General features: G+C 39.4%; 1 protein-coding gene and 2 long non-coding RNA genes across 6 annotated transcripts; 1 reads left to right on the top strand and 2 right to left on the bottom strand.

The window, feature by feature from the left end:
- The first annotated feature begins 16,790 nt into the window (after positions 1-16,790).
- ZNF629 (zinc finger protein 629) lies at positions 16,791-60,521 on the top strand. 3 transcript variants are annotated; one of them, XM_007498504.3, is made up of 4 exons: positions 16,791-16,952; positions 18,572-18,841; positions 53,949-54,057; positions 54,230-60,521. In XM_007498504.3, exons 2-4 carry the CDS (start codon positions 18,836-18,838, stop codon positions 56,698-56,700), a joined length of 2,586 nt encoding a protein of 861 aa, XP_007498566.1. In that variant the 5' UTR covers positions 16,791-16,952; positions 18,572-18,835; the 3' UTR covers positions 56,701-60,521. The 3 variants fall into 3 exon arrangements, with proteins under 3 accessions (XP_007498566.1, XP_016279438.1, XP_007498567.1); XM_016423952.2 differs by having other exon boundaries at positions 18,785-18,841; XM_007498505.2 differs by lacking the exons at positions 16,791-16,952; positions 18,572-18,841 and adding an exon at positions 50,824-51,073.
- LOC130455617 (uncharacterized) lies at positions 34,607-36,633 on the bottom strand. Its single transcript, XR_008913676.1, has 2 exons — positions 36,360-36,633; positions 34,607-34,953 (listed from the first exon to the last, which is right to left on the bottom strand). It is a non-coding gene; the product is annotated as an uncharacterized LOC130455617 (long non-coding RNA).
- Positions 38,835-50,847, bottom strand: LOC103096291 (uncharacterized). Of its 2 annotated transcripts, none has more exons than XR_008913677.1 (3): positions 50,743-50,847; positions 45,507-45,596; positions 38,835-39,478 (listed from the first exon to the last, which is right to left on the bottom strand). It is a non-coding gene; the product is annotated as an uncharacterized LOC103096291 (long non-coding RNA). The 2 variants fall into 2 exon arrangements; XR_001623385.2 differs by lacking the exon at positions 38,835-39,478 and adding an exon at positions 41,722-42,152.
- Positions 60,522-67,204: the final 6,683 nt, after the last annotated feature.

A 67,204-nucleotide genomic window follows, 5' to 3' on the forward strand; every position in this document is an offset into this window, starting at 1 on the left:
GAGAAAAAGCCCTACCAATGTGTAAATGTGGGAAAAGCTTTGGGCAGAGTTCAGATCTCACCCAACATTGGCGTTTCCACACAGGGGAGAGACCTTACAAGTGTCTTGAGTGTGGAAAAACTTTTGGTCGACTTTCAAATCTCATCACTCACCAGAGAACCCACACGGGTGAGAAACCCTACAACCCTGAATGTGGGAATGGCTTTCACTGTAAACCCCTTCTAGTACAGCATCTAAGAATTCATACAGGGGAAAAACCCTTTCAGTGTGAAGTTTGTGAGAAATATTTCAGTCAAGGCTCCAGCCTCATTCAACACCAGGAGATGCACATTTCTGAGAAGCCTTATAAGTGTGATGAATGTGGGAAAAGCTTTGGGAGTCGCAAAAATCTTGTTCAGCACCAAAAAAGCCATGGAACAGCCAAACCCTATTAATGTTCAGACTGTGGGAAGGGCTATAGGGAGAGTTCCTACCTCATTGAGCACCAGAGAATACACACATGAGAGAAGCCCTACAAGTGCTCCATATATGGGAAAAGCTTTAGTCAAAACTCTAAACTTGTTACTCACTGAAGAACTCAAACAGGACTAAAACCCTATAAGTGTACCAAGTGTGGAAAGAGTTTTAGCAGTAGTTTTAATCTCGCTACACACCAACGTGTCCACAGTAGAGAAAAACCCTATAAGTGTGATGAGTGTGGGAAAAGTTTTGAAGATAGTTCTTACCTCAGTTGTCACTGTAAGAACCATAGGGGAGAAAAACCTTACAAGTGGGAGTTGCTTCAGTTGGGGAGTTCACCTCATTCTGCCTCAGAGAATACACCCAGGGGAAAAGCCCTATGAGTGTATTGATTGTGCTAAAGTATTTAGCCATAGTATGGACTTCAACATGCATTGAATTTCTTCGTAGATGACAGGAAGCTTTGTGGGATATAGTGCTCTTCACCCTACTCTGGCTCCAAATCCTTTCCCCTGTGTCTTATGATATGTTCTTGGTTTTTTTTTTTTTTTACCAAGGGACCATATGTAACCACTAAACTGATTTTTAAAGTTTCCATTCTATTTCTATTTTTCAATTTTTAAAGTTTTTTCCATGATTATATGATTTATATTTTCTCCCTCCCCTCATCCCTTCCCCCTCCCAGAATTGACAAATGGTTCCCCTGGATTATACATATATATGTTATCATTTGAACCCATTTCCACATTATTCATTTTTATAAGAAGGCAATTCTTTATGGGGGCCAAGCAGTACCAGATCTTAAATTGTACTACAAAGCAGTGATCATAAAAACAGTATGATTCTGGCTAAGAGATAAAAGGGTGATCAATGGAATAGTTTAGGGGTTAATGACATCAGCAAGCTGGAGTTCAATAAACCCAAAGATCCCAGCTTTTGGAATAAGAACTCACTATTTGACAAAAACTTTTGGGAAAATTGGAAAACAGTATGGGAAGAATTAGGTTAAATCAACATCTCACACCCTATACCAAGATAAATTCAAAATGGGTAAATCATTTAAATATAAAAAGTGAAATTATAAATAAATTAGGTACACATAGAATAATATACCTGTCAGATCTATGGGAAAGGAAGGAATTTAAAACCAAACAAAAGATAGAGAATATTACAAAATGTAAAATGAATAATTTTGATTGTATTAAATTAAAAAGGTTTTGTACAAACAAAAAGCAATCCCTTTAAACCAAAACCCTAAATCACATACCCATATAAATAAGTGATAAATCACATGTTTTCTTCTGGAATTCTACTCCTGTTGGGGTTCCTGGGACCTGCTCTGTCTACAGCTTTGGGGGTCCTTGACTAGGTATGTTTTCAACCTGCAACACAGGTTTCACAGGAAAAACTGTTCCTCCTTGGCTGAGGCTTGGCTTTATTTTTATACACTCTTGGTCACATATCTACTTGGCACACAGTTTCATTTTCAATATACATGTTTCCATAGATCCTAACAATGGACACAAAGCCTAAGGAGACAGTCAACAAAACACTGTTGTTAAGTGCGGGGTCAGAGGGTAGAATCAACACGGCCCACTTTTAGGTTGGGGAATTCTGAGCACAGATTTGCCAGAAGTTTTGCCTAGAAAAGAGGGTCCTATCTAAGTGGGTACATAAGAATCCTTAGGTTTAATTTTGTGAGTAAAATTTCTTGGCAATATTCTAGGGGGACAGAGTGGAACATCTGTATTAACCCTGCAAGCATGTTGCTCTCACCTATTTTTCCTGGGGCTAAGTAAGAATAATAATCATCAATTTCAATAATAAGAAGATGTTAATAAGGAAAGTCACTGGGGGGGGGGGGGTGTCTAAATGGATGTTTCCATCCTTCCTGGGGGCCCCTTTGCAATCCCTGGTTTCCACCTATGACCATGTCAGACAGCGTGGCCTTGATGGCTCCCAACATACTCCCACAGTTCTTTCTCTAGATGTGGATAGCATTCTTTCTTATAAGCCCCTCAAAATTGTTCTGGATCATTGCATTGCTTTTAGTAGCAAAGTCAATCACATTTGATCATCCCACAATGTTATAGTTTCTGTGTATAATGTTCTCCTGGTTCTGCTTATTTAACTGTTCATCAGTTCATGTAGGTCTTTCCAGTTCTTATAAAAATCCATCAATTCATCATTCCTTATAGCACAATATTATTCCATCACCATCACATACCTCAATTTGTTCAGCCATTACCCAATCAAGGGACATACCCTCATTTCCATATTTGTTTTGCTCCCACAAAGAGCGCAACTATAAATATTTTTGTACAAACAGGTTCTTGCTCAGTTTTTTTTTTAATCTCCTTCAAATATAAACCCTATAGTGGTATTGCTGGATCAAAGGGCATGTATTCTTTTAAAGCCCTTTGGACATGATCCCAAATTGCCCTTCAGAATGGTCAAATCAATTCACAACTCCATCAGCAATGCATTAGTGTCCCAACTTTGCCACATTCCCTCCAATATTTATTATTTCCTTTTCCTGTAGTATTGGCCACTCTGCTAGGTGTAAGGTGGCACCTCAGAGTTGTTTTGATCTGCATTTCTCTAATCAGGCGGGATTTAGAAGTTTTTTTTATATGATTATTAATAGTTTTTATTTCTTCATCTGGAAGCTATCTATTCATATTGTTGGGATTGGTAAGGAAGGCTTTGGAATCCTAAGTTTGATGGACAGGCACTGGGATGACAGTTTGGACAGCAAGGGATTATGGGAGAGAACTGTTGGTTGGGGAGCATTCTGAAGAGCCCTGAGGTCTTTGGTTTCCGGACTGAAAGTGGATAGGTTCAGTTCTGAGTGGCTGAAGGAACCCCTAAAACCATGAGAGAAGACCCAGATTTCCTGCCTTTAATTCTTGAAGCTGTATTCTCCAAAGAAATCCATTCTACTGTTTCTTCCACCTGTTTCCAAGATTCACAGACCCAGAGGAAGTACTAGCTTGGATTCTCTCTCAAAAACTGAAAGCCCAGCCCTCCTGATTCTTCTTGCTTTCTCCTTGCCTTCCATGAACTGATTTAAGACTTAGTTTTTAGGATATACCAGCTTAGAGATCAATAAGAGAGCAATCAGTTGGTAAAGGGGCTGAGGCATTTGTGGGCTCGGGCACTAGCCCCTTTTATCCAGCTGCTGTGGGTTTAACTTGACAGGGCATCCTCCTCCCATTCTCTTTCAACCTTCTTTTACCCCATTCCTTCAATAAATCCTTAGTTATAAGTCAGATTTGGGTTTGGCCTATACAAGAAGAATGTTGGGCAATTGGGGACAGGGCTCAAAGCTCAAGTCCAGTTCCTTTCTGTGGCAAGACCAGACTAGGTTTGTATAGTTGAGAAATTAGACCTTTGTCAGAGAATTTTGTTATAAAAATATTTTCCCAGTTTGTTGCTTCCCTTCTAATTTTGGTTGCATTGGTTTTGTTTGTACAAAAACTTTTCAATTTAATATAATCAAAAGTATTCACTTATATATTGTAATGTTCTCTATCTCTTGCTTGATCTTAAATTCTTTCCTTTTCCATAGATCTGACAGGCATATTACTTTATGTTTTTCTAATTTACTTATTATTCTATTTCTATTCTAACTGTATCGGGGGTCTTTGGTTACTGATGGACCATTAACTTCTATTTTTGTGACAGCTTGCCTTGCCAATAAATAGATAAGCTTGGACCTTTTGTGCTTCAGTCTCTTACTTTTATAAATTTATCTTACTAAATAATACCCTTACAGTGATTAGTATACAGGAAGGGACAGTAACTGTCTTTATTCAACCTTTATTGATCTGCATATGTCTTATCCACTGCAAATGTTTAGCCCCAAGCATCTCTCCCTCTCTCTCTTTTTTTTTTTTTGCTTTCCTTTCAATGTCATTGGTATGTGTTCTGTGAAATAATACCCTACATCAAACAAATTAGTATTGTAAATCTGCGGCAAAAATAATTACATAAGAATTTAGAAGTCAGGAATCTTTAATTATCCTCACTATTTCCTTCATGTTCTATGAATAATCAGAAGGCATAGTAATATACGACTACATAGTATGGTTTGCTTTTATGGAATAGATTATTTGTGCTTGAGAAATACAACCAGATAGGAGCAGGGCAGGATAGGAGGAACAATGAAGAGAGTTAAAGCAAAAACAGATTCAAGGGCATGAAATAATTTCAACTCTAAATGTGAAGTGACAGTAACCAAGTCAAATGGGTCTAAAGTCATGTAGCTAGGAGAAAATTTAAATAAAAAATGATTATTCAGAAAGTATTCAGGAAAAACATTTTAATATGAGAGACATCTCAGGAAAGGATAGTGAAAAAGGAAAATGAATTAGAGAAAAGCTGAAGGGAGAATAAAACAATGGTCAAAATGTAATTAGGCAGGGTTAACCTCTAAGTCACTTTTGGATGCCAATATATATTTTTTGCCCTATCTAGACAAACAATGGTAATTACTGTATTAGCAAATGTGAGGGTGACCAATGTATAGTTGGAAAATCTTGAACCCCAGGACTACGTTCCCCAGAATTCTTTTTCGTCTCCCAGCATCCCTTTCCTTGCTTCCTCACATTTGTGTGGTTATGTGATTGGTTATAAATTTCTGTAGCTCCTCCTTCTTTCTCTTCTTTTATCGAGATTGGGGCTTCAGTTAGCTCCTTTTAACTTTAGTTTTTATTTTAATAAATCTTATAAATATAACACTTGAGTTATTGTATATTAATTTTAATTCTCACACCAAAATTGCAGATGAAATCAATAGATTTGTTGATGGAGGAAAGTGACTTTAGTCAGCCACTATATCCTAGTTCAATGAATATTTTCTTATTTGGTTTTGTATCTCTGAGCATGTAGCATAGTTCCTTGAATATAGTATATCCTTAATAAATATTTCTTGATATTGTAGAAAAGTGTTTTATATAATAAAGCCATTTCCACATCCTAGTGGATGGACCATAGGAATATCAATTTGTTGACCTGCTTTAAATTAGTTCTGCCCAATTGATAATTCTTAACAACAATTTTTTTTTAATCTCCATTCTTATAAATGTTAGATATCTAGGTGGTATAGTAGATAGGAAAACAAATTAGAATCCTGCCTCAGCTGCTTAATGTGATCCTGGGTAATAAATCATTTAACCATTTTCAGTCTCTATTTCCTCATCAGCAAAATAGGGATAATAATGGCATCTATTTCAGTTATTGTGAGGATCAAATTCGATAACATATATATATAGTGCTTTGCAAACTTTAGAGCACCATATAAATGTTTAGTTCTTATACATTACTATTATCTTTGTGTGATATTTGCACATTAGGCAAGCATATGAGAACTACAACTGAAATATTTATAATTTTTGTTTATCATAAAGTAGCAATTCAAAACATGAACTATTTTATAGCCTGACAGAACTCTGGATCACCTAGTTGAAGCCTCTAAATTAAATTGCTTTATTTCTTTCTTAAAAACAACAACAAAAAACCCTGCTAATGTCAGTATCAGCTCCAAAGCAGAGGAGTTAAGGGCTAAATAACTGGGGTTGTGTCTTGCCCAGTGTCACAAAGCTAGGAAGTGTTTGAGGTCACACTTGAATCCAGGATCTACTGTCTCCAGGCTTGGTTCTCTATACACTGAGCTACCCAGCTGACCTTGTTAAATCACTTTCTCATGGTCACAGAGCTAAGTATTTAGTTAGTAGCATACTAGGCCTAGAACTAGGGTTTCTTGATTTTCAATTTAGTGCTTTTTCCACAGGGCCTTCCTCAAACATAAGAACTCTTGTTCAGAATTTTAATGTTACCTGTTCACACAAGGAATTAAGTAAACACAATTTGAAAAACAGTTGACATTTATTTTAAACTTTATTTTCTGGAAGATCCACCTTCTCCTCCTGTCTCAGCAACATCACCCCCTCCCCATTGAAAAGAAAAACAAAATACCTATTACATATATGTATAGTTGAGAAGAACAAATTTCCACATTGATCATATCTAATATACACACACACATATATACATACATCAATCCATGCTGAGTCTATCATCTTTCTATCAGGAGGTGGGTAGTATATTTCATCATGAATCCTCTAAAATTACAGATTGCCACTGTAAAGGTTAATATTGATGAGAAAAAAAAACTCTACTAAGCTATTAAAAAAATCAAATTAGAAAAGTTAAACTTGTGATAGAAGGAAGAGAGAATTTCATGCATGCAAGGCAAAGTAAAGGACCTCAGCTGTCAATTGAGAAAGAACATTCCAAATGGAATGTTCCCAGGAAAGTCAGTTGGGGGCAAGCCAGGCTGAAGGGGGAAGAAGCTCTGAACTGGACCCCTGTTAGCTTCTGTCCTAGGCTGAAGGACCCTTGGGGAGGCTTCTGGAGCTAGGCTGAGAAGAAATTAACTTTTGTTGGTGGCTTAGAGTGTAAAGAACTGATTGTATATTTGGGATTTGAATTTGAAGAAAGAAGATTAAACAGTTGTCCTCCCATCTCCCTGACAGATTTTTGTGTCACAGCTGTGACAGGACTGACATTTCCTAAAATCCTCCTAACTCTCCTTATAGATTAGGGAAAACCTCATCCCTCTCACCTCATCTTCTATCCTTGTCCTCCCCAGTAAACCTCCTTACTTGAGAAAGAGAATAAGAGTATCTTCTCTGAACCTCACAGTTCACCTTTGAGTTACATAGAAAGGTGGCTGACTAACAGGGGGGAGGGCAAGGGAGACAGGAGAGTGTGGGTGGAAAACTGAGAGGTGAAGGGTGGAGGGTAGGAAACATCTTGATCTATTAGCCATCAGTAATGATCAATAGGCAACTCCAGAATATCCCCTAGTAGCATCTCTCTATCTCTCAAAAGTATCTCTATCTTCATGACAACTAGGCACCCTGAGGTTTCCCCTAGTATCTCTCTAGTCAATATTACTACTGGAAATATCTCCTAGATTATCTCTTTAATACAGGTAGCATTTTTCATCATGAGTCCTCTAAAATTATGGTTTGCCACTGCAAAGGTTAATATTGATGAAAAAAAAAACTCTACTAAGCTATTAAAAAAAATAAAATTAGAAAAGTTAAACCTGTGATAGGGAAAGGGTGTTTTGCAACTGGGTAAAGCAAACATTAGAGTGATTGACAGGAGCATGTGACTGAGTCACATGGGAGCCTAAGGGCCAGGATCTGGGCAAAAATTCTGAGGTTCCAACTGTCTGGGCACTTCTCTCCTGAAGGACCTGAAGTTGGAAGTTTGAAAAACAGGTTTCTGGCTTTGGTGATACCAGCTGAAGAGAGGAATCTTTTGAACTGGCTGCTGACAGCTTGAGCAGAAGATTGAGGACACACTTCTCCACTGGACCTGTTTGGACAGTTATCATCTGAAGATCCTGGCCCATTTGATTAAACTCTACTTGTGAGATTTGGTTATTGGGGAAACTTATTGTTTAGCTTAGAATAAGATAGGTTAAGATAGTTTTAAGAAAATTAGAAAATATAATATACACATTGTATTATACACAGGTAGTGGGTGACTAGAAGTGGTATGTTGTGTTAATTTATGCAATATTTTGAGTTCATTTGTTTATCCATGTGCATTCCTGTTGAGTTATCCTCTCAGAGCATTTCCCCTGTCCTCCCTCTATCCCTAATAAAGAATGTATATTTTGCTGCAAAAAAAAAAAGAAAATTAGAGTTTAATAGTAATTGTAATCATTCTTCTAACCCTTTTCCCTTCCTTTCCCAACAATAAATCTAAATTTTTGTTTCCTTCTTGTTCATTCCCCTACCAATTCCCATTATTACAAACCCAAGTCACAGAGTCTTCTAGAATAAATTAATATGATTGGGGCAACTATATTCACCTTGAAGATGGTAACTTTAGTTTGTTCTAGTGGAACTGTGCTTTATCAGAGAATACCACAAAAATTCACAACTAGATAAAGCTCATTGCAAATCTTGGTGATGCACCTTTAAGGCACTGAGTCAGACTGGCTGTTTGGTTGAGATAGATCTCTAGTGTCTAAGACCTTATTACTTGGTGGTAAGGAATTTGCTACTTGAAACCCCCAATGTATAAGGTACTATACTAAGCAAATCTGTCCAAATGGAAGCCCTCAGATCCCAAAACTAAACTTTAAAACTCAAAACATTTATCAAAATGATGCTCCAAGAAATACAAGTTTTGATCAGAGGAATGGATCATAGGAGGAAAGGATCATAAATTTAGAGCTCAAAGGCACTTCAGAGATCCTCTGGTCCAAATCCCTAATTTTACAGATGAAAAAAAATAAGGTCTAGGGACATTGTGATGTGGAGGGATATAGGCATACAATGGGCTTCTTTTTAGAAGGAAAGATTAGGTTTGTTAAATCTATGAATGTATTTATTTAAAAAATTTTCCATGGGGGGCAGCTGGGTGGCTCAGTGGATTGAAAGCCAGGCCTAGAGATGGGAGGTCCTAGGTTCAAATTTGGCCTCAGCCACTTCCCAGCTGTGTGACCCTGGGCAAGTCACTTGACCCTCATTGCCTAGCCCTTACCACTCTTCTGCCTTGGAGCCAATACACAATATTGACTCCAAGACGGAAGGTAAGGGTTTAAAAAAAAAAATTTTTTTTTCCATGGTTACAGGATTCATTTCTCTCCCTTCCCTTTAATCCCCCCCCCCCTTCCTGGATCTGACAAGCAATTCCACTGGATTATATACATGTATTATCACTCACAACCTATTTCCATATGTGAATATGTATTTATTTTAACAAAATTTCATTATGGCAAATAATTTCATATCAATTTTACCTTACTTGTATACATGTCAACATGTTTGCCAAATAACTGGCTAATCCAGTTTCATTTCATCTAATCCCTATTGTTCCTTCCAAAAAAAGGATTGCCTTTGACCCATACAAAGTAGATGGGGAATTCTGGCCATTAAAAAGAAAATTCAAAAGAGAAACTTCACAGATTTTTTCCTTCATCCCATTCCTATTTCTCAAGTCTTTCAGGGTTAAGATTTTTTTTCTCTCAGGTCTAGTGAACATCCTTTGTGGGATCCAACATGCTTAATTCCCCATCTATGTTCTTAGCAGAAAAAGGGCAGCAGAAGGAATGTCTTCACTCGCAGTGTCCAGTGATGATGAAATCACAGACCAAGTCCAGTCCTAAAAATTTGTAGAGCCTCAAAAAGGTAAGTCACACATAAAAATGTGAATTATTCTCTAGGCAGTCGGTCGGTCCCAAAGCGGAAAAGAGATCACCTAGAAGGGAGAGAAAGAGGAGCTTCCCTCTGGTAGGGAAGAATCGGCAAGGCTCCCACCCCCCACCTCCCCTTCCCCCAAACCACCGCGTTCTCATGATATCAGGTGTTAGCGCTGCTCGGGGTGGGGAAAAGCGTCTATTTTCTCTGCACACCCTTCTCCCCAGCATTATTTTGGGGTGCACTGGTCAAGACTATAGCAGAAATAAAGCAGCCACAAAGGGTCGAGAAAGGAGGCAGACGAGAACCGCCTACCTGTCTAGAGGTCCTACCCAGCCCTCCGCCCACGGCACTCTTCTCCCAGCCAATAAGAGTTTGGAGGTGGAGACCAGATCCTGGGAGCCGATGGGAAGCTGCTTTTTGAATGAGGGAAGGCCGGAGGATTATCCTGGTCTACCCTGAGCCTGGTCCAAAGACATCTATACTCCTCCTTGGTTTCCCACAGCCCCTTCCTCGATCCTTAGTATTCTTTTCGGAAGGTGAAAGCTGTTGGAGACTAGCAGGTAAACCTGAGAAGAAGTGTAGGTTTAAGGCCAAACCTCTGGGCATCATGGAAACGACCATCAGAACAGGAAAGAAGAGTGAAATATGCTCATATACAGTGTCAACAATGCAAATAACAAGAACAGTTCAATCAACTGAATCCTATAAAAGGCCCTAAAGAAGAGATATGAGAATGCATCTCCCTGCCTTCTTTGCAAAGGTAGGAGTCGTGGATGCAGTACAATGCACTTAATGTTGTACTAGGTTGATGTAGAGCTAATTTTGCCAAACTTTCCCTTTTTTATAATAAATATAAGAGAAAGAGCCCTCTGGGAATGGAAGATTATACTGGGAAATGATGTAAAAACCAGAAAACCCCAACAATAAAAGTTAAAAAACACAAAGAATAGAATATTGCTTCTTTGGTTAGCTAATTCCATTCACAGAACAAAAATGTCAGCACTGAAAGTCAATAAACCCAACAGTGAAAATTAGAGCTGGAAGATGCATTGGAGCTAATCTAGTCTTCACTGTATAAATGAGATAAATGAAGCCCTGAGCAGAGTAGACTTGCCCAACGTCACACAGCTAGGCATTGACTGAGCTGTGGCTAGAAAACAAAGCTCTTGACTCAATACAATTTCTACTATTTTTAAACTCCATTGTTTTGTGTTGATTATTTGATTTATATGCATTGATTGACACTTTATAACAATGACCTCAGATTTTTTTTATCAGTTTAGATCCTGCTTAAAATCTAAGAATTGAAGGCTTCTGACCAATTAGAATATGTTCTTAAGGGTTTTAAATTGAAAATGAAGGGAGAAATCAGAAACTCCCCACTGATATCCAGTAGGCTAAATACCATAGAATGTAACTAGAACATAAGACAAAGAACATCAGTAGACCCTCCTTCCACCCCACCCCGAGATAGATAAAAGCCAAAAAAAATCCAGCAATAAAACCCATGGTCTAAGGCACAAATACACAAAGTAATTAAGATGAACTACAAATTCTAATGCAAGATAAATTTGGCATCAATGCCTGTGGTCTAGAACTCATAACTGGACCATGGCTCTGGAAGGCTATACCTTATTCACAAGGTAGGAGAAAGGCAAAAGGAGAGGTAGAATATAACAATATTGAATATGAAGAATGTATACTTATATGAAGAAATCCAGGAGTCAGAGGAGGGAAGCACTGTAAAGATTATTTAGGTTAAGAACAATGGAAGAAGATGAATGAAAACATTTAAGAATTTGTTGGAGTATACTACAGACTACCTCATAGAAAGAAAAACAACCTATGTTTGGGAAACATCACAGATCTTGCAGAGACATGCTAAGATAATGATACCAGATTTCAGTTTATACAGATGTCCAAAGGAGCTCTGTCAAAAGTAGCTCTGTCAAAAGTGTAATGGTTAATAATTATACTTTAAAGTATTTCCTCTAATGATAATTTCATCCTTCAAAAGGCAGAGGAAACAAAGAAACTTTTAGACTTAGTTTTCACCAAAAAAGAGGAACTGGTTGAATAGAAATTATCAGAATTTTGATGAGAAAATAATGAGTCTATTTTAAAATTTAAGATAGGAAAATTGGGAGTAGATATATATATATCCTACATTTTGAGAGCAGATTCAAAATGTTTCAGAGAAAAGGGAAAACAGGATCCTATAGGCTAAAATTCTATAAATTCTGTAAATCAGCCTAGATGAGCTGGAAAGTTCCAAAAATGAAATTAAGAAGATATAATGATTATGTTATAAGATACCAAGAGCAGGATAGTTTCAGAAAAACTTGGTATGACTTAAATGAACTCAGGCAAAGTGAAGTGAGCAGAACTAGGAAACTAGTACACAGTAAAATCAATATTGTTAGGATGATCAATTGTGAAAGACTTAGTTACCCTGATCAAGACAATAATCCAAGAGAATTCCAAAGAACCCAGAATGCTATCCATCTCCAGAGAGAAAACTGATTAACTCTGAATGCAAAGTGAAGCATACTCTTAAACTTTATTTTTGTTATATTATTTTGTTTATATTTTCATTTGCAACATGACTAATATGGAAATATGAGTAGCATGATTTCAAAAAAGAAGATAAAATGGAGAGAAAAGGGGCTGAAGTGCCCAGTTATGATCCCAAGTATGAAACCAGATCAACAATGTAACACACAAGAGGGATTTTATTAAAGCAAACTGCACTTTGGGCTCAGCCCCCAAAAAAGGCTGGCCCTGTATCTGGGGTTTGCAGGATTTTTATATACTTTTGTGGTAGGGGGAGTGCAGAGAAATTCCTGGGGTGGGGGGGAGTGAAGAGGAACTCTTGGGGCTGGGGTCCTTATCAGTTCCTGGAGGGGGAGGGACAGGGACTTCCTGCATGCAGAAGAATCTTCCTCATGCAACTGTATCCTCATAAGGGGATTCAGTAGGAGTCAGAGTTTGATATTGCTGGTGAAGGACCATAGCTGGATAGTATTAATGCAATCCTTGAAGAAGGCTATTAGGAGATAACTAGCCCTGGATGATCAGCATAAAAGCAAAGAATCCTTAGGCTAGGAGTCATGAGGATGCAAGGGAGCAGAAGATTTTCCCTGACAATAGTCTGCCCGTGTTTCTGGGGGTACAATGCACATGTCATTCCCCCCCCCCCCTCCAAATAGCTAAGGGAAAAGGGGCAATGGTCTCAGTATTCTGTAGCTTCTTCAGAGCTTAGAATAGTTGTAGAGCTGTCCCTGCCTATTGTCAGGAAAGATATTGACTGTAGGCAATGTCCAGGGCTTCAAGCTGGAATAGTTGCAGAGTTTACAGTGGCATCTGGGTGACTCCCATGAGTGCTTCTACCCTAGAAGCAACTAGAGAAGTGACAAGGTTACAAATGCAAGGTCCACATATCCCACAGGGGAACAGCCAAAACTTGAACAGGGAGGGAAAGGCTGTGGACACAGGGTCTTTAGGAATGTGTCCTCAGTGAATGTCTGGGTCCTAGGTAGGTGGGGACCTGCTTGGAGATCTGAAGGGTGTCCAGCGACTGCTCCCCCTCCCTCCCCCCGTTGGCAGACAGGTCACAAGGGGGAGAGTCAGCCCCTAAGCTAGAAGTGTAGAAACCAGGACTGGGGCAAAAACTAGAACACCAGATATAAATAGAGAAAATTAGTACAATAGTAATTGATATTACACATTTGCATTTGGGTATCTTAGCCAACAGACTTCTTCAGAAATCATCTTCTGACAGGAATAGACCCCTTTAAGAAATCGGATTCCTGAGTTGAAAGAATATCCTTTTGCAAAGTACACATTAAATATAAGCATCTATAAACACTTGAGTAACAATATTTTACAGATGAATTCCTTTACCCCAAATTTTCTAAGGGCACTGATGTGTATGTAGATTTGGGTATAATATCCCAAGGATTTGTACTTTATTCCCTGTCTTTTAAAAAATTTTTTTAATCAATGACTTGGATAAAGGCTTACATGGTATATTTAAATTTTTTAGAAGCTGAGCAATAAATAATAGATGACAGTCAGGATCCCAAAAGTTCTTAAGCCCACTGCTATGAATTCCTGGCTATTGACTTAACATTGAAAAGATTGGGGCATAGCTCTGAAGATCCTTTTCAATTTATCAACAATATCCCCTCAGAGACAAATCAACTTTACTTCCTTGTATTGAATTTCATAGTAGATTAGGGAAACCACAAGTTCCCTCTTTCCTATCCCAATTCCCTAACTTTCTTTCTTTAAAATAAATCCCTTTTAGAAAGTACTATAGTGTGAAATTAGTCTATTGAAAGCTGCTGTTAACTTACCATCTGAGAAGAGCTGTTAAAACCGAGAGACAGGAAGTGGGTGGAGGGAAGGAGTGAGAATCCTAGCTTCTCCTTTAACCTATTTCTTAGTGTCACTGCTCCACACTTCTCTTACCTTAAATATCCTAATTGAAGGTGCCTTTATTACATTAGACAAATGCAAATTCCATATGAGTCAATAGTGCAATGTAATATCCCCTACAAAAGTCAAAATATTAGGCTCCAATGAGAAGATATGGGGCACTGATAGTTCCATTATATTTTGCCCTGGTCATACCATATATGAAGAACTGTGTTTGGTTCTAGGCAACACTTTAAGGAAGGCAAAAGAGAATGGTGTATATAACATAACCTATTATGTGCTGGGTGCTATGCAAAGTGCTTTTATAAATATTATCTCATTTGATACTGTGACCCCAACCCTGGGAGGTAAGTACTATTATGATTCCCATTTTATAGATGAGGAAACTGAGGCAAAAAGACAATTAATGACTTGCCCTGGTTCACACAGCTAGTAAGTGTCTGAGGCAGTAATTGAACTGAATCTTCTTGACTCTAGGTCCAGTGCTCTATGCACTGTGACAACAAGCTGCCTCTTAGGAAGTAAGAATGAATTAGAGAAGGTCCAAAGGACTGACCAGGATAGTGAAAGGCCTTGAGATCATGCCAAGGGGCCTGGAGATGGGAGGTCCTGAGTTCAAATTGCCTATCCATTGCCACTCTTCTGCCTTGGAACTGATACTTAGTATTGATTCTAAGACAGAAGGTAGGAGGCTTTTTTTTTTTAATCATGCCAGGATTGACTGAATGGAGAATGGTCAGCCTGAAGAACAAAAGATTTAGTGTGGGATATAATAGCTATCTTCAAATATCTAAATTGGATCATGGAAAAAAAGTTAGTTTAGACTTATTCTACTTGGATCCAAAGGGTGGAACCAGAAGCCATAGAGAGAAGCTAAAGAGAGAGACCCAGGCTTGATGTAAGGGAGGACTTCCTAATGCTTCAAACTATCAAAAGTATAATGGGCCACCTCAGTAGGGCTGGGAAATTTATACATTTTGGGCCCAGTTTCCTTATCCATAAAATAAAGGTAACTAGTTGGCCCAGTGGAGAGAACTCCAGGCCTGGTGTCAGGAAGACCTAAGTTCAAATCTGAACTCAGACACTTACTAGCTGTGTGACCCTGGGCAAATCTGTTAACCTTTCTGTGTCTCAGGTCTGTATCTGTAAAATGGGGATAATAATAATATCTACCTTCCAGGATTGTTATAAAGATTTGAGTTGGGGGCAGCTGGATAGCTCAGTGGATTGAGAGCCAGGCCTATAGACAGGAGGTCCTAGGTTCAAATGTGGCCTCAGACACTTCCCAGCTGTGTGACCCTGGGCCTAGCCCTTACCACTCTTCTGCCTTGGAACCAATACACAGTATTGTACTAGATTGAAACTGCAGAACTGAACCCTCTTTCACAGTCAAATATTTAGTTAACTCAAATATTTGCTGCTTCAGAAATTCGTGTGCTTTGGATAAGTGGGACAGCTTTGAAAGTAATATATGGAATTTACTTGAAAAACATGCAGTATATAGTCTCAGTTTCATATACAGTCCTCTTTTTGTATTCTGAATTGTTTATGGAAATGCTCTTGTTTTTGTGTTTAAGTTTTGAATTAAAAAACACTTTAAAAAAAAGGAATCTGTGTGGCTAGCCAGGGATAACTGTCTTCATTATCTCACTCATGGACCACTGTAATAGCCTCTTTAAAAAAATACTTTCTTTTTTCAATTACATGTAATAACATTTTAAGCATGTTTTCTGAAATTATAAAATCCAAACTGTTTTCTTCCATCCCTTGACTCCCCCTTTCTTGAGATGGCAAACATGATCATGCAAAACATATCTCCATATAAACCATATTGTGAGGGAATACTCAGTTATATCTGTATTATGCAAACTGAACTGGTTAATTTTGGAAAAACATGTAAAGATCTATATGAAATTTCTGAAGTGAAATGAGCTGAACCAAGAAAGTATTATATACAGCAACAGAAATATTGTTTGAAGAATGATTTGTGCATGTCCACCTGCAGAGAACTGATAAAGCCTGGGTTTTGTGTATCTTTTTGTCAGAGTTAACTGGGTGTCTAAACGTAACAAATTAATTCTAAAAAAATCTATGAGATGGTCTGGCGTTCCACAACTCAGAGGAAATTGTGAAGAAGATCCTTCAAAGATCTGGGTGGGGCGGAAGAGGAGGGGTCTGCCGTGAAGGGCACCAGGCCAAATTGAACTCCGAGCGGGAGCCCAGCCCCGCAGGTCGGCTCCGCCCCCGAGTGCCCCGAAGCAAGGAGCGAGTAGAATACACTGGGTTGACAGCCCAGCCAATCCGGAGAGGCTTGGGACCACCAAGCGCGGGAGCTCAAACTCAGTCTGGAATGGAACTTTTTAATTTCCCGCTTCAGGACCTCTGGGGCCGCCTCCCTTCACCCTCACTTTGGAGTTTGGACGCAGGGGGCAACACATCGGACCAACCAATCAGAGCATACCTCTGCCTTGCCTTTTACCGAGTGAGGCTGGAGGAAGTCCAGTCAACTGGAATGCAGAGAGCGGTTCCTTAGGTCACCTGCTCACGAGGGAACGGGTGTCTCGAGGCACCTCCGTCTCTAGGCCCTTAGGTCATTCGTGATTGGTTCGCGAGGCTTATTCTCCCGCCCCCTCCCCGGTTCCACCCCCGAGCACGCGCCCGTCGAGAGCACACAAACGGTTGACTTTGGAAGCGCGAGGCGAGTTGCTGCTGCAGCCGCTGTCGCCACCCTCTCCTCCTCCGCTTCTCCTCAGATCAAGGACTGAGCGGGCGGCTTGCCTTCGGCCTGGATAAGCCCAAGCCCCTGCCCCTGCCTGCAGTGTTGTAAGCTCCCAGCTGGGGAGGGGAGCCGTGGAAAAGAAAGCCCAGGGAAGGGCGTGGGGCCTCCGACCTAGAGTACCCCTAAAGAAAAACCTGCCCCCCTTCCCCTCTCCCTCTAGGGACTACCTAGGTGCTTAGTGGAAGCGGCTTGTTAACACGGAGGGGTGTGGAGGGAGTAGGATCTGTTGTATGACCCTCCGCAAAATATCTTTACCTCTCCTAGCCTCTTTGCTTATCTGTAAAATGGGAGTCGTAAGGACAGAAATTGCACTGGGTGTAAGGAGAGTGATGTAAACGTGAAAGGGGCCATTATTGTTGGTCAGCAAGTAGGTGAAGAAAGAAAAAGAAGAATCACCTGTGTAGATAATAACACTTTACAGCTTCCAAGGGCTTCCATACAAGGATTCTCAATAGCTTCTCAGAAAAGCTCTATAAAGCAGGCAGGGCTGGGATTGTACAGTAATGCCCCTTTCACAGAAGAGGAACCTGAGGCTCAAAAAGTTGAAATGACTCGTTAAAAGTCATTAGAAGGGGGTCGCTGGGTGGCTTAGTGGATTGAGGGTTAGCCTAGGGTCTAGAGGCCTTGCGTTCAAATTTGGTCTCAGATGATTCCTAGCTGTGTGATCCTGGAAAAGTCACTTAATCCCCATTGCCTAGCCCTTACCACTCTTCTGCCTTGGACCACAGTATTGATTCTAAGATGGAAGGTAAGGGTTTTAAATAAATAAAGTTGTCAACATAAACAAAAATAATCTATTTTGACCCTAGTCTCTTTCCTGCCCACTTAATCCTAGAAGGAAAGAGCACATTAAAAAAAAACAAAACCTTTTCTCCCCAGTTCCACCCTGTTCTATCCCAATAACTAGCTATCCTTCAAGTGACAAATTGCCTTCCAATTTTACTTTTGGAATCTCCCTCAGAATTCACTGTGAGGGGGCAACTGAGTGACTCAGATGATTGAGAGCCAGGCCTAGTGACAGGAGGTTCTGGATTCAAATCTGACCTTACTTTTCAGCAGTGTGACCCTGGGCAAGTCACTTAACTCCCATTGCCTAGCCTTTACCACTATTATGAAGGCAGAAGGTAAGGGTTAAAAAAAAATAATTCACCATGATACTTGTGTGCCTCTTTTAGGTTTACAAAATGTTTTTCTCACAATTACCTTTCCAGTTAGTCTTATTCCCATGTTGTGGATGAGGAAACAGGCAAAGAGGCTCAGTAAATTTGTTCAGATCAGATAACTAATATCAAACTGAAATCTGAAGTCAGATTTTAGGACTCTTAAGTCCTAAGACTTAAGTCTTAAGAGTTTGCTGCTAGATGTGAAAACCTTAGCTCTTAGTCCATGACTGAGAGGCAACCACCTACATAATGGATATAAGCTGTCCTCAGAGTCAAGAAGCCCTGTTCAAGTCCTGCTTCTGGTTGTGGGATCCTGGGGAAATCATTTAAGCTCTCAACGTCCCCAGGCAACTCTAAAGTTGTAAGCTGCACATCAGGTATCAACTGGTAAAGGGAGTTTCCTCACTCAAGTACCCTATGCCAATAAAATCAGAGGTCTGCCCAAAAATCCCAGGGCTGTTAAGACAAAAAATGATAATAGTATTTTTGTATTTCTATAGGTTCTTTGTGTCTGAATAATAGCACAGGTTCCAGTGTGGTTTTCTGGACTAGCTCTCCCACCAATCCTTCTCTGAATTTGAAAGCTCACTGCCCCTTAGGACCCCCTGCTATGGCCTCTACTGTACATTCTGCCCAGTTCCACTGTTCGAGATCAGGAAGAACAGTTCCACAGCCTTTCAGCCTGACTGCTCCCATTGCTGCCTCATTCCTAGGTCACCTGGGATGGACCTGGGGTGGAGGAGAGAAGGAAAGTCCACAGCAGAATGGAGGTAAGTCCTGCATTTCCATAGTGAGAAGGAAAAATAAATGGTTGTGAGAAAATTAATCTATGTCTGAGGCTAGGTATATATGATAACATAGAATAACAGAGAAAATGTGCATTTTCCTCCTGGACTCAGGAAAACAAAGAGTGTCTCTAATTTTTTAGTATGATTACCTTGGTCTAGGTTTTTGTCTTTGTGTAGAAACTCTCCTAGAAAGCACCGTCATTGGTAATTTTAGTAAAAGGAAGAGGGAAAGTTGTCAAGACCATTGGAAGGTTCAGGACTGTAAGGCCAGGGAACTGATCCTTTAGATTTCTGGTGTACCAAGGAGAGAGAATTGCCAAAAGCCATCCAAGAGAAGGACCAAACATGAAATCTGTTTCTTGAAGTTGTTTCTTGTGGTCCTCTCTCATTCCATGTAGAGACTGGACAGTGAGGATTAGATTCTTCTGTCTGAGGAGCTGAACTTTTCTTTTTGGCAACTTCTTTTCCTTTACCTAGGATAGTAGAAATGGGAAATTAATCACTTTAGAGCTGGGATACCAAGCAGAGCTGCAGGCCTTAGAATTTAGGTGTCAGGTTAGACATTGAAATGGGAAATTGTCTTTTTGCTTGTGTAACCTGGAAGAATCCTGCTGGGACCACTGAGATCAGAATTTTACTCCCTTCTCCACTCTGGAGCCCCTTTGCTCCAGAACCAGGTATGAACCAGGTAGGTGATTGGACCAGGTTCAAACCTAGGGAAGGTCTAGCCTCTAATGAGAAGTGTAGATTCTTTTAATTCACACTTGTTAAATCTTTATCCTCTCAGCCAGAGGGAAAATTTACATGTAACATGTTATGGCTTATGTCCAGGTTTCTCCCTACAGGGACTAATAGAAAGGTATTTACAGTTTGAATCAAGAATAGGATAGATGTTTCATTCCCACACACAAAAGAAATGCTAATCATAGAAGACAGTATGAATTAAAATAACTTTAAACAAGATTTAGTAACAACTTGAAGGAAGAAATAAGCATTTAAGTAAGTACCTATTATGTGCCAGATACTGTGCTATGTGCTTTACAAAAATTATATCATTCTTCCATACATAGCCTTTCAAGGAAGATTATTCCAGCTTTACAGGTGAGAAAATTAAGGCAGGCAGAAGTTAAGTGACTTGCACAGGGATGCACAGCTATTAGGTGTGTCTGAGGTGGAATTTAAACTCAGTTCTTCCTCAATCCAGGCCTGCCTTTTTATCTACTAAGCTACCTAGCTGCCATATAACTGTTATAACTACTATCATAATCTACTAGGAGGCTTAAACTTCTTCAGAATAGTTTGTAGTTTGTAGAACTGCTAATTAAGCATTTTCTATTTCACCTTGGCTTTATACTATCCAAATACTCTTAATAGATATCTTCTTTTAAAATGGTCAGGACTATCCTCTCTGAAAGCACTGGCATAGTTGTTAGGGACTCCTCACCTGCTGCCATAAGCTTTGATTCATTGAGATCCAGGACCTCTAGGCCCATGGCACTCTCAAGATTGCCTCCAAGACTGGACACAGATATAAGTTTGCTTAGGAAGAAGAAGAAGAAAAGTAGCAGCTTAAACTCAGGCTCAGAGTTGTTCAAATAGATAAAATGTGTGCTTTAGATGCCTTGCACTCATGGATAGATGGAGGCTACAGTAAGGAATAGATAAGACTAGGCCACACTTAGTCTACTCTGGAATCAGGCTCAAAATGATCCTGGCATAATTAGAAACCAAAAAAGGAAAAGAGTCACTCCCCTTTAAACATTCATTGAGTTATCAGCTCTTCTAGCTCAAAGTAGGGGAAGTCCTCTCACATAGATTCCCACAATTCCCTACCAAAGCCAGGAGTGGTGACTCCTAAATATGCTCATGCTTCATGGATTTTGTTGTTGTGATTTTTTTTTAACCTTTACCTTCTGTCTTAGAATCGATACTAAATATAGGTTCCAACACTGAAGAGCAGATAGAGCTAGGCAATTGGGACTGAGTAACTTGCCCAGGGTCATATAGTTAGGAAGTGTCTGAGGCCTTATTTTAAGCCAGGATCTCTCCTCTCCAGGTCTGGCTTTCTAATTGCTGAACCACCTAGCTGCCCCTGGTATTATCTTTTATATGATAGCACTTCTTGGTGTTCTCAGAGTTTTTTACCTCAAAGGCCTTGAAGGACAAGTGTCAGATTAAAAAAAAAAAATCCAGTGACCTTTTAAAAATTTTCATCTACTTGACCTCTCAGTAGCTATTGACCTTTGTGACTATATCTTCTCTTGGTTTCCATGATAGTGCTTTCTGCTGTGTTTTAGTGATCAATTCTTCAAATGATTCTTGAATTTATTTCAAGCTACATGCTGGATATGGTTACCAAGTTGGTATCTTAAAATCAACATGTGCAAAATTAAACTTAACTTTTTCCCTAAACCCTCCTCCAAACTTCCCTATTTCTAGAGAGGATTCTTATCTTTCCAGTTACCCAGACTTGCAATTTTGGAGAGATACTTTATTCTTCTTTTCCCCTCATCACCCATATGCAATCAGTTGCCAAGTCTTATTTTATCTCCACAATATTTCATAACCTTATTAGATTATTATGGTATTATATGTTTAGAGCTAGGAAGCACCTTACAGATCTTTGTAGTTCAATCTTCTATCTTATAGCTGAGAAAACTCATAGAACTACTGTCCTAGTTCAAGCCCTCATGACATCTTGCCTAGATGATTTTAACAGGATTTTAAATGGTTTCCCTTCTTCTAATCCCTCCCCTCTCCAATAGGTCCTCTTCACAACTGCTAAATTAACATTTAAACAACATTCTAGGAGCTTTAAGGATTGTTTAGCCCTGAGAGATTAGGAGCTGTTGTTTTTATGATTATCATCATCATCACTGCTTTATAAAATGAGAAAATCCGTAGAGAAAGAGATTGTGATTTGCCAGGGTCACACAGCTAGTGTCTGAGATAGGATTTGAACTACAATATTCCCAAATCCAGATCAGAGACTCTCTAATTCACTATCCCACCTAGTAGGACAGGTGAAAAATGAAAAGGGTCTCAGTGATGCCCGTATGGGTAGAAATGTAGAACTGAATGAAAGAAATGCTGTAGGAGTAATTGTATCTGTGGCATAAGAATAAAGGATGACACTGGGGAAAAAAATACATTCTAGGGGCAATTAGGTCACTTAACCCCAACTGCCTAGCCCTTCTCTTTACCTTAGAATCTATAATTAGTGATTCTAAGATAGAAAGTATGGATTTGAAAAAAAATGATGCATTCTGAAGATACTAGACTTGACTATATTACTTTCCTGCTAAAACTACTTAAAATTTTTTTTCATGACTTGTATGCTAATTTTTAAAAATTTTATTTAGTCAATTTAGAACATTATTCCTTGGTTACAAGAATCATCTTCTATCCCTCCCTCCCCTACCTCACCCTTCCTGTAGCCCACACACAATTCCACTGGGTATTACATGTGTCCTTGATCAGAACCTATTTCCATGTTGTTGATGTTTGCACTAGGATGTTCATTTAGAGTTTGTATCCCCAGCCATAACCCCTCGACCCATGTAGTCAAGCAATTGTTTTTCTTCTGTGTTTCTACTCCCACAGTTTTTCCTCTGAATGTGGATAGTGTTCTTTCTCATAAATCCCTCCAAGTTGTTCAGGATCACTGCATTGCCACTAATGGAGAGGTCCATTAAATTCAATTGTGCCACAGTGTATCAGTCTCTGTGTACAACGTTCTCCTAGTTCTGCTCCTCTCACTGCATCAATTCCTGGAGGTTGTTCCAGTTCCCATGGAATTCCTCCAGTTTATTATTCCTTTGAGCACAATAGTATTCCATCACCAACATATACCACAATTTGTTCAGCCATTCCCCAATTGAAGGTCAGCCCCTCATTTTCCAATTTTTTGCCACCACAAAGAGCACAGATATCAATATTTTTGGACATTTTTTCCCTTATTATCTCTTTGGGGTACACACCCAGCAGTGCTATGGCTTGGATCAAAGGGCAGACAATCTTTTAGTGCCCTTTGGGCATAGTTCCAAATTGCCCTCCAGAAATGGTTGGATCAATTCACAACTCCACCAGCAATGCATTAATGCCCCAACTTTGCCACATCCCCTCCAGCATTCATTACTTTCCTTTGCTGTCATGTTAGCCAGTCTGCTAGGTGTGAGGTGGTACCTCAGAGTTGTTTTGATTTGCATCTCTCTGATTATAAGAGATTTAGAACACTTTTTCATGTGCTTATTAATAGTTTTGATTTCTTTAACTGAAAATTGCCTATTCATGTCCCTTGCCCATTTTTCATTTGGAGAATGGCTTGATTTTTTGTTCAATTGATTTAGCTCTTTATAAATTTGAGTAATTAGACATTTGTCAGAGGTTTTTGTTATGAAGATTTTTTCCCCAATTTGTTACTTCTCTTCTAATTTTGGTCCATTGGTTTTGTTTGTACAAAAACTTTTTAATTTGATGTAATCAAAATTATTTATTTTACATTTTGTGATTTTTTCTAACTCTTTCTTAGTTTTAAAATCTTTCTTTTCCCAAAGATCTGACAAGTATACTATTCTGTGTTTTCACCTAATTTACTTATCGTTTCCTTTATGTTCAAGTCATTCACCCATTCTGAGTTTATCTTGGTGTAGGGTGTGAGATGTTGATCCATACCTAATCTTCCCTATACTGTCTTCCAATTTTCCCAGCAGTTTTTATCAAATACTGGATTTTGGTCCCCAAAGCTGGGATCTTTGGGCTTATCATACTGTCTTGCTGAGGTAACTTACCCCAAGTCTATTCCATTGATCCTCCTTTCTGTCTCTTAGCCAGTACCATATGGTTTTGAAGACCACTGCTTTATAGTATAGTTTAAGATCTGCAAGGCCACCTTCCTTCACATTTTTTTTCATGATTTCCTTGGATATCCTTGATCTTTTGTTCTTCCAAATGAACTTTGTTACGTTTTTTTTCTAATTCAGTAAAAAAGTTTTTTGGTAGTTCAATGGGTATGGCACTAAATAAGTTTGGGTAGGATGGTCATTTTTATTATGTTAGCTTGTCCTACACATGAGCAATTAATGTTTTTCTAATTGTTTAGATCTAATTTTAATTGTGTGGAGAGTGTTTTGCAGTTGTGTTCATATAGTTCCTGTGAATCTATCGGCAGATAGATTCCCAAGTATTTTATATTGTCTATGATGATTTTAAATGGAATTTCTCTTTCTAATTCTTGCTGCTGAGATGTGTTGGAGATATATAGAAATGCTGATGACTTATGTGGGTTTATTTAGTATCCTGCAACTTTGCTAAAGTTGATTATTTCCACTAGCTTTTTAGTTGATTATCTAGGATTCTTTAAGTAGACCATCATATCATCTGCAAAGAGCGATAGCTTGGTCTCCTCATTGTCAATTCTTTTTAAAAATAAAATAAAATATAAATTTCTCACTCAATATTTAAAGCTTTCTGGCTCCTATTGCTCTTTTCAAAATTCTTATCATATTACTTTCTTTCATTTACTATATGGTTCAGCCAAACTAGACTTATTAGCTATTTCCTGAACTCAGCATTACATCTCTAGATTCTATGCCTTTGTATAAGCTACTGCCTTATGCTTTCTATTCTTAGGGAAGTGCTAGAATTTTCTGCCTTGTGAAACAAATGTGATCACTCTCTTCTGTGATCAACACTATGCCAGTCTTATATATGAACCTTTAGTACAGACTGATGTCCATACTAAACATTTAGCTCTCCAGTCTTAGATATTCCCAGAGAGATATCCTTTTCTCTTCCATAATCAAGCAAGAGGGACCCTCCCATACTCCCATTCAATATGAAAGGAAATAAATTCTAGAGTTTAACATACATATATATATATATATATATATATATATAATTTTAAATCAGTAATGGTTTATTTGATATATAACTTTTTAGTACCCCAAAATTGTTAAATGTTCATCAGTGCACAGTCAAATTAGTGAGAACCCCTTATTCTTTTTTTGGCAATAAGAAACATTCTTTTTGTTTGTTTCTTGCTTTGGATTTCATTGAGAACAGAACTAAGAGTACTGCTTCACAGAGATAAATTGTTTTAAATGGTATTAAAATCTAGTGAAAACTTTTATTAAGAATAGCATATATGTCTCCAAGGTTACACAAAAAAATTTATGCATTTGTCGATTGGAATTCAATTTAGAGTTTTTAATTTTTGTGAAGTCAATTAGTTTATATTTTATTGGGTTGTCTTTTATATATAAACATCATTCATTTGGTTTTAATGAGTAGGAAATACTTTTCCAGATTTTTGTTTGTCTTTTTGAGACTCTCTCAGAGTGGAAGTGCAGTGGTCATTCAGAGGTCTGCTCAGCATGGAAGCTCCGAGCTCTGTTTCTGACCTAGGTTAATTCACCCCCTCCTTAGGCAGCATGGTACCTACCTTCGGCACCATATTGCTGCCAGTTAGTTATATCCCTACTGCAGCTCAGAAGTGCCAAGCTCAAGAAGTCTACCAGTATTAACCTCCCTAGTAGTAGGATTTGGGGCAGGTGTCACTGTTGAGCTTTCAGCTGTCTTTTTCAAACTTATTTAGATATATTATAATCCTCACCACTTCCTTTCCCCCTTTCCCCCCCACCCTTTTCTCCCCAATATTGTTACTTTAAAAATATTTTGATAGAATAATACTTATTTGTGCTTGTGTTAACTTGCTAAATTTCTTGTACCCCTTTGCCCAGCTCTTCATACCCTTGTTAATACACCCCTAGGTAGGGAACTCTTGGTCTAGTACCAGCATGATTGTAGATAAGCTGAAGTGTTGGATATCCAGACATATCCAAAGCTCATGAATATCCTGAAAATAGGAAGAGACAGATTGAGTCCAACTCTCTTATTAAACAGAAGAAGAAAGTGAGACGCAGCTGTTAAGTGACTACTACCTAGGGTCACAGAGCCAGTATCTGAATCAGTATTTGAACCTTTCCTGACTTTCAATGTCAAGACACAAATCATTATGTCATATTGCATCATTGGACCCAATAGGTATCAAAGCTTTATAAATTTCAGCTCTTTTGAAAATCTTTGAAATGTATTAGTACTTTTATATTAAACATATAGAATGTAATTTTCTCTGATAATTCTCTGATTTTATAGACATTCAGGTCACCATTATGCATAGTAATTCTGATTCTAATACTGTAGCTGGTATACAGGAAAGAGCTGAGAGTATGCTATGATCAATCATAGAATTTGTTGGTTGTTGGTTTGTTTGTTTGTTTTTTTAACAGATCCATATCTGCTTCCATTCTTGTAATCTGCCAGTTTATCTCACTATTCCATTCCAGTCCATATCTTTTGCCACTTTCTTCTCCCTTATTTTTATCTTCTCCATTCACCTAGGATTCCTCTATTTTCTGTTTTTCAGGTACTTGGTCTTTATAGTTGATCTGTTCATTTACTAATCAACTATAAAATTTCTTTTGATCATTGTTTAGTTTTGTGTGGTCTTGACATCAGCTAGTTGGTCTCTAGTTTCTACCCTCAGAATATTAGAAACCTTGCTCCCATTTTCATAATTTTATTTTCAGTTTCAATTTTCCTCCCTATCTTCATCCCCCCTATCTAATAATATAAGAAATATGATACATAGTATACATATAAAAGCATGCAAAACATATTTATGCATTAGCCATGCCTCTCTTCCCCAAGGGAGCTTCAATATTCATTCTGCATCCGTCAGTTCTTTATCTGGAGGTAGATAACATTTTTCATTATGAGTCTTTTGAAGTTATAGTGGATTACTGTATTGGTCAGAGTTACTAAGTCTTTCACAATTGATTATCTTTATAATATTGCTATTCTTGTGATGTTTTCCTGGTTCTGCTCTATTCACTTTGTATCAGTTCATATAAATCTTCCCAGGTTTTTCTAAAACCATCTCTTTCATTTCTTGCAGCACAATAGTATTCTATTACCTTCATATACCACAACCTGTTTAGCCATTCCTCAAATGAAGGACATTTCTTCAATTTCCAATTCTCTGCTACCACAATAAGAACTGCTATAAATATTTTTGCATATGTGAATCTTTTTCCTTAAAAAAATCTTGGGGTAAAGACCTAGTAACAGTATTTGTGTCAAAAGGTAGAGTTCCCAATCGTTTTCTAGAATCATTGAACCATTTCATACCTCTGTCAACAATGCATTAATGTACCTATTTTCCAAAAGCCTTTCTGATTTGTCATTTTCCTTTTCTGTCATGTTAGCCAATTTGATGGGTGTGAGGTTGTACCTTGGAGTAGTTTTAATTTGCATTTTTCTAATTATGAGTGATTCAGAGCTTTTTTTATGTGACTATTGATAGTAGTGATTTCTTCTGAAAACTTCATATCTTTCTTTTTTACAATTTGTACTTTCTTCATATCCTTAAACAACATTTATCAATTGGTGAATGGGTCTTATTTTTTATAAATTTGGTTCAGTTTCCATTTGTGCAAAATCTTTTACATTTGATATAATCAAAATTATCCATTTTATCTTCTACAAACCTCTCATTCTTCTGTTTGGGCATGAACTTCCCCTGAACTCCATAGATATGATAAATAATTTCTTCCATGGTTCCCTAAGTTGCTTCTGACTTTACCCTTTATGTACAAATTATATGTCCACTTTGACCTTATCTTTGTACATGGTGTGAGGTCTTGGTCTATGCCTAATTTATGCTACTCTACTTTACAAATATCTCAACAGTTTTTATCAAATAGTTCTTGCCCCAGTATGGTATCTTTTGAGTTTATCAAGCACTGGTTACTGTGCTCATTTGCTTCTGTGTATTATGTACCTAATCTTTTTCATTCCATTTCTTATCCAGTATCAGATTGTTTTTAATGATTACTACTTTGTAGTATAGTATGAGATCTGGTAGTGCTAGGCTCCTTTCCTTCATTTTTTTTTCATTGATTCCCTTGATATTCTTGACCTTTTGTTCCTCCAAATGAATGGATCTTATTTTTTATAAATTTGGTTCAGTTTCCATTTGTTAACATTTTGTTATTATTTTCTCTAGTTCTATCTGTAAAATAATTCCTTAGTAGTTTGGTTGGTATGGCACTTGAATAAGTAAATTAATTTAGGCAATATTATTTTTATTTTTATTATATTTTATTATATATATTATTATGAGAGTAGCCATGTTCTGCAATTATTTTAAATGAAATGTCTCTTATCTCCTTTTGCTGAGTTTTATTGATGATATATAGAAATGTGGTAATAGTTTGTGTGGATTTATTTCATCTCCTGCAACCTTGCTAAAGTTAATTGTTTTGACTGTTTCCTCATTGCCTTTGCTTATTCCTTCAATTTCTTTTTCTCATCTTACTGTTATAGCTAGCATTTCAAGTACAATATTTAATAATAATAATAATAGACACAATTGCTTCACTTCTGATCTTATTCTAAAGGTTTCTATTTATCCTCATTACTTACAATGCTTACTTTTGGTTTTAGATAGCTACTATTTAACATTTTTTTAAAGCTCCATTTATTCCAGTGCTTTCTAGTGTTTTTAATAGGAATGGGTATTATATTTTGTTAGAAGTGTGTTTTTTTTTGCATCTGTTGATGTAATCATATGATTTTTGTTGTTTTCATTATTGATTTGGTCAGTTCTGTTTAAAGTTTTCCTAATATTGAACCAATCCTACATTCCTAGTATAAATCCTGTTTGGTCATAGTGTATGATCTTTGTGATTATATTGGTATTATCTCCTTGACAGAATTTTATTTAAAATTTTTGCATCAGTATTAGGGAAATTAGTCTAGTTTTCACTCCTTGTTTTTGCTCTCTCAGGTTTAGGTATCCAAACCATATTTGTGTCATAGAAAGAATTTGGTAGGACTCCTTTAATTGTTTTCCCAAATGTATAGTATTAGAATTCATTGTTTTCTGAATTGTTTATAAATCCATCCTGTCCTGGGTTTTGTTTTATTTTTCCTCATTTATGGATTGTTCAATTTCTTTTCCTAATGTAGGGTTATATAAGTACTTTATTTCCTTTTTTGTCAATCTGAGCAATCCATTTCATTTAGATTACCAGTTTTATTATAAAATTAAGGCAAAATAATTTCTAATAATTTAATTTAATTTTTATTTTTTGTGTATTTTATTCTTTTCACTTCTGATTTAGTAATTTGGTTTTCTTTTTTTCTAAATCAAATTAGTCAATGGCTTATCCGTTTTATTTATTTTCATGAAATAAATAAGTTTTATTTATTAATTCAATGATTTTTTAGCTTTAATTTTTATTAATTTATCTATACATCTTCAGGACTCCTATTTTGGTATTAATTGGTGATTTAAAATTTGATTGGTTTGTCTGATTTCTTGATTAGTTCTTTTTCTCTTTTATTCATAAATTTTGAGATAAAAACTTTTCCCAAAGTACTGGTTTGACTGTATTCCAGAAATTTTGGCATTTTGTTTCATTGCTGTCATTGCTCTTAATGAAATTAGGTCATTTCTGTGATTTGTTATTTGATCCACTCATTCTTTAGGATTAGATTATTTTGTTTCCAATTAATTTTTAATCTATGCTTTAAATATCTTTTGTTGAATGTTATTTTTATTGCACTTTGATTCCAAAAGAGTACATTTAATACTTCTAAGGTTTTTTTTTATACCCTAATATATGGTCGGTTTTTATGAAGGTGCCATGTACAGTTGAGAAATAGGTATAGAGCTATTCCCCATTTTATTGTACTTCACTTTATGGCACTTTGCAGATAGTGTTCTTTTTACAAATTGAAATTTGTGTCAACTCTGTGTCAAGCAAGTCTATCACCACCATTTCACCAACAGTATATATTTATATTGTCTCTTTCACATTTTAGCAATTCTCAAAATATTTAAAACTTTTTTCATTATTATTATATCTATTATGCATAATCTGTGATCAGTGATTTTTGGTGTTGCTATTATAATTGTTTTGATGCACCACAAACCCCACCCCCATTTGTTATGTATGTTCTGACTGCTCTACAGATCAGTAGTTCCTTCCTTTCTTCTTATCCTTCCCTCTCCCCTGGCCTCTCTATTCCCTGAGACACAACAATATTGAAATTAGGCCTATTAATAATCCTATCTAATGGTTCTAATGGTTCAAGTGAAAGGAAGAGTAGATTGATGAGGCAAACTTTATTGTTGTCTTTATTTAAAGAAATTGCCAAAGCTACCCCAGCTTTAAGCAACTACCATCTTGATCAGTCGGCAGCCATCAACACTGAAGCAAGACTCACCACTGACAAAAAGATTATGCTTAGGATTTTTTAACAATAAAATATTTTTAAATTAAGGCATTTGTACTGTTTTTTTTAAACATAATGCTATTGTACACTTAATAGTAAGTGCAAACATTGTAATGTAATCATAACTTTTACATGCATTGGGAAACAAAAAAATTCCTGTGATTCGGTTTATTGTAATTATTAGCTTTATTACAGTGGTTTGGAACTGAACCTGTAGTATCTTTGAGATATGCCTGTACTCTTCTCTATTCTCAGTATTCTCCAGACATCTATTACATATAACTTTTATAAAATTCTATTCCTCTCCTTAATTTTTAGTTTATTTTATAGTCAAACGTATCTTGATCTAAAAGAGTTATTAAATTGAGATCTTCCACTAATATAGTTTTACAGTCTATTTCAGTGATGGTCATTGTTTTAGAGACCGAGTGCCTGGCCCTGCCCCCACAGACCTTGTATTGTGCCCGCCCCACCCCCAAGCCATGCCTTTCCACCCACACCAGGTGCTGGGTGTACCCCCACCCCTTTACCCCACACAGAGGAAGGGGAAAGTCTTGGGCTGCAGGGTGGATGAAGTGAGGAATGTCCTCAGAGAGTATAGAGAGGGGGCGGGGAGTGGCCTGAGCTCTCTGTTCCCCTCCAGCTCTGCCACCTGTGAGCTGCCTACCTTAACCCCCACCCCACCCCTTGCACTACCATTGGGTTGCTGGGGGGAGGGGCAGATCATATGAGAAATGTCCTCAAGTGAGGTGGAGAGGAGAGGGGAGCAGCTCTGCCCAAGTCCCTCTGCCTGAACTCTGGGGGGTTGGGGAGGATGGCCTTGGGTTCTATGTGCCATCTTTGGCACCTATACCATAGGTTTACCATCACTGGTCTATTTCTTCCTATAACCTATTTAGCTTTTCCTTTAAAAATTTGAATGTGGAGGTGTGTGTGTGGGGAAACAGCTAGATGACTCAATGAATTGAGAACCAGACCTAGAGACAGAAGGTTCTGGGTTCAAATTTAGACTCAGACACTTTCTACGTGTGTAACCCTGGGTAAATTGTATAACCCCCATTGCTTAGTCCTTATATTAAGGCAAAAGATAGGGATTGAAAAAAAACTTTTTATTTTTATTTTTATTTTATTTGGGGGTGGGGGGGGTGGGTAGGGCAGCTAGGTTGCTTAGGAAATAGAGCAAGCACCAGGCCTGGAGTCAAGATTTGAATTCAAATCTGGCCTTGGGCATTTCTTAGAACTGAGACCCTGGGCAAGTTACTTAACCCTTTTTGCCTTGGTTTCCTCAACTGTAAAATGAACTGGAGAAGGAAATGATAAATTATTCCAGTAACTTTGCCAAGAAAACCCCAAAGGGGTTATAAAGAGTCAGAAACAAGTGAACAATGACAAAATGCCATTTGGTGCATATATGTGCAGTATTGATATTGAGTAATTGTCTATAGTAATTGATTCACATGTCTATTGATATTATTTTTTAACAAAATATGATTTTCCTGATTATCTCCTTTGATTAGGTCTATTTTTGTTTTTTCTTTGTTTAAGATCATGATTGCTATCCTTCCATTTTCTCCTCCATAGTAAAAACTTTTCTTTTGTAAGGTCTCTTATATGAGATAACTTCCCCCATTTTCCTCTTCTTTCCCTCTTCTTCCATTGCTTCTCTTTTTCTTACCCTTCTATTCTTCTTTTAAGATCATCCTAGCATAAATGACTCACACTTAAGCCCTCTAAATAAGACTCCTGACTGCCCTGATGATGATGATATTCATAGGGATTACATGTATTATCATTCCATACAAGAATGTAAATGTAAGCAGTTCCTTATGATTTCTCTCATTTACCTTTTTATGTTTATTTGAGTCTTGTTTGAATATCAGATTTTCTATTTAACTGTGGTCTTTTTTTTTTTTAATTCTGAAATACATCTAAGACCTCTATTTTATCAAATATCTTTTTTCACCTCTGTGGGGTTATACTCAGTTTTTCTGTGTGAGTTATAATTCTATCTGAAATATATTCCAAGATCTTTGCTCCTTTATAGTGGTATCTGCTAGATCTTGTGTCATCCTTACTGGAGCTCCACAGTGTTTATTACACTCCAGTCCCTTTTGGTACTTTTTTTTTTCCTTAATAAGAGAGCTCTGGATTTGGGCTCTTAACATTCCAGGGAGTTTTTATTTTGGCATTTCTTTTAGAAAGTAAATGGTGAGTTCTTCCAGTTTCTACATTGCCTTTTAGTTCTAAGAAATTTGGGCAGTTTCCCTTTGTAATTTCTTGAAATATGATATCTAGGTTTTTTTTTATTATAGCTTTTAGGTAGTCCAGTAATTTTCATTTATTTATTTATTTAATTAAAAAATTTTTTTTAATTAATTTTCCGGGTCATTTGTTTTTCCTTTGAGGTATTTCACACTTGGTCATTTTTTTTTATTCTATTGTTTCTTAATGTCTATGGAGTCATTAGCTGATTTTTAAGGAATTATTATCTTTGGTAAGATTTTGTACCTTTTTTTAAACCATTTAGCCAATTCTAGTATTTTTATGCCTCTTTTATCAAGATATTGATTAACTCTTTTTTCATCATTTTTATTGCTATAATTTCTTTCATTAATCTTTCTTCTACTGCATTTACCCTGATTTTAAAAACCATTTTTTGTCTTTTAAAAACAAATCTTTTTTTTTTTAGCTCTTCTATGAAATTTTGTTGGATTTGTGTCCAATCTGTATTTTTCCTTAGAGGTTCTGCTTGTAGATATTTCTAAGTTATTGCCTTTTCTGAGTTTGTGTCTTGCACTTCCCTAACACCATAGTAGATTTTTATGGTCAGGTTCTTTTTGTTGTTTCATTGTGTTTCTTGACTCTGAACTTTATTTTAGATTTGGGCTCTGTTCATCTCTGGGGGTTGGGGGTACAGGAGATGTCTGGCCTGAGCTTAAGTCATCTGTGTCCTTCCTTAGCTTTCACAGTCCAGGTTGGGCCCCTATAAGTTTTTATACTTCCAATGTGGTGTGATCCAAGGGGAGGTCTGGTTACTGCACACCTGCTCTGGGCTCTGACCTTTACCTAAGTAGCATCCTTGCTCCCTTGTGACCACATTTGTTCTTCTTGGCCCTATAATTACTACCTAGAACTGGGTAATGGACAACGAAGCTGCCAGCTGGTGCCTGATCCTGAGTCCAAGTGCTGGTACAGAAGTTCCCTGGAATCTCTTCCTGACCTAGTGTTCAATCCCTTAAACGGTTTCTGTTTGCTCCCACCGTCATCACTGCTGCCATTGCCCACAGCCAGTGCTGTTTGTGCCACACTACATTTCATTCCTAGCTACTTACTACTACAGCTTCTGCAGATCTCTTTCTGTCGTTTTTTGCTCCCTTGGACTAGAAAAGAACTTGCTGTGATTTTTTCCCCCATTCAGAATTTAGTTGGAAATTTTAAAAAAGAAACTGTTGCAGAGGGGAGAACTTAGTAAGAATGCTATTCTTCTGCCATCTTGACTTCACCCCTTTCCTCTTTAAGATTTTTTTAAAATTATGAACTTCAAAAATATGAACTTCTCAAGAATCTTCAATGGCTCCTGACTCTCTACTGATAAACATTAAAAAACTTTAACCTAGATTTTAGGGCACAATTAATCTATCTTTCTAACTCACCTATACTGCTCCCTTTCTATGCTCTACATTTCAGCCAAATTAGACTACTTTCCTTTAAAATGAAATCTGAGGTATCATGCCTCTGTCTTTGTTTATGTCATTCTTTCTTCCCCATTAATTTCCTTGTCGAAATTCTACCTATCTTTCAAGTTTGATTAAATTTTTTTCAGACTACCTCTGCCAGAAGTAATCTCTCCATCCTCCAAGGCCTCATAGTACTTTGTACCTCCTTTAAAACAATTAACATATTCTATTTTATGTATCATAATTATTTCTGTGTATATCTTATCTCCTTTATTAGATTACAAGCTTCTTCAGGACATTTATGCCATCTTATTTAATTTTATTTTTCTTTCGGTAACTACCATAAGACCTTCCACATGGGAGGTCCTCAATAAATGTATACTGACTTTGTTTAATTTAATGGTCCAAGATTAGAATTCATGAACTGTATCTCTTTTTGGAAGAATATATATATTTTGTTCATAAAGGGGACACAGAGGCATTTAAAATCACTTTTGAGTAGTTCTGAGCAATCAGCTTCCCTTCAGGGTATATTCTTTTTGAATTTCATCACTAGCTAAGGAATAGTTGCTTCCCAGTTGGGCAGCTAAGCCAGTTATTTGTGTATAGTGTCACCTTGTGGCAAGTCTTGAATTGCATCCATTAATTGTTTTTTAAATTTTTGTTTTTTACATGTAATGACAAATTTTGACATGTTTTCCTGACATGTTATCTCCCTCCCATTTCCCTTCCTGGTGCTGGCAGGCTTTTCAGTATGGGCTGTACGTGTATTATCATGTATAATATATTTCCATATTGTTCATCTTTGTGAATAATCTTATAAAACCAAAACCCCAAAACATAAAACCCAAATAAACAAGTGAAAATGTGTATGCTTTTGTCTGCATTCCTATTCCAACAGTTCTTTCTCTGGGGGTAGATAGCATTCTTTGTCATAAGTCCCTTAGATTTGTCCTGGATCATTGTACTGCTGATAAGAACAAAGTCTGTCACAGTTGATCATTGCAGTTTTGCTGTTACTGTGAACAATGTTCTTCTGGTTCTGCTTGTTTCTCTCTGCATCAGTTCATGAAGGTCTTTCCAGGTCTTTCTGAAATCATCCTGTTCATCATTCTGTATAGCACAATAGTATTCCATCACCATCATATGCCACAATTTGTTGAATTGCATTCATTCAACAAATATTGAACCCTTGCTGGTTATATAAATATGCTGGTTACAGTGGAATGGAGTATGATACAAAGAATATGGTCCAAACTTTGAAGGAGCTTAGAAAGTAGTTAGAGACAAGAAATTAGCATCTACGTATGTAACTAGTAATACAAGGTAGCATATGATAAATGTCAAATGAATGGTATAGACAATACAGTGATTCCAGAGAATAGAGATTATTCCAGGTTGAGTTTTGTCAGGGGAAGTTTCACAGAAGAGGGCCTTGGAAAATGGGTAAAATTTAGATGGGCAGTCAAGAAATCAGGGAGGGTCTTGTGAGGGAAGGACACAAGGAATGGTGTTACCAAAAGCTTTACGTTTGGGAGCTTTACAAGGAAAGTATTTGGAGACAGTGATTTAGAATAGTCTGGTTGAAGTAGAGGAAGGGTGATCTCTCCCCACTACAGCCCATTTTCAACACTAATGCCAAATTGATAAATACATAAAGCTCAGATATAGCCATGCCACTTTTTTGTTCAAGAAGCTCCAGTGGCCTTCTGTTGCTTCTAGGATAAAATACAAATTTCTTTTTGGCAAATGGATGCTAGAGTCCTTTCATAGAAAGATCAACAGGACCTGATTATGGGTCAGGAGAGTATTCCATTCCTGAGACTGGATAATGAATCAGGGAAGTTGGGAGGGAGTTGCAGTTTGGTGGGAAGATAATGAAATTTATTTTAGGCATGTTGGTTTTCAGAAGGTTCTATGATGAAGAAGTTCTGATCACAATGAGAAGGGAAGTTGAGATGAAGAAGTGGGTGAAGATGGGGGACAGCAAGGCAGAAGAGCCTTTGAATCCCAGAACAAATTTATCCTTACTGAGGACATTAAAGGAAAGTCAGAAAAAGACTATTAGAGGAGCTAATGGAATGAATGACTCTTTACCCAGTATAATGTCCCTTCATCTGCTGAACCAGTAGAGGGCAATCTCCGCAGAACTCTGCTGACCCTACTCTTCCCAGGAAAAATATATGGGATACACAACAATCAATTTAATCTTAGCTGGATTGTCAAGGAATAGGAAAATACACAAACCTGAAATGAAATAGCTTATTTGTTTGTTCAGGGAGAAGTGCAGAACAGGAAAGTGGAGTAGAAAACAAATTAATAGAGGAGCCAAAGAACTCTGGGAGAGTACTGTTCTTTCCTTCCCCTTTCATGAAGATGTGAGAATTGGAGTTGATTATCTGTACTTCTCTGGGTCTAGTTCTAGTCCCTTCTAAGATTTGTCTTCTTACTATACCCCACCATGCCCAGCTTTTTGTCTTTCTATGAAACCCCAACCTTTCCCTTCATAATTCACTTACAGCTTAGAATGTGGGGAGACAGGAACCTGGAAACAGTGTGTTATAGCTGCTACGGGAAATCCTCAGGGCGGGAGAGGAAGGGAACTCAGAAACTCTGGAGTCTGGGAGAGAGACAGGAAGTGCCTCTCTAGGAGCCAAGGTTTCTGTCATCTCAGTGGGAATAACCCTTTACTTTCCACCTGCCAAAGGGATAATATTGAATAAAAAAATTAAAGTGGTTTTCATTTCTCACATGAACAAAAAAAAATACCTGCTCATATTTTGACTTCATTAAAAAGAGTTGGGAGGTAGAATGACAAGATTTATCCAATTAAAAAAAGATACTATAGAAATATCCCTTAAGAAAACTTTCTGGGATTGCCAGACTAAATTAGTGCTGAAAACCAGTATAATCTTAAAGAAAAGAATGACTACAGTTGGCTTAACCCTGATGGGACTTTTGCTCTGTACATAATTTTGACCACAGAATAAATGTCTTGAGGCAGCTAGGTAGCACAATTGGATATTGATTTGATTGATACTAATAGAGAAGATAAGGATATATATATGTATATATACATATCTATCTATCTATCTATCTATATATATATCTCTATATATATATATATATAATTTCCTACAAAAGAGCACTGTCCTTGGTATATAGATCTAATCTTATACTAAAAAAGGAATTCTGGTCCAAAAGAAGCAAGAATCCAGAGACAGTAAGGCATTAGGTCATATACTTGAAAGTTAAAAAAAGAAAAAAGCCCTTCCAGTTTTGTAATTTCATCCTTGTATTCTTGTTCTCCAGGTAGGGGCTACTAGTCTTCTTAGAAGGGCTCTAATGATTTTGATGTGCTAATTAGGTTTATAGGAACCTAGGAGCACAATAGTTAAGTCTCTCCATGCCTTCCAAGGCCTTTTTCAAGTGTAAATTATCTGTGTGTGTTTGATGGATGCTGAAGATGTGTAGTGAGCTGACTCAGAATTAAATAGGAAGAGTGAACCAGATTGCATCAGGGAAATTACCCAGAGTTTAAAAATTGATATAGTCAAATCAAAAATGCATTTCTTATGCAACTACCATGTGTCAAGATTCTGCTAGGCATTGGGAATACTAATATAAAATGAAAAATGGTTCCTGATTTCTGGAAGCTTCCATTCCACAATATAAGTATAAAGTGATAAATTACATGCATGAGTATTTGAGGAGGAAAAGAGAACTAATAGGGGAATCAAGAAAGGTTTCTCATAGAAAATGGTAGATGAGTTGAAAGCTAGAGAAGAGAGACCAGAATGCTTTCTAGGTATTTGAGAAAGTCTTTGAAAAGGTCAGAGATAGAACGCCATGGATGGGGAATGGCAGATAAACAAATTAGTTAGAACTTAGTTTGTAAATGAGGTGTAATGTGCAGTAAGTCTGGACAAGTAAGCTGGAGACATTGTGTGAAGGACTTTAAATGCTAATAGAAGAGTTTGTATTTTATCTTAAAAGGCAAAATTCACTGAAAGCTCTTGAGCAGGGAGGGCTTTTGAAAGGTCATCTTGGCAGCTCTATGGAGGTTGGTTATAGAGAGGAGAGACTGGAAGCTGTTTCAGGGGTTCAAGTAAGGTGAAAGTACCTTTCAGGGCAGTGATCTTGTAAGAAGAGAGAAGGGGACATATTTGAGAGCTCTTGTGGATATAGGATAGACAAGCTTGGGAATTGATTGGGTAGAGGTGGAGAAAGTAGTAAGTAACAACTCAGAAGTAGTAAACCTAGGTCTCTGGAAAGATTGTGGTGCCTTTAATAAAAATAAAAAAGTTTGGAGAATAGGTGAATTTAGGATGAAAGATAATGAGATCCATCTTGGATATTTTGAGTCTGAGATGCTGATGTGATGACATCTAGTTGTCGATATCCAAATGGCAGTTGATATAAGATTGGACATTAGAAAGAGACTAGGATCTGGGAGATAATAATCAAACCCAGAGGAGTTAGTGAGATCACCAAGAAAAAGGATATATATATAGAGAAAAGAGGACAAGAGTCATGGAGGACATCATTGATTAATGGAGGTCATGGGTCATAATTCAGGAAAAGAGACTGAGGAGTAGGTTGAAAGGTAGGAGAAGAATCAGGAGAGAGAAGTTTCATAAAAACCCAATGAAAAAAGAGAATGTAGTTTGAGGAGGATATTCAACATTGTCACATATTTTGCAGGAATGGTCAAAGAAGGATGAGACCTGATAAGAGCCATCATTTTAGCAATTAGTATCTAATCTTGAAGAGGGAAGTTTCAGTTGAGTGGTGAATTTGGAAGAGAGGTTAGAATGAGAGGAAAGCAAATGGAAACAGTGACTATAGATGAACACTTTAAAAATGTTTATTTTTAAAATATTTTTCCATGTTTACATAATTTATTTTATTTCCCTTCCCCCCTCCCAGATCCATTAAGCACTTCCACTGGGTTATACAAATGTTATCACTTATACCTATTTTCATATTATTCATTTTTGCAATAGAGCAATCTTTTAAAACTAAAACCCCCAATCATATAACCATATACATAAATAAGTCATTTGTTTTTCTTCTGTGGTTCTACCCACAGTTCTTTCTCTCTATGTAGATAGCATTCTTTCTCATAAGTCTCCTGGGATTGTCTTGTAGTAGCAACGTCTATTACTTTGGATTTTTCCACAGTGTTTCACTCTCAGTGTATAATGTTCTCTTGGTTCTGCTCATTTCACTCTCCAGCAGTTCCTGGAGGTTCTTCCAGATCACATAGAAATCCTCCAGTTCAACATTCCTTACAGCACAATAGTATTCAATCACCATTATATACCACAATTTGTTCAGCCATTCTCCAATTGAGGGACACCCCCTCATTTTCCATTTTTTGCCACCCCAAAGAGCACAGCTATGAATATTTTTGTACAAATATTTTTCATTATTATCTCTTTTGGGTACAAATTTAGTAGTGGGGTTGCTGGATCAAAAGGTATGCATTCTTTTAAAGCCCTTTGGGCATCGTTCCAAATTGCTTTCCAGAATAGTTGGATCAATTCACAGCTCCACCAGCACTGTATTAGTGTCCCAATTTTGCCACATCCTCTTCAACATGTATTATTTTCCTTTGGTCATACTGGCCAATCTGCTAGGTGTGAGATGTGAAAAAAAAATGTGAGAACACATTTTTTAAAGGTCACTCTGCTTGTAGTGATGCTAAAGGAATACATGATCTCCAAAACATAACAATTATGGGTGAACTTTAGTTCACCAGTAGGCATGATAATAATAGTCTGCATCAAATTGACAACAGTGGCTTTGATCAACAAGAAGTGCTTTAAATATAAAATAAAACATTCTAGATAAATGACCAGAAAAAGAAATGGATAAATTAAGATTTATCCAGTTTTTAATTTAATTTAATTTTTAAATTAAGAAAAGAATTGCTAAGAATAAGAAGGCACTTGGGATCTGTATCAGCATATAAAGAATACCCACACCAATAACTAATCTTTAACTCTTTGCTCTTTTCCTTTATCTGTTAAATTGCCACATTTAATCTAGCCTACTGCAGCATCACTCTCATCCATCTCTACTCAGCTACCCTAATTTAAGCCTTTATTATATTCAAGTGAGGTCAACAAATAATTACTAAATATTTACTATGTGCCAGGCACTGTGCTCAGTTCTAGGAACACAAATCAAGAAAAAATAGAGAGCAAGAGAGAGTGAGCCCTGGGAGGAACACATCAAAAATCTTTCACTTGGATTATCAACAATAACCTTCTACAGCCTTCTTGGTTTCCCTTCTTCTAGGCTTTCTCCTCTTTAAGCCATTCTTTTAAAAAATTTTTATTTAATTGATTAATTAAGACCATTTTTCCAAAGTTACAAGATTCATGTTCTTTCTTCCCCTCCTCCCGTCTACGTCCCCAATCATATCCCTATCGACCCAAGCATTTGTTTTTCTTCTGTGTTTCTATTCCCATCATTCTTCCTTTGAATATGGATAGTGTTCTTTCTCATAAGTCCCTCAGAAATGTCTTATATATAAGATAGGCACTTGAGAAATATTTGTTTGAATGGAATTCAGTAAGTAGAGAGGAAAAAATAAAAGTAGCCTACTTCTATATAATGCTTTAACAATTTTCAAAGCTCTTTTCTAATTAACAACCCTGTGTGGTGAGTTTAACAATGACCCAACTTATTTTACAGATGAAGAAACAGGTTCAGAAACATAATCAAAATCATGTAACTCTGGTAAGTGACAGATCTGAGGCTCAAATTTATATGATATATGATATGATCTGGTAGTGATCAAAGATACTGAAGAAAAAAAACCACAGTGGATAGAAAGCCAGGCCTGTACTCGGGAGGATCTAGATTCAAATCTTACTTCCTAACTCTGTGACCCTGGGTGAGTCACTTAATCCCAGTTGCCTAGCCCTTACCTCTCTTCTGCCTTGAATTGATGCTTATTGATTCTAAGACAGAAAGTAGGAGTTTAAAAAAAAAAAGAAGAAAAAAATAATTGAGGAATGAAGTCCCAGAGGATAGAAGAACATTATTAAATTGAGAATATAGCTTGGAAATATTTTATAAGACAGAAAGTGGAAATAATCAAACAAACTCTCATTAACCATCAACTTTGTGCTTGACACTGCTAAATTCTGGGGATACAAGTACAAAAACGAACATCTCTGGCTTCAAGGAGTTTATATCCTGTGAGGAGAAACAACATATATAAAAATATTTAAGATAAGGTCAAAGTCATTTTTTTGGAGGAAAAACTATCAAATGATAAGATTAGGAAAGACCTCATGTAGGAGATGGTATTTGAGCTGAACTTTGTAGGAAACTAGGTCTTCTAAGAGGTAAGGACAGAATATATCTCAGGCATGGAAGGGCAATTTGTATAAAAGTTTGTATAAAGATGATAGGTGGAATTTAATTTTATTTTATTTTATTTAAGAAATAGCAAGAAGGCCAACTTAAGTAGACTGAAAAATGTTTGAAGAGGATAAGCCTAGAGGGGCAGCTAGATGGCTCAATTGGTAGAATACCAAGCCTGAAGTCAGGAAAACTTATCTTCCTGAGTTCAGATCTGACCTCAGATACTTATTAACTCTGTGACCCTGGGCAAGTCACTTAACTATGTTTGCCACAGTTCTTCATCTGTAAAATGAGCTGGAGAAGGAAATGGTAAATTACTCCAAGATCTTTGCCAAGAAAACCCCAAATGGAGTCACAAGGCATTATACATGACCAAAACAGCTGAGCAACAAAAATAAACCTAAAATGATAAGTTAGCACTAGGTTGTGAAGGTTTTTAAATGTCAAAGAAGTTTTTATTTAATCTTGGAGTCACTGAAGCTTATTGAGTGATATGGCCAGCCTTCCAGACTTGGGCTTTAGGAATATTTCTTTGGTAGAAACATTGGATAATGCCTTGGAAAGGGGAAAGATTCAGGCAATGGAGACTAAGGGGGCTAATGTAATAATTTAGTTGAGAGATAATGAGAATCTGATCTAGTATGTGGTGGGAGTTTAGAGAAGAGGGTGGAGGTGAAAGTTGTGGAGATGGATCTGACAGAATTTAGAAATTGATTAGATATTTGGAGGTGAGTGAAAATGAGGAATGGAGGATGGCCCAAGAATGCAAACCAAAGTGACTAAAAGGATGGTTATACCTTTCAGAGAAATAGCAATTCAGAAGGCTGGATTTTTGGAGAAGGCTGATGAATTCTGTTTCAGACATGTTGTTTGCAGAACCTATGGGATATCTAGTTGGGTATGTCGAATAGTCAGTTGAAGATTCAGGACTATAATGAAGAATAAAGAATAAAGAAAAAAGTAGTTGCAGAGAAAGCCTCTTACATTTAGTGTTGAGAAAGAAGGAGCTCACACTTGATTACCTCAATTAACAGCAGCAGATAATACCAACTGTAGTGAGTAAGATTGGGAGTTTGAGGAAAGTGGGGAGGGGGAGAAAACATGTAAGTAATTAGGTACTTCTAGATATAAATAAATGGAAATATCATAGGGGAAAGTACTGGGGGGAAAATCTAATGGCAATATAAAAGTCAAGACTGGCAATGGTCCGGGATACAATGAATGACATTGGCATCTTTGACGTCTGACCAAGCTCTAAGCATTCCACAAAGCCTGTTTCTGTTGCCTTCATGGCTGCTGGAACAGTTTGTTCTCATCTTCCTCTTCCTGAAGTCGAAGTCTTCACAGGCTGGGGGTAGACATCCCCCTAAGTCACTGGCTTTGAAGCCTGTTGGTTACCCTCAATCCTTAGCCCATTTGCCCAGGATGATTGTATTGATCAGAGTAGCCAAGTCTTTCAGAATTGATCATCATTACAACTTTGTTGTTACTGCGCACAATGATCTCTTGCTTCTTCTCACTTTATTTTGCTAGTTCATATAGGTCTTGCTATGATTTGTTCTGAAACTACTCTCCTTGTTATTTCCCATAGCACTATGAATCTCTATTACAATCATGTCACAGCTTGTTCAGCATTCTCCAGTCGATGAGCATCTCCTCAATTTCCAATTCTTTTTTTAAATTTAAATTTTAATAACACTTTTTGTCTTGGAATCAATACTGAATCAGTTCTAAGGCAGAAGAGTGGTAAGGGCTAGGCAATGGGGGTCCAGTGACTTGTCCTGCGTCACATATTTAGGAAGTGTCTGAGGCCAGATTAGAATTCAGGACCATCTTGTCTCTAGGCCTGGCTTTCTATCCACTGAGCCACATAGCTGTTCCACAATTTCCAATTCTTTGCCCCTACAAAAATTGCTGCTATAATTATTTCTATACCTACAAGCCATTTTCCTTTTCCTTTGATCTCTTTTGGGGTAAGTTCTCAGGAGTGATATATTGCTGGATCAAAGGGTGGCCACTATTTTACAGCCCTTTGGGCATAATTCCAAATTGTTCTCCAGAATAATTTTATTAGTTCACTATTCCATTAATAGTTTATTAGTGTATCTATTTTCCCACATCCCAAATCAGAAGTATTTGACACTTCTGATACTTCAGAGTTGCTTAAATTTATACTTTTTTAATCAACAGTGATTTAGAGCATTTTCTTATATGACTATAGATAATTTGATTTCTTCTGAAAATTGCTTGTTTATATGACCAATTATCAATTGGGCAATGGGCTGAAAATATTTTAAAGAAAATAATCCCATCTGGTAGAAGCACAGGCTCAAAATCATTTGAGTCTTGGGAAAGGATATTGGATTCCTTTTAAATAAACTCAATGTTCAGAGTAGGGTCTGAACCCAGGTCTTCTCAGTTCTAAGGCCAGATTTCTCTTCCCGGTGCTATGCCATCTGCTATTGACATGAATAACAAGGGAAACATAATTGAGTAATAAATACATGTTTTGCCTTCATACATAGAGGGAGGAGTGAAACCATCTTCAAACTCCAGGGAGCTTTTAATAAAACTCCTTAATCCTCATTGTTCCTTCTATAGCATGTTGGAAGAGAGACACAGTCACTTTGAACTCATGTTCCAATAATAAAAATATGAGGATGTAATGTTATCTACTTTACTGAGATGCACATATAGTAATTCTCTGGATTTGCTTTCTTGGAGCAAGGTCAGTAACCTCTTATCCTCAGACTTCAAGAATATATCTAATAGTTTTAGGATACCTTTCTATAAAACAGTTGGCTAATTCCTCTCATCTAGTACCCCAGTTCCATTTAACTAATATCAATTAAAACACGGGATCTTTTCTATGAAGATATGGCAAAAAGAGAAGTAAAAACATTTTCTACACTTGGTGGCACAAGTAGAGAGCAGCACACTCTTCTCTATATGACCATTGTCTCTGGCTTAAACTTAATGCAATATCTGTATAGCACTCATTCCACCAAATGTGGGATAGCCAGCAGATAGATGAGTTCCCCTGTCTGATCTTGCTGGGCCGGGTCCCTCAATTTTTTGCTCCTAACTTGGGTTCTAGCACCCAGACTTCTAGTGACTTAATCTCCAAACCTGAATTTTACAAGGTTGTAGCCTTCATCTAAAATCTCCTTCTCCTAAAAGCAGGAAAGGACAGACAACTCACAAAGGCAGAAACAACAACTGGCTCATCTACTCATGGCTTCATGTTGGCTCTGGTGAAAGAGAGCTTGAGACCTCTCCCCCACCTCATAAACCCACAGAAACTTGTCCTCCTCAAATACCAGCCTCAATAGAGAAAAGAAGAAACACTTGCGCTGGTTAATGCCTTTTGAATGTTTTCCAGGTTCCATCCTCTCAAATTCCTTTTAAAACACAAATATGGTACTGATACCTAAACCAGGACAAGCAAAAACAGAGAAAGAAAACTAGGCCAATCTTGCTAATGAATATTGATGCAAATTTTTAAAATAAAATACCACCAAAGAGATTACAGTAATATATCACAAAGATCATACATCATGCTCAGATACAATTTATTCCAGGAATGCAGGACTGATTCCATATTAGAAAACCATCAACATAATTTGTGTACGTGAATAATAGATCCAACAGAAATCATCTGATTAATCTCAGTAAATGCGAGAAAAAGCCTTTGACACAACACATCTATTCCTATTAAAAATACTAATGAGCATAGGAATTAATGAGCTTTCCTTAAGATGATAAATAGTTTCTAAAACCATTAGCAGGCATTATCTGTAATGAAGATGTTAGAAGCCTTCCCATTAAGATCAAGAGTGAAACAAGGATGCCTATTATCATCGCTAGTATTCAATATTGCACTAGAAATACTAACTATAGCAAGTAAAGAATAAAAAGGAATGGGCAAACTATCACTCTTTGCAGATGATAATGAAATGCATAGAGAATCCTAAAGATTCAAATAAAAAACTCTTGAAATAATCAACAACTTTAGCAAAGTTGTAGGATATAAAACAAATCCACATCAGCATTTAAAAATATTACCAATAAAGCCCAGCAATAAGAGGTAGAAAAAGAAGCTTCACTTAAGTGAATTGTAAATAATATATAATATTTGGGTGTCTACCTGCCAGGAAAAACTCAAGAATAATGTGAACACAATTACAAAACACTTGTCACAAAAAATAAAGTCAGATCTAAACAATTGGAGAAAATATGAGTTGCTCTGTTGGTTGAGCCAATTTAATAAAAATAGCACTTACCTGGTTCCAGCTCTACTCTTGATCAGAAAGCTTGCTGTGGAATTTCTGCACATGTTCCAAAGATTGTGAGGATTGTATCAGTCAAGTATCCTGTGCATGCATGTAAAAATGAAGCTCATAGGTTGGTCTGCCCCTTTCCCCCTCCCCCCACCCCCTCCCCTTTACATGTGGATGCCTCTTGGAGCAGGCTGGTATTCTCTTGAGAACCCTAGGGGTAGACTAGAGAATAAAGCCTCTCATTGAGTTCTGGTATCCTCAGGATTCTGCCACAATCCCTGGGTTCAGGAATGCCATCTGAGGGCTGCTCTACAGACTTTTGCCCTCCTAGCCTCTATTAAATCCATCCCATATGTATGCATGAGTGCCTGTAGCAGTCCTATTTTTTAAACTCTTCCCCCCCCCCCCCCCATCCCACCAGTGTTCTCACCTAGTGATTCTGGGTCCAGACCTGTAACCTACCAGGACATAGAGTCCAGGAGTTTTTCTCATTAACCAATTCCTGGGCCCCAGGGAATCCTAGGGAATGAAGTCTAAACACTTCAGCTGTGTCAGGAATTTTGATGTTATAGATTTAGTAAAGTAAGAAATTAACTTCTAAAATATGAATAATTTATTAGTGTGGTGGTAAGAGCATTGGAATATGTGTCAGGGATTAGGATTCCAGTCTCTTATTTTACCACTGTTTTCTCTGTTAACCTTTGGCAAGTCACTTAACCTTTTTGAACTTGGCCTATCGAGGCGAGAACATTGGGTAAGGTGGTCTCTTGAGTTCTTAGTTAAAATTTCTGTGATTTAATGATTATGAAATATGGTTGCACCTATTAAATATAAAGTATGATAACCTAGCTCTTTGATGTACTAAATACCAAGAGAAATATAAGACTTAATTAAGAAATTAGTTATTTGCTGGATAGTAGAGGATCCATGTGAAGGCTACAGCATGGCTTTTTTTAAAAGAGCTTACAATCTTGGGAAAAATTTTTCTTTTATGAAACAGGTAATATACAATAAATGCTTCAAAAAGAGAGAGACCATTGTGTTCTGGCATAGTCAGAGAACGCTTCATAAAGGACATGAAATAGATTTCAAAAGCGTTGTCAAACACAAAGCCTATAAGTGATCCAAGTGACCTGAACCAGATTAAAAATGTAATTGGGAAATGTTGAACAAACTAAATAAAAATATAATAAACATAAATAATATTATGGTTTAGAAAACTGTTGATATTTAGTCCCTAGGGATCCTTATATCTATATTAGTAGGTCCTGTTTCTATTTGAATTTGACACTAATGCTTTAAAGGATGAATAGAATTTTGAGTAGTCTCCATAAGAGAAGGGATATTGTTCTATCAGGGTAAATAGTGAAAACAAAGCCATTGAGACAGAAATGAACCCAGAGTGGAGGCTAATGAGTCCTATGTTATTAAAATTGAGTATGCATATTGGGGAGGAATAGGAAATGGGGATGGAAAGGTCTTGAAAACCTGGGCTAACGTTTGCATTTGAAGGAGCAAGCAACAGGAAACCATTGTTAACTTCAAAAAATTTTTTTACTTAGTCTCCACCACCAAAAAACATTTTAATAAAGTGCATAAAAATTTTTTGTGCACTACCACAAACTTCACATTGTTTACAAATATCATTGTAGGCTAACATGAAGAAAATAGTGTTTTAAGAAAGTAGCTTAGCAGCAAAATTGTTTGGAAAGGAAAGGAAAAGCTGAAAACTGGGAAAACCACTTAAAAAGATCTTGTAGGTATATGTTGATAAATCCCTGTAATATGAAGAGAGGACTGAGAATAGAGAATGAGACATTTCAAAGGAAGGAATTACTTGGTGATTGTGGATGGTGAGAAAGTGGACCTAATGAATGGAGAGAAAAAGATAAAGCTGACTTTCTAGGTTTCTACCTTGAGAGTTTGGATAATCACAACTAGTATAGAGCTTTGCCTAGAAGATTTTTTTTTTTTGCTTATAAGTTTTGAATATATGGTGGTAATGCTTTTGGCAAAAATGTATCACTTTTAAGAAAGCTGATCTAGTTTCTGGGAAAGATGATGCCCTTGCTTTACATGTATTCTTCATCCTATTCTTTCCTATCTTCTCCAGTACTTTGCAATCTCAGTCTTCCCTTTCCCCTTTCCAGACATTAACTTTCCCCCTTCTACTTCTGTCTTCCCTATTTCCTTCAAACATGTATAATGTGTTTACTCTGGTCTCAGTCTTTAAGAACTCAGGAGTTTGTGAGGTTTCTCTTCTCTATGCATTGGTAGGAACTTCCATTGGCTGTTTCCCTCCATTATGAAGGCAGGGTGAGGGGTATTAGTTGTCCATAACTAGCATGTCATTTCCTTTTAACCATTTGACACCAAGTATTTTTTTCAAAGGAATATTTACTTCATAGATACATACCAAGAACTAATATAAAAACAACTTTGGAGGCATCATCTCCCCAGTATTACCAAGGTCTTTTGGAGGGGATTAGGTTTAAAATATAGTTTATTTCTCATATTATGTTATATTAAATCTTTTCACTGGGATAGAGTCCCCAAAATCTCTCTTTGGGGTGCCAATGCTAGTAGACAAATCTAACCTGGATTCTGATTCCCAGACTGATGTAGCTCCCTCTGATGATCATGCTGGGGGCTTCTTTCCTTAAATCAAAAAGATGGGGAAAAAAGAACCAACTCCCCCCCAAAGTCTTTACCTCCATTTTATAGAAGCTCACTTTTAAGACACAGCTTGAGCATAAGTGCTGGTAACTTATCTCCCAAATTCCTCTGTATTTAATATTTATTCTGTATACACTTATACATGTATATATCGTATACATCATCCTGTCATTAATTTACAAAAATTGAATAGGGATTGTTTCATTTTTCGTATTTTTATTTCCAAAGCCCAACACAATGATTTGGTAGATAGTAGATGCTTAATTAGTTTGTTGATTGATTGATGAAGAAGTCAGTTTGGGATAAATCAAGATACCGATGATAAGAAGATAAGAAGAATTTAATGGTTGGAAATATGGGTGCATGGAGAATGCACTAATTTCCATTATTTGAAACAGAAAAATCCTTTTGTAGGGAATAGGGGACCATCAAAAGTTTGTGAACAGAAGAGTGATCTGATGAAAATGTTGTTTTAGGCAATTTAACATGACTATTAGAGGTTCAGGGTTATTGAAGTATGGAGGACTGGTAGGGAGAAGAGACAGATGTCAATTAGGAGGATGTAAGAGTTGGATGAGAGATATACACTAGAATTGCAGAATCTCAGAGTTGGATGAGACTGTAGAAGTCATCAAGACAAATCTCCTACTTCATGCAGTAATCCCCTTTATAGCATCCATGACAGGTAGTCCTTAGAATGTTCTGACTAAGGAAATGGGATTAGAAAGGAAAAGATGGATTCAAGAAACATTGTGAAAGAAGAACCAATGGAACCAGTAAGATGGGGGAGAAGGGAGGAGACAGAGAAGGAAGCAAGAAAAGATAACTGAGTCTGGGGGACTAGGGAAGATGGTGATGCTATTAAAAGAAATAACGAAATCAAGATTAGGAAAATCAGACAAGTACCAGTGGAAGGCTTGACCTGAGAGATTACTGGTTCCTAGATATGGCTGTTTCCTAGATATGGCATTTTCAGCCTCTCTTAGCACATTACACTTGGGCAATTAAGATGTGTGTCTGGGGGGGCAGCTGGGTAGCTCAGTGGATGGAGAGTCAGGCCTAGAGATGGGAGGTCTTAGGTTCAAATCTGGCCTCAGACACTTCCCAGCTGTGTGACCCTGGGCAAGTCACTTGACCCCCATTGCCTAGCCCTTACCACTCATCTGCCTTGGAGCCAATACACAGTATTGAGTCCAAGACAGTAAGTAAGGGTTTAAATTAAAAAAAAAAAAAAAGTGTATCTGGACAGTGGTAATAGGAGGTGGAGCTAGATTTTAGGGATCATCCTCATCCTGCCTCAGGGAAGGAAGGTTATGAGATCTACTCCATTGAGTGAGACTACCAGGCAACCCAACTAAGAATTAAAAAAGAATCTGTAAGCATAGTGAAGAGGAAGAGAGATATCTTTGGGAGAGATAGAGAAGACTATAATAAAGATGGTTGATATTTATTTAGTGTTTTATGGTTACTAAATTTTTATGTGTGTTATCTCATATAATTTTCACATTGAAGGAGGTGAGGTACATATTATCTTCATTTTGCTGATGAAGAAACTGAAGTTCAGGAAGGTAAAGATGACCAAGCACTTATAGGTCAGGTCGAGGGCACCTGAACTCAGGTTTTCTGACCCTAAGCCAATGCTGTTTCCTACTGTTTACCAGGCTGCTGTGAACAGGGATTGTAGAAGAACATAGAAGATGGGGTGGTGTTGTGGGTTGGGTGTGGAGATATATAAAAACAAAGACCATTTCTGTCCATGCAACTTCTAGATAAATGGTAATTAGGATTACTGACTATCCTGCTGTCCTTTAGAAAGGAAATCCTTATGGTTGTACCAATAGGAGAACAGAGACAAAAATATTTGGAAACAAAGGTGTTGTATAAAAAAGAAAAAGAAAGAAACCAAAACATTTAAAAAAGAAAAACCTTTATTGTGTGTTGCTGCCTCCGCCACCTAGATACACAGTTCAATAGTATTATTGAGGATATATTCTTTCAGGAATATGACCTTTTTAAAGATGTAAGCATCTGGGGCACAGGCAAAACATGGTGCATTAAAATGTTTTGAGACAATTAAAAATGCAGAAAGACATTCATTTTAACAAATGGCCCCCATAAAAGCCAAGAGAAGATTCAGTTACTGGTGGAGCTGGGACCCAAACTCTCATCATAGAACTCCATCAGGTACTCAGATTTATTTATTTGTATAATTAGATTTCCTTTTCATATTTCTTAGATATTTAATTTGAGCAAATAATTTCACATTTAGGCTATCCTTTCCTGCCTCCACTCCAAGCCTTCTGATAGCATTAGTACTGTTCTTAGCTCCTAGGCTCAGGCAGCCCCTGTCCCTCTCCACATTCGGACCCAGAATAAGGACAGGGAACTACTGAAACCTCTCCGGGAAAATCGGCACGGATGGATCAGATATCCGGTTTTCTGGAAAATGTTGCCATGCCCTACTTAGAAATGAGAATTGAATCTGGAAATATTTTCGAGTGTTTTGAGTTTCTCCCTAAGCTCTGTCTCCCACCCCAAAGTCCTCACGATCCTGCCTCCTTACCTTATTCTTTCTTACTGTGTAAGAGTAAATATCGATTCCCAGCTCCCTGACTTCCACTGTTCCCCTTTTTTCTGGTGCTGTGGGCAGTGAAGGGTTAAATCCCATAGAGCTGGCGCTCTGACTCCAGGCTAGAGGGGCCCGGGAAGCTGGGGTCACTTCCTGCTCCGTCCCAGTCACCCTGAACTGGTCCCGGGTCCTCAGACTGGGATCGCCCCCTGAGAAGGACCCCAGAGTCCTCAGCGCCTAGCCAAAACCCTAAGGCAGGATACCTAAGGGGTTAAGTCCCCTGGGGCTGTATCCTGCCTTTCAGCTTTTCCCAGCCCCCAGAGCCGTGAGTCGGGGACACCTGGGTTCATGGGAAATGGGGGCGGTCGTGAGGGGCCTGAGTGGCCTAAGGGGAAAGACAAAGAACCTAGGAGGACTGGGAAGCTGGACACCTGGGTTCTGGAAACAGTTTCCTTTCCTCATCCTGTTCCCCTGGGTGGGGGGCGGGGGCTGTTAGGGTGGAGGGAGAAAAGGAGAGTGCTAGAGGATTCTGGGTAGAGAGAGAGGGGGTCTAAGCTGATGGGGAGGACTTTGAGGCTTGAGCATTCTGGGAAAATGGAATTAAACCCAAAGAGAGACTAGGGGTTCCAGGGCAGGATCTCTTAATGCTTCAGTTCTGAAAGAAGACCCGGGTTCTGAGAAGGGTGCAAGGATTATTGGTGTCGGCTAGAGCTGTGGTTGTAGATTGGAAGGTTTAGTAGGAGAGAATTGGGATGGGGATGTGGGGCAGAATTCTTGAGTTCTGTTAAGAGAATTGTGTCTTGGGATGAGTCAGGTCCTGGAGGTTAGGGTGTCTGAATTTTCCTCTCTCTCCCTTTTTCAGGGTGACCCTGAGGATGATTCCTTCTCCTTTTTATGTCCCCAACTCCTTCATTTGGGTCCTTACAAAATATAGAGGAAATCAACTGGGTCCTTTGGGATCTTTTAAGGGAGAAATCAGAAAACTTTAAGGGCTTTCACCCACCTGCTTTTTATTTATTTTGGTTTTTTATACTTTTCTTCTTCAGGTGGGCCTGGTGATTACTCTGAGTCACCCTGATTTACTTAGGCCCAGTGCTTTCTACTAACCCTTTCTTTCCCACCCTGGATCACCAAGTCTGATAATTACAATTCTTGTATTTGTGTATACATATATACACAAATCTCCTGCTTGTCCATCTTTTGTAGGCATATTGAACCTTTCCCACTTCTCCCCAAGGCTTATATGCAACAAGGCAATGAGAAAATCTCTCCCCTAGTTGGCAGAGTGCAAGAATTGAGAAGACGGTGGTAGGGAGTTGTCCTATCTCTTTTCTAGTCTTCAGATAGGCTTACCCTTTCCCAAGCATCCATCAGTTGGAAGCTTTTCTTAATCTAAGAAAAAATCTTGTGGGATAAAGAACTGCTTCTTAAGGCCCAATAGCCTTCTTACCTACTTAACATCCTTTGTAATATTTCCCTTGGAGAAGAGGAAAAAAAGATACAGCATAGTCAACATAGCCTTTTCCCCTTTCTCTTTAATCTTTCAGCTCTTTTTCTTCTTTGGGCCCTCTCCAAGATTTCCCCTTCCCATGCAAGCACAAGAACACTTCTATAAATCCTCTACTCAGTGGTATGCTGGTAAATGTAATACTGGCTCTCTGAAAAATAAAATTTATGCATGATGGGCTTTTCAGTTTAATCTGAATTATTAACATTTTCTCCATTACTTTCTTAAGAAACCAGAACAATAAATCAAGTACTCATTTGAAGCTTGTATTAATTTCTGAGGTAGAAATGCTCACACTGAACATGTAATAATTAGCATAGCTGATAGGAACTGGTTCCAGCATACTATTAATAGCCCATGTCCAGCATTCTCCTCCTCTTGCCATTTTTATAGCTTGTTTTCCATTCTTATATGTAGGCATCATTATTTGTTGGGGAGTTTTCAGTAGGACATGTCTGTCTTTGGGGCCACTGTGACCCCTTTGATTTCTTTTTCTGGTATCCTTATATGAAATTTCTTATTCAAAGGCATTGATTTAAACATATTTTGGAAGGTCTTAAAGACAGACCTGGGAGTGCCTTGCTCCTTTTAATCATTTGAAGAGCTAGCATCATCTTTTCTTGATCTCAGAAAAAATGTAAGTAGGGATTTGAGGTTGTGAAAAGGTTTAGGTGGAAATTACTTAATTTTTAGTTTGGTTCTGGCGCTGCATCAAATCTATAGCATAGAAGAAATAATTAAAATTTTACCTAGATGTGATATACTTCTTTAGGTCATGTTCTCCTTTCCCTCGCCTCCAGGAAGATCTGTTCTTTTCCCAGCTCAGAAGTACATTTTATTCAAGAGATATCTATGGAAAGTGATCCTGAAGCATAATGGGGATTCTCTTTGTGAGACAACCTTTTTTTAAAGTCTTCTTTTGACTATGCTTAATAACCTCATACATCTAGATTCTAAGAGGTGAATGTAATGAGACCTTCTTCTACCTCAACTTTTCTTCTCCACTTGAGACCAGCAAGCCAAGCCCAAGTATCTTCCTGAGGTTGTCCCAATACTTGAATAACGGGGAAGGGGGAAGTACTCCTATACCATACCGTTGGAAAACTTGTTCTCCCCAAGGCAAGTGATTTTTTTTAACTCTTTAAATGTCAAAGGCAACCCCAGCTTTTTTTCTAAGCCTCATAAAGAAAGCATTTATTGGCCTTAATTAGCAGCTCTATTAAGGAGGAAAATTAGAGCTGTAATGAGCTTCTGTGATTGGTGAAATAACAGGTTTACTTTGCCTGATTTCCCAGCCCCTAGGCATCTATGGTATGGGGTGAGAACCTCATATCTTCTCCCCCACCCCACTGTGGGAGGTCTAATGCCTCCTGAGCCCAAAACAGAGTTCAAAGTATTTAAGCTTAATGAGCTTTTAATTGGGCTTCTTAATTTACCTTACCAATTTCTTTAAAAAACCAAAATCTAGAGCAAGAAACTGGTCCAGAGGAAAAAGAGGAAACCAAGAACCCCCCAAAAAGAGGAGGAATTAAGCCTGGGAAGAAGCATATTAAGACCTGAGAAAGAAAATGTCCTCAGAGAGAATGAATATGAGCAGAGTCTAACTTTCACACCACATTTAAGTCCTTCATTGTCTTCAGTGTGCAAAATTAGTTCCCAGCCCTGTCACATTCACATCTCTTTCCTTCCCTAGGGTCCCCTGAACCCCACATCGGCCCTGATCTCTAGGATGGAACAAGGGGCAGAGTTATGGGGCCCAGATCTCCAGGGCCCCGAGGAGAGCCTGAGAGATGGTCATAAAGGTGAGGGGAACAAGAAGAGAATTGTGGACCTAAGGCAAGAGACAGACTGGGGAGTAGATTGTCAAGATTTTGGGAGGGGAACAGGTCTAGGGGGAAATCAAAGGGACATGATGGGTCTGAACCCCTGGATTCTGAGAGGGACTGGAGCCTGGATTTTCCCTTTCTCTCATAGGTGCTAGAAGTGAAAATGAGGAGGAGAATCTTCAGCCAGAGGGGTCAGGGGATGAGATACCTTTGGGAGACCCACCCCATAGTCCAGAACTCAAGGATCCCCCAGAGATGCCCCTGGAGGAGATTCCTTTGGATAATCCAGTCTCTGAGTCAGTTCCCACCCCTTCTGATTGGACCAAGGCCTGTGAGGCAGGCTGGCAGTGGGGGGCCCTGACCACCTGGAACAGCCCCCCAATAGTGACAGCCAGTGAACCCAGCCTTCGGGAGCTGGTCCAGGGCCGGCCCTCAGGGGGTGACAAACCTTATATCTGCAACGAGTGTGGTAAGAGCTTCAGCCAGTGGTCCAAGCTGCTCCGACACCAGCGTATCCACACAGGTGAACGCCCCAATACTTGCTCTGAGTGCGGCAAGAGTTTCACCCAGAGTTCCCATTTGGTGCAGCACCAGCGCACCCATACAGGCGAGAAGCCCTACAAGTGCCCTGACTGTGGCAAGTGCTTCAGCTGGAGCTCCAACCTGGTGCAGCACCAGCGGACACACACGGGCGAGAAGCCCTACAAGTGCACTGAGTGTGAGAAGGCCTTCACCCAGAGCACCAACCTCATCAAGCACCAACGCTCCCACACGGGTGAGAAGCCCTACAAGTGTGGAGAGTGCCGACGTGCCTTCTACCGCAGCTCAGACCTCATCCAGCACCAGGCCACCCACACAGGGGAGAAGCCCTACAAGTGCACTGAGTGTGGCAAGCGCTTTGGCCAGAACCACAACCTCCTCAAGCACCAGAAGATCCATGCAGGGGAGAAACCGTATCGGTGCACCGAGTGTGGCAAGAGCTTTATCCAGAGCTCGGAACTGACGCAGCACCAGCGCACACACACCGGAGAGAAGCCCTATGAGTGCCTAGAATGTGGCAAAAGCTTTGGGCACAGCTCCACCCTCATCAAGCACCAGCGCACTCACCTACGGGAGGACCCCTTCAAGTGTCCAGTGTGTGGGAAGACCTTCACCCTTAGTGCCACGCTGTTGCGGCATCAGCGCACCCACACAGGCGAGCGACCCTACAAATGCCCTGAGTGTGGCAAGAGCTTTAGCGTCAGCTCCAACCTCATTAACCACCAGCGCATCCATCGAGGAGAGCGGCCATACATCTGTGCCGACTGTGGCAAAAGCTTCATCATGAGCTCCACTCTCATCCGACATCAGCGCATCCACACTGGTGAAAAGCCCTACAAGTGCCCTGACTGTGGCAAGAGCTTCATCCGAAGCTCCCATCTCATTCAGCACCGGCGCACCCACACTGGGGAGAAACCCTACAAATGTCCTGAGTGTGGTAAGAGCTTCAGCCAGAGCTCCAACCTCATCACCCATGTCCGTACCCACATGGATGAGAACCTCTTCTTGTGCCCAGAGTGTGGAAAGGCATTTGTGGATGCAGCTGAGCTCTTGCAACATCGGCTAATACATGGAGGAGGAAAGCCCCCTTCTGGGGGAGCTCTTGGGGATGGGACAGAGCCAGCCAGTCCAGCAGGAGAGAAATCCTATAAATTCTCCATGGGGCTTGGGGAATCGGCTTTGCTCCCACCTCCTGGAGCCAAACCACACAAATGTTTGGTGTGTGGCAAGGGCTTTAATGATGAGTCTATTTTTATGCAGCATCAGAGGATACATATTGGAGAAAACCCATACAAAACCACTGATGGTACTGAACGTCCATCTCCCCATCCCTCTCAGCTCCGCCCTCAGAGGACCTTACTTGGGAGGAAATCCTATTCAGGTGCTGAGAAGGGTGACAACTCGGACCATATTGGACCAACCCCTAAAAACCTTGAGGGTCGAGAAAGCTTTGGTCAAAATTTGGAACTGCTCTCCCCCAAATCCTACATCTGTTCTCACTGTGGGGAAAGCTTTTTGGACCGTTCTGTGCTCCTTCAGCATCAGCTCACCCATGGAAATGAAAAACCCTATATATTTCCTGAGTTTAGAACTGGTGTTGGGGAAGGGGCAGGACCCAGCCCCATCTTGAGTGGGAAACCCTTCAAATGCCCTGAGTGCCAAAAGAGCTTCAGCCTTAGCTCTGAGCTCCTGCAGCACCAGAAGGTCCATGCAGGAGAAAAAACCTATAAAAGCTCCTCTGTTCTCCTAGAGCACCTCAAGAGCCCTTTGGGGGCCCGGCCCTACAGCTGCTCTGTCTGTGGTATATCTTTCCTGGACCGACTGGCTCTCATCCGGCATCAAGGGAGCCACACCCAAGAAAAGCCCCACACACCTGGGGAGACCCTTCCAGAACCAGCCTCACTGCCTATGAGCCAGGATGGGGAGGCATCCCCTGTGATAAAAAGCAGCAGTCAATGTGAAGCCCCTAAAACCCAACCAGGAGAGAAACCCTATATATGTCCTGAGTGTGGGGAAGGCTTCACAGAAACCACGACCCTTCTCCTTCACCGGGGTAGCCATCCTGGTGTCACCCTATGAGACTAAAGTAGGAGGCATGGGGACACTCTCTGTCATGAGAGGAAATACCCTAACTGCCCTATTAAATTATAGGGGGGAAGGAGAAAAAAAAGATTGTAAGGAAGGAAGGACACTTGAGAGAAAATCATTTCTACGCATCAGTGATGGGAAAACCCTGCAAAGTTGGGGGGGAACCCTTTATAAGGCTGTAAAGTAAAAAACTGTTGGGGGTAGAAACCCCTATAAACATGTAGGAAGAAAACCCTATAAGTCTGTAGCAGAAAAACCCTATACATTTTAGTGGGGAAAACCCTATACAATTGTAGGAAGAAAGCTCATTATGTCTCTAGACATCCCTATAAAACTGTATGAAAATCCTTGTGAAACTATAGGGTTTAGAAAGGGAGGGAAAATACTATAAAGCTCTTAAGTTAGGAAACCCCTAAAAAGATACAGGGAAACAACTTCTCTACAATTGTAGAATAACCTCCCTCTCTTTCCTGAAAAGTTAGCAGAGGAATCATCTCTTAGAACCTGTCCTGAATGATTCCTTTGGGGGAAATCCCAGTTAAATTGTTGGGGGGAGGTGTAGGGGGAAAGGATCAGGGGTCAGGGAATTTACACTAAATTATAAAGGAAAGTTAATGGGAATCCTTCTAAAGAAAATGTGCCCTTGTTAATCCAGAATGAGGAAAGCTTAGACAAACCATTTAAACAGGGAAAATCCCAAAATGTCTACAAGGGGGGAGGGGGGTCTTTGAAATGGAAAGAGAAAAGTCCTATAAATTGTGGAGGGGAATCCTGTAAAAATAAAAGTCCTATTTTGTGGGGGGGTTGGAGGAAAAGAAAAGGAATATGGAGATCCTTTAAAACTAGAAAAAAAGTTGTCTTTTTGAAGGGAAAAACCCCTGAAATTGTGAAGGCAGAATAACTTGGAAACCCCTTTGCAACTATGAAATTTTTGTGGGGAAAGAGTTTAAAAATGCCAGCATAAAAATATTGGAAGGCCTCTTCAAACCTCAGGAGAGTGTGTGGACATAAGATTTTCTTGGTCAAATAAGCCACAGCAGAATATGTTTTAGAGGAAACTTTGTTTCCCATTATGTCACCAAAAATCTTACCAGATTAGTGGTGACAAAACTCCACAGATGGAGGCCTGCTCAGATCTGTTGAGGTCTCTTCTCCAGAGAAAGATTTCAGTTTTCCTCCTCCCTTTTCTCAGGTTCTGAATTTCTCCTAGGAAGTTCTTCCTGATGTCTAACCTCCATTTCAATTTGCTGCAGCAATAGCCCATTTCCTCTTGTTCTGTTCTCTTATGGAGAGAGAGAGAATAGCTGCTAATCATCCTCCAAAGAATAAAAGCCCTTTAGAGACTTGAAGCCTGTGACTAAATTCTCCCTTAGTCTTCTCTTCAAATTATAGTCACCTCTTGGTTACGCAGGGGAGGTGGGAGGAGGAGAAGGACAGGCCTTAGAAGACTGAAATTTAGATCCAACAACCTGATCCTGATTTTCCACCCAAACTTTTATGAAGAGCTATAAACAGGATGGACCAATGGGCATTTCATTTTTATTCTTCACTCTTGCCTTTCCCAAATATCTACTAAGCAATGATATGGCCAAGTTGGGCAGGAGGGAAGATAATCTTAAATATTGGACTTTTACCCTGCAGTAATCAAAAGTTGGCTGTAGTCCCCTTTCCCAGCTAGTTTTCCCCCCTGTCCCTTATTCCTTGAATCTCCCAGTTTTTTTCCTTTTAATCTCAGGCTCCCAGGTGCCTTCTGGGGTTATGGGGCTCTGCAGTGAGGTGACTTCTACATGCCCAGCTTTTCTTTAGGTAGCTCGGTACTTTGTAACCAAAAACCTTAGAAGGGGACAACCCAAAGAAATGAAACTTTGCTTTCTTGGAGGTACCCCCATTACCCCTTCCAATTTCTGAGAGAAAACAAATCATGTAAGCCTACAGTAAATGACCCAGTAATGAAGATGGGGGTAGGGGGAAGAGGGTGGGGATTATGTGACTGTAAGGGAGATAACTATAAAACAGTTCAAAGGAGACTGTCCCTAAAGCATACAGTGGAAGATTCCTCTTTTAAGTAAGAGGAGAAAGGATTTTGTTAAATGGCACAAGAGAATTCTGTCCCCAAAGACTTGGCCATAAAACTAAGAATCCCTGTTGTATAAAACTTGATAAAAAGTCCTAGAAATAATTTCACCAAGAGAAGCTACAAAGCTATTAAGGAAATGCTTAAGCTCTGAGGGAAGGCTCCTTTTAGGAATATAGGCAAAAAATTCTCTCCCCAAAACACTTCTCTATATAAAGTCATAAAACCCTAGGAGTCTGGAATTGACTATGGAAGGAACACCAAATTATATAGAAGAGAACCCACTTCTACAGTTAAAACCACAATGATCAGCCCAGACAGACTGGAGTTGGGAGAGCCCTGTAATGTTGCAATGGGAGGGGGTGCCCTGTAAAATTGTATGGGTAAACTAATAGATTTACATTCCTCCCCCCTCCGAGAGAAAATGTATACCTTTAGATTAGAAAAAAGGTATGAGAAAAAACATCCCTTTTGCATCTGCAGTGGTCATGGGGGGAATAAATTCTACAAAACTGAAGGGAAGACAAGTCTAGAAGAAAAATAAAAATCCTTTAAACCAGTAGAAGCAAAAATACCCTATAAATTGTAGAGATAAAACCTTTATAAAGCTAGGCAAAAAATATCTCCACCCCCTTAGTAAACAGGAATGGCAAGCCCTAAGGAGCTATAGGAGGGGAAACCCTATAAAGTCCCAGGGAAAATCCTGTAGGGGAGAGCAGTAGCTGAGGGTAGTTCTCAGAAACCAGCCCTATGAGGGTTGTACTGTAGGCTGTGTAGAGGAGATAGGGTGTAGAATATTAGGATGATCGCATGTTAGAGGGTCGGGGGGGAGGGATTGGGGTCTTCTCTCTAATACGGAGTTTAGGGTGGGAACCTGATCTGGTTGGGATTTGGAGTTTTCAAGGCAGAAAGGGGGAAGAGGTCAGAGAGCCTTTTGGATCCAGTGCTTTCAATTTTCTTTCCCCCAAACTTACTCAGTCCTATACATGGATCTCCAATTCCAGGGCTGGTGACCTTAACTATTCTGTTCAGCTTTGTTTGCTCCCTGCTGCCCCATGCATCTCCATGGCTTGGATTTGCAGTCACACCATGTCAGCGTCATCTCCCAATTGACTTTGCCCCACCCTAGAATCAGGAACATCAGCTTGTTATGCTTTAATGTTTTTCATCCCAGAGCTAGCTACATTTGAAGATGGGTCAAGTAAGTGAGCTTCAGGAGGGACCACCCTTGACAGGATCCATCCTGCTTGATCCTTGTCACTCCCCCTCATTCTAGAACTGCAGTGTTGGACCCCCAGTACAATAGAATGTCTCCTGCAGAGGTCAGTGAGGAAGGCTCTGAGGAGACCCAGCAAGCTGGAGACAGTGTGACGGAGAAGCAAGGAACTGTCTTGGAAGGAGTGGAGTTGGAGGGCCTTGAGATAGCCTGGAAGATTTCAGAGCTATTGGGTGGGAACATGCTAGCCCTGGGGATGCTGAGTGATGGAGAGACCTGAAACCATGCGAGCAGTGAGGCGCAACGTCCTTTAACCAGGTTCAAGATGTGAATAGACGCCAGACCCCATAGCCTAGGTCAGGGTGGCCTGGCTTCTCCTCACTGTCCCACGGCTCCTCGTTTTCCAGACCAGTGGGCTGGGAGGGGTCCCCTCCTTTGAGTGTTTGTGTGTCAGAAACATTGTTGTGTCGCTGGTGGTTGTGTGGAGTAGCTGAAGAGAATAAAGGGAATGCGATTTCCCGAGTTCTTCCTGCCTCTGTCTCCTCCTTCACCCTGGAACAAAATGGACCAGGATCCCACGCTTCAGGACCAGTCGCATCTGGGTGCTCCCAATGGCGAGTGCCAATGAGGAACCCGAGACCTAAACGCATCATTGGCACAAGATGGCTCAAATGAGAACTTATTTGTCCCTAAGTGAAAAGCTAACTTTTGTTCCTCCCAGTAGTCTGGAAGGGCTAGAAAAGGCACAAGTTAGTGTTTGTAAAGCCCCAGCACAGGGTTTGACAAGGTCGAGTAACATGGTATCTGATCACAAGGACCAAACATGAAAAGTGGTGCCCTGGTGGCAGTTGGAAGCATCAGCCCCAAAACACAAGTTGGCCTAACACTATTGTAAAGCTGTAGCCAGGAGAAGGTGTTTCAGTTCAACCATCCTAGACCCTGATGCACCCCAAAATAACGGGAGGAATAAGCCAAGTGAAAGGAAGGGATTTTACCTCAGAGCAGCTGGGAACTTGTGTCCTGTCTCCTTAGAATCCAGGGGTCAAGCTCCCGGCCTCCATTTCACACACTGCCTCAGTCCTGAGGTCTGCTCCCCAGACTCTTGGGCATCTGATTATAGAGAAAAGGTCTTTGGAGGAAATTGGGAGAGAACTGCCCTTCCACCTTTGAGAAAAGGAGCTGAGACCTCAAGCCCCAGAAGTTGACTAAATCCGATCTTTTTCCCAAGGAAGAGTTAAGTGAAGTTAATGCTTCCGTTGTCCTCGGGTGTCATGGAACTCCACTTTAATCTTTCATCAGTCTCACCCCTGTTCTTTCCATCGACCTGTAACCCAGGCTCAGTGGTCTTAAATCCTGGTCTTCTCCCCCATTCTAGGGTTTCTGTTTACATTTTTATGCTCCATACTTGCTGTTCTGCTCATTCTCGAGAAATAATCCATGATCCTTCCCATGCCAGATACAAAGGTAGTGATCTTAACAGGGAGCAAGACCCACGAGATCCTAAGAAAAGGAGAGGAGAAGGGAAGAGCCCCTTAGGCAGGGAGCCCACATGAGTGGCACCCCAGCTCTGTGGTGGTGAAACTGAGCCTTCACTCTCCAGTCTCTGGAAAGAATCCTGGGAAATGGGCTAATCATTATGCAACATGTCCATCCTGCCAGATACTTTGGGGAAAAGCACAACCATCTCTACCATGCTACAAGTAAAAAAAACAAACTTAATCCCCGAGCCTAAAGGAGGAGTTGGTGATTTGTCTCCTATGTGCCAGGCATTGCTAAGCACAGAGGATAAAAAGGCCCTCTGCTCACAATCCAGAGCAAACAAGTATGTATGAACCACAGAATAAATAGGAAATGAGAGAACACACTTGAATTTTAAAGGGGTTGGAAAAGGCTTCTTATAGAAAATGGGGTTTTAGTTGGGGCTTCAGAGAAGCCAGAAGATGAACTGGAGGAAGGAGAGCATTCCAGGCATGATGGACAGCTGGAGAAAATGGCTAGAGCTGAGACATGGAGGCCATCCAGGAGGCCAGGATGGAAGGGGATGGGCTGAGGGGAGTAGGGTATAAGAAAACTGGAAAGGGGAGGGCAGCTGGGTGGTTGAGAGTCAGGCCTAGAGACAGGAGGTTCTGGATTCAAATGTCTCCTCAGACACTCCCATAGCTGTGTGACCCCCATTGCTTACCACTTTTCTGTCCTGGAACCAGTGCCCAATATGGATTCTTACAGAAAGTAAGGGTTTAAAAAAACCTGGAAAGGCAGGAGTGGGCAGGGCCATGAAGGGCTTTGAATGCCAGAGCATTTGGTCCTAGAGCCAGAAGGGAGCCACTGAGTTTCCTAAGGAGGAGTATGAGTACTCTGATACCCTCCAGCTCCTTTCCAGCTCTGGCCTGGCCTCAAAACCTCACAAATGCCTCCAACTAGGACAATATGCAACACTAAAGGCTTCCGCCCACCTGTGGAATGCCTCAGGATGGTGTTCACTTGGCCTGGCAGCAGAGGAGCTAAAGCTCGTAAATTGATTGGAAGGAAAGCATTTTGCCACTAACTTCAGCCTTCCCTTGGTGTGGCCCTTCTGCCTTGACTGGCTGGGCCTTCAGGACAAAGCTGATGGGTGTCATTCCTGCCAGGATCAGGGGAGGCTTGGAGGCTTCCTTTCTCCAGACCACCTTGTCCCTCAGTCTCTGTTCCCTGACCCTCTCCTGGCTTGTCTAGCTTTCCTTCTCCCCTTCCTACTAAAACTCTCTATGGGAATTGAGATGTGGGTCTGGAGAAGATTTGATTTTAATAGAGCGACCGTAGCCACCTGAATTAGGGATTGGACAGAGGAGTGGTAACCCCAAGATTTGTACCCTAATCCTAATTTCCCTTTACAGAATAATGTAAGACACCAGATCCAGGGAAGGAAACAGGGACTTTTATTTTCCTGGAGTACACCAGCTCAGGATCAAGTAGGAATATTCTTTTGGTTTCTATGGGGTTAGGCCAGAGGTAAAAGCAAGGGGTGAAGTTGGGGGCAGGGGCAGGCCCAGAGCTGGGATGGGGAGTGATTCCAGGGGGAAAGGTCAGAATTTAGTCTTGGAGGGAAATTGTAGTGGGATTGAAATGGAGACTGAGAAGGGGCCCACGAAGGGTCCTGTCTTTGAGACAATTTCCTGAGCTATAAAGATCCTACTTTAGGGGCAGCTAGGTGGCACAGTGGGTAGAACAACAAACTGGAAATCAGAAGGTTCTGAGTTCAGACATGACCTTAGATACTTCCTAACAGTGTGACCCTGGGCAAGTCACTTAACCTCCATTGCCCAGCGCTTCTATCTTAGAGTTGTAACTAGGACAGAAAATAAGGGTTTAAAAAAAAAAAGATCCTGCCTTTGCCAGGAAGAAACGTCCACTCATTCACTAATTAGAGTCTTGTTTAGCTTTTTCCACCCACTGAACACAGCTGGTCAATTTTAACTAGATTAACTAGTTGCCAAGTATCAGCAATTGACACCTCGGGTCTTCCAGGATGTGACTCGCATTTCCATAGCCTCATGGCCCTTCCTGGGATGAGCCCATCACTGTGTTGGATGTGCCCTGGGCCATAGGCTTGCTCAGCTTAGAGAGGGTCACAGTCGTTGCTCAGTTCCCTTTTCCTGACCTAATTCTGCATGTTCTGAAAAGTGGATGATACAGCTGGGCGTACTGAGTCAAATGACCTGGATTTCCATTCTGATTCGCCTGCATGGCGATGGACGGCCTCTTGTCCTCTTTGGCTCTAGTTTTTCTCTTATGTTAAAGGCAAGGGTTGGATTGGATGATCTCTGAAGCTCCTTCTAGCTCTGAAATTGTTCTGACGTCCTTTTCCTCCTTTACTTGCTCACTTCCTGCAGTATTTCATAGAACATTCTCAGCGGGGTTTTCCTGCCTGAGGGGGCCACCTCTGCTCATCCCTGCTTAGCCACTGGCCTTCCCAGCTGCTTGTCACCAGGTTCTAAAAAATCAGACATTTAGCTGTGAACGCATTAGAGTAACCTTGACTTCACTAACTAAATTCGTTACAAAAATCAGGTTGGAGTGAGAATTTCTTGTGGAGAAGGCCAGAGCCTCGCAATTCGGGGTGCTGGGTGACCTTGGCCAACTTCCCTTCTCTGGTCTTTAGGGCTTTTCTCCTCTGACTCCATTTCCAGCCCCACAACCCCCAGTGTGCAGGCTAACCTTACTTTTTCCTGTTGTATTGGTCTTGCTCATCTTCTGTATAAAGGTTCTAAGGGCCGTTTCGCTACTGGAATAGAAGACTTTATGACCTCTAGAGAAGTAGGGCTCGGGGCCTAACGTAACAGATGGGCATAAGTGACAGATCTGGGAATCCACTAGAAAAGTGAAGTTTTAGGTGTAGGTGGGGAGTTTTCAGACCATGATGCAAATTTATTGTTACATATCTAGTTCAAGAAATAGAGGGGGCAGCTGGGTGGCTCAGTGGATGGAGAGCCAAGCCCAGAGTCAGGAGGTCCTGGGTTCAAGTCTGATCTCAGATGCTGTCTAGCTATGTGACCCTGGGCAAGTCACCAAACCCCCATTGCCTAGCCCTTACCCTTACACCATATTGTTTCTAAGACAGAAAATAAGGGTTTTTTAAAAAAAGAAGAAATAGGCTGTGGTTTATGAGAGGCATCAGAGCATCATAGATTTAGGACTATGTAGAATTAGAATTTTGCTCCCCAGAACTCTCTCTCCCAGCTTCCCATGTTCCTTCTCACGTGAGGTACTAACATAGGGAGGATATAAGTTTTGTGTAGCTCTGGAGAGGTGGGGTGAGGCGAGCAGCAGAATTTTATTCGTGTGTTTTTTACTCGGGTTTTACTTTTGGCCCTGTAGCATCCCAAGCATATTCACATCTATGAAATATAGATGACTGTATTACTACTGTGTCTCCAAGCATGAGGCTTGTCCGTGTCTTTCATTTCCACCCTGGTTCTCGGTTCCTACCTCTCCTCGGGTCCCATCACAAAGGTGAGCCCCTTCCCTTGTGGGACCCTGCTGGTCAGGGAAGTCCATTAAGGAAAACCCCACAGGCCCTTTTATTACTTCTACTTCAAGTGATTATTAATAAACCTTATCAAATATAATACTTGGAGTTATTGGATATTAATTTAAATTTTATAACTGAAAGGGACTTTAGAAATTACTTAATTATGGTATGGTAGACAAGAGTCAGGAGACTTAAACTCAATTCCTGACTCTGACACTCATTTGTTATTTATTTGCAAGTTACATTTCCTTGTTTCTGTTTCTTCCTCTGGAAAAGGAAAGGATTGGACTGAAGGATCTTTGTTCTTTAATCAGTCAATCAATCACATAAGGTTTGAGGCCTTGAACATATAATCTTGTTATAGTAATCATATGTTTAGTTTTTAAAAATTTTGGCATCTTTTTAATATCACTTTTATTTCCAAATACGTACCTCCCTTTCCCCTTCCCAGAGGGTCATTCCTTGTGAGAAAGAATAATGGAGAAAAAAAAGTAGTTTAGCAAAATTAACCATGCATACCCCAAAGCTGACAGGGTATTCCACATTTTAGTCTCCACTTGTGCAAAGAAGGAAAGTATAAACCTTTTTTTTGTTATGTGTTTGACATATTTCTTTTCTCTTTTGTCTTTTTCACATATTGCAAAATTTTTTCAATCCTTAGCTTCTTTTTATTTATTTGTTTATTTTTAACCCTTACCTTTTGTCTTAGAATCGATACTGTGTATTGGTTCCAAACCAGAAGAGTGGTAAGGGCTAGGCAATGGGGGTTAAATGACTTGCCCAGGGTCACACAGCTGGGAAGTGTCAGAGGCTATATTTGAACCCAGGACCGTCTGTCTCTGGGCTGGAATCTATCCTCTGAGCCACCCTGCTGCCCCCACCCCCTTTTTAATTTTAATAACAAATTTCAACACAAATTCTCTGAAATCATGATCCAAATGGTCTCCCTCTCTCCTTTCCCCGCCCCTTCCCAGAGAAGACAAGCAATTCAGTCTGGCTTTTACATGTATCACCGTGCTAAAACATTTCCATATTCATTTTTGTAAGTGAATAATCTTATTAAAAAAGATGATATGATGGAGGAAAAAAAGGTTCAATCTTCTGAGCACATCGATTGATTGATTTTTTAATTTCTCCATGGATACACGATACATTTTCTCTTCGGTGCCCCTCCCGGAGTCCACAAGCAACTGCACTGGGTTGTGTGTGTGTTATTGCTGGCTACCTGTTTCCATAGCATTCATTTTTGTAATGGAGTCACCCCCATATAACCCAGGGATCGAGCCTCGGTTTTCCTCCTGTGTCTCTTCGGCAGGGGCAGGCATAGTTTTCTGGCACTTCTCCACACTGCATAGATGCTGATGGAGCTCCAGAATGGAGTCACCACGTGGAGTCCGAGTAGTTCGCAAGATTCCCAAAGGGATCACTCGCTGCCTGAAGCGCTCAGTTTTCCCAGTTTTGATGGGGGGGGGGGTGACCCCTTTTATTTATAGATCACTTAACTGTTAGCCAAATCTATGAGGTTTTTCACAAACACACAATCAGAATTACACAAGTTGAGTCATAGCCTACTTGATTTCAAGACAGACATTTACATTTCACCAGGGTAACCTTAGCCATCAAGCAATACAGTAATGATGCTCTAGTCTCCGTGTATCCTAGTAACCAACATTCATTTTTCTGTCCTAGAATCTTAGTAACAGCTCCAAGGCAGAAACGCAGTAAAGCCAGCCAGTTGGGGTTAGGTGACTTGCCCAGGGTCACACAGCTAGGACATGTTGAGGCCAGATTTGAACCCAGGGTCTCCTGCCTCTAGGCCTGGCTCTATTCCCGGAGCCACTCAGCTACCTCTCCAATATTTGTTTAATCAGCACATTTTTTGAGTCTCCGATATCTCATGTCCTGTATATATCTTCTTGGGACGTTCTAGAATAGGCCTCATTCTCAGGACAACCTTAAAGGGGACTCTGCTTTTTTTTGATCCAAATCACATGTAGAAGTTCCTAGTTTATTCTGCCAAAATCTGCCTGTAAAGGACTTAATATAATTTATAGGTCTCTTAAATTTGTCCTCCAAACCTCAAACTTCAGAAATTTTCATTTTTTAAATGTATAATTTGTGGTCTTTATCTTTACCTGAATCCTGTATAGAGGAATCTTAAAAAAAAAAGCACGAGGGCCAACCTTTAAACGAACCC

This window comes from Monodelphis domestica, chromosome 7 (assembly GCF_027887165.1).
Source record: "Monodelphis domestica isolate mMonDom1 chromosome 7, mMonDom1.pri, whole genome shotgun sequence".
Lineage (NCBI taxonomy): Eukaryota > Metazoa > Chordata > Mammalia > Didelphimorphia > Didelphidae > Monodelphis > Monodelphis domestica.

Excerpts from the sequence above, each read along its gene's own strand:
- ZNF629 (XM_007498504.3), top strand. Across the intron at positions 54,058-54,229 it reads CCTGAGAGATGGTCATAAAG|GTGCTAGAAGTGAAAATGAG; the intron begins GTGAGGGGAACA and ends TTTCTCTCATAG.